Source organism: Pseudophryne corroboree, chromosome 5 (assembly GCF_028390025.1).
Source record: "Pseudophryne corroboree isolate aPseCor3 chromosome 5, aPseCor3.hap2, whole genome shotgun sequence".
Classification (NCBI taxonomy): domain Eukaryota; kingdom Metazoa; phylum Chordata; class Amphibia; order Anura; family Myobatrachidae; genus Pseudophryne; species Pseudophryne corroboree.
The window spans coordinates 453964637-454036725 of record NC_086448.1 but is presented as its reverse complement, the minus strand read 5'-3'; positions in this window follow the sequence as shown (position 1 = coordinate 454036725).

Here is a 72089-nt window from a genome sequence, read left to right as displayed (position 1 = left end):
CCAACACACAAACACAAACATACACAGCACGCTATGAAGAGGAAGATGGCTCAGGTGTACACGAAAATAACTCACAGGCTACAATTTAAATAAACACAAATATACCCTTTCACTTTGAGGGAGTTGTACATTCTGGCCACACAAGCCAAAAAAAAAACACATCGAGGCAACATGTAAAACATGGGGGCTGCCCATCTGGAGAGACATCACTTTCTCTTCTTTTTACCCGCCTGATGTAGTTCATCACGGCTCGGTCTGCGAAGCGACCTTCGAGGGCCCTGCCCAGTGGGATGTTCTTCCTGGGCAGAGGGAGGGGAGGGAGCAGATGTGGCTGGCTCTCTGTGGCTGGCTCTCTGCCACTGTGGGCAAGGGAGAGAGCCAGCCACATCTGCTCCCTCCCCTCCCTCTGCCCAGGAAGAACATCCCACTGGGCAGGGCCCTCGAAGGTCGCTTCGCAGACCGAGCCCTGCAGAATGGAATTGGCAATTTGTTGGAAGGAGGAGGCGAGTTGCTCTTGGCCCTGCCTGATCTCTGCCAGACCTTGGCAGAGTTGAGCTACACCTTGCTCCACACTGGTTCTGTGCTCAGTGAGCCAGACAGGTATCTGGCTTACCTCCCGGATCATCCTGTCTTGAAAAGCATTCAGGCTCTCACCATACCTTGCAATTTCAGACAGGATGTCCGGGATAGCAGAGGGTTGGGTGGGGAAGCCAGTTGGAATCTGGACGGATGGAATTTGTGGTCCCACAGTGCCAGAGACACTACGTCCCCCCACCTCAGCCTCAGCCACATAACCCTCCTCTGACTCTACCTGCTCACCCACCTGTGCTGTGTTATGTTCAAATCAAAAATAAGAATGAGTGGAAAAAGAGTAGAAAAAAACAACATGAGACTTTTTGAACCACTAAATTAGTTGTTTAGGAATATGTGTGTAAACTTACCTGGCAAGTCATGTGCCATCAGTATTTCAGGCAGGTCTGTGTCCATATGAGACACACCAACCCCCTCCTCGTAACTCACACACTCCATCGCCATCTCCTCAAGATCTGTGTACTCCACAGTGGCAGCTGGACCTCCCCCCGTTGCCCTTGAGGCATTCCACTCCACAGACCTCTTGCCCTTCAGGCGGGATTTGAAGTCGGCCCAACTACATATGTGATGAAAAATAGGGGCAAGGTACAGAAAAGTTATGAATACCAGCTTTAATTGATAGTACACATGTTAGGTATTTGGTTGCTATAGGTAACATCACATCTAGCTAAGTTTTTAATAATACTTGGGTCAGAAAATGGTGTGTCAATATACACTTACAGTCTTCTAACTTCCTGTGATGTGCGGACTATTGAGCCGACTTCATTAACAGAATCAGTGATGTCCCTCCAGATTCGCTCTTTGGATGCAGCACCCATGTTTTTGGGTCCTCGATTAATTTTTTCCATGGCCTGTGTAACCAAAACACGTAACTCCCTCTTAGTGAAGGCGGGCTGTCTTTTTTTTTCTGGATGTAGCCTGTGAGCTATCGTCCTGGCCCTCCTCACCATCTTCCTCTTCAGTAGCTGCTTGTGTACTTTGTGTTTGAGATGGTATTCCGGAATCTCCCTCAGTTTCCACAGTATCTATGTCTGGCAGGGGATTCACTCCTAACTCCTGGGTATCAGAAGATGGAGTTTGTACAGTACTGGGTCCTGATATTTCAACTTCCAAATTTGCAGCTTCCAACATCTGCCTCCGCAGCGCTAGCCGCCTATGTGTCAAAGCGGACATCTGCTGCTGCACCCGGGCCATCTCTGCTGCCATCTGCTCACGAGTAGCCATGTTGCTGGTGGCATGTGTGTTTGCACAGGTGTCTAGCGATTTATAGCTGCGTGTGGTTTCCAGTGCGGCAATTCGCACAGGTGTCAATTATGCTAATACTTCCATTAATTGTACAGCCTATTTAAAAGCCTGGAGTGCAGCCTGTGCGAGTGGGTGTATGATGCAAAATGCTGTTTGGTCATGTTTCATGCAAGGTGGTCGTGTTTGCTCACACATTTCTGAGTGAGTTTTTATTGCAGTATATTGCAGAAAAATGTGCGTTTGTTTGCTTGCAAATGTTTTACTGTTGTGTTGTGTTGCGGAGTGCTTATTTTCTGCTAATTTTTTAAAATAAATATAGTTAAATTAGGATATTAACAAACCAAGTATGTATGGGTGTGCAATGGTCCTTTGTAGTGTTTTAAACAGGGTCTTAGTAGTTTGTTGGTTAATGTTTTTGCCTATAAATTTAATATCATGTACTATCTAATAGTTTTGTCATCCTGTAATTTACAGTGTGTCCATTCTGTTGTTGAGAGTGTATATTTGATTTCTTATAGTCCATTTCTCTCTCTTGTAGGTGTCTCTTTTCTGCAGTTTGGTCAGAAATTTATTTTGTGCCCAAGCAGGCCTCATTTTCTGAGTTTTTTTTCTGCAAAAGTTGCGAGTTCATTTTTGGAGCAGGTAAGTTGCCTGTCCCTGGGTGTCATGGTGTGTGTTTGTAGCAAGTGTGTATGTGTTTTCTTATAGTCCCTTTCTCTCTCTTGTAGGTGTCTCTTTTCTGCAGTTTGGTCAGAAATTTATTTTGTGCCCAAGTAGGCCTCATTTTCTGAGGTTTTTTTCTGCCAAAGTTGCGAGTTCTTTTTTGGAGCAGGTAAGTTGCCTGTCCCTGGGTGTCATGGTGTGTGTTTGTAGCAAGTGTGTATGTGTTTTCTTATAGTCCATTTCTCTCTCTTGTAGGTGTCTCTTTTCTGCAGTTTGGTCAGAAATTTATTTTGTGCCAAGTAGTCCTCATTTTCTGAGTTTTTTTTTCTGCAAAAGTTGCGAGTTCATTTTTGGAGCAGGTAAGTTGCCTGTCCCTGGGTGTCATGGTTTGTGTTTGTAGCAAGTGTGTATGTGTTTTCTTATAGTCCATTTCTCTCTCTTGTAGGTGTCTCTTTTCTTTTTGTTTACAAAGCATTTACTTTTGACAAAAAAGGCCAGATTTTTGCTCAATTTGCTACTAATGAGCCCCGCTTATTTTCGGAACTGTGTATTTTTTTTTCTGGTTTTTGTTTTTTTTAAATAATACAGACTTAGTATTTTAGAAATATATTGTTGCAGTAATTCTATAGGTATGTTTTAAATCTCAAAAACTTTGTGATTTGTGATGTTAACCTATGTTGGAGGTAATTAGCTAATTTTTTATTTATTTATTTTTTTATTTCTTAAAAATTATGTGTTTTGGACCCGTATTTTCATCTTGAAGAAATGGAGTACGCTCCTGCAGTAAGTGAACATCCATACACTTTGACTTAGATTTTGGTTGACACTGTGTGTTGTTAATTGTTTGTGTTTTTTAATGATTCTTACCTTCATTTTAAGTTGGTGATGTCCATGGCAGCTGAAGCCCTCCCACCACAACCCACGGAACCACTCCCGCCCCAATCGCCGCAAGCCCTCCAACCACAACCGGCTCTTCATCCTCCAAGGCAACGGAGGCGTGCTAGGCCACCAATTTTCCGTACCCGTGTCCTCCTTTTTGGGATGCCTGATGATGTAGTGTTGCGCAGATACAGACTGCCACCTCATCTAATCCTAGACACTCTCTCCATAATAGAGAGTGATCTAGAACAATCCATTAGGTATCCTACAGCAATACCAGCATTGACACAATTCTTTGCTGTGTTACATTTTGTGGCCACTGGTTCGTATCAGCATGTGGTTGGAGATCTGGTTGGCATGTCACAGGGCCAGTTCAGTAAGGTACTGCGGTGTGTCAGCCATGCTTTCATAAAGAGAGTAAAGCAATTTATAGCAATGCCTTTGGATGTTGGTGCCCTGGATGTGGTGAAGCGGCAATTTCAGGAAGGTGGTAGTCGCTTCCCACACGTTATTGGGGTTGTGGATGGAACACATGTAGCTATTGTGGCACCAAGACATAATTAAGAAATTTATAGAAACAGGAAACTGTTTCATTCTCTGAATGTAATGGATGTTTGTGGGCCATCCCTCCAGATCCTGTCCCTGAATGCTAAGTTCCCTGGGAACTCCCATGATGCACATGTCATTAGACAATCAGGGATATGGCAGAGATTAAGAACGATGTAAGGCCAAGACATGTGGTTATTGGGTGAGTTTTTTGTTTTTTATGTTTTGAACAGTCATATTTTTGTAATTACATTATGTTTTGGCCAATTTTACTTTTGCTATTTTCATCTTATCAAACAGGAGACCGTGGATATCCTTGCACCCCCTGGCTCATGACTCCTTACAGTAAACCCAGGCCAGGACCACAGACGGCATTTAACTCCGCGCTTACTGCCACTAGACAGCTGGTGGAGCACACGATTGGTGTCCATAAAGGGCGTTTTCGTGTGCTCCACCACACTGGTGGTGACATCATGTATTCGCCGGAGATGGTAAGTAAAATTGTGGTCCTGTGCGCTATCCTACATAACATCGCTGTAAGGAGTCGCGTAGAGCTTCCTCAAACGGAGGAATTGCCTGATGAGGAGCCAGGGGTTTGCCGGACAATCGGTGGGGGGAGTGTGTCCCGGCAGGGGAATGAAGTAAGGGCAAGAATTGTCCGTGATTATTTCAGGTATTTTTTTTCCCTTCCTTTATTTTGTTTTTCCAAAGCTCTCTGTATTTTTATTGTAATTTTGGCCTGATGTCATTTAGGTAGCTTGGTAAAGTTGATAGTGTGTTGTTGTTGTTTTGTGAGTCTATTTTTTTTTTAAATAAATCTGTAATGTTCTCCTTATCATGTTTTTTTGAGTAATATTGTTGTTGACAATGTTTTTTTGTGTTTTTTATTTATATTTAATTTTATTTAGGTTTATTGTGTTAATGTCCATTTTTAATTTCCTTTTTTTTATTTTATGTTTCGATTGTGCATCTGTTTACATTACAAATGACACAACATATGTTCCTAAATGTCGTACCCTTTATGACTTTGTTTAGCTGATTGTTCCCTGCAAAATGTGGTAAGTAAACTTTTTTTGGGGGGGGGATTTTTGGTTTTTGGTTTTTAGTTGTGTTTTCTCGCTTTCTCTCTCTCTCTCACTCTCACTCTCTCTCTGTGTCTCTCTCTCTCTATATATTTTTTTATATTTTAAAAGTTAAATATATATATTATGTTGGTTTTTTGTAAAACATATAATGTAATAATAAATATATATATATATATATATATAGAGAGAGAGAGAGAGAGAGAGAGACGTATATGTTTATGATTACCAAACAAAAAAAAACGCTATATGTGTGTGTATGTATATATATCTAACTCTATAGAGGCATATTTATAAACCTACTTTGTTTATAAATTTATCTTTTATCATATAAATCTACAATGCTAGTAATTTTAAATCCTGCATGTGGACACCAATTTGCACCAAGAAGTGTGTGTGTGTGTGTGTGTGTGTGTGTGTGTGTGTGTGTGTGTGTGTATGTGAGTGTGTGACTGTGATTGAGTTTGTGTGCGAATGTTTTATTTGGTTTCATATTTTTTAAACACTAAATTTACACAGATGCGAATTTCCGCTGATGCAAAATGTACACACTGTCCTGAACATTATTGTTCACATATCAATAAAGTTTAATCCAGATGACACCATCCTATTTCAACCAATTAAAATGCACACCACACACTATAAATATATGTCCAGGTATGGAAAACGCCATTGGCACCATGCGCGCAGCTGCCTTTTCACGCCGGGAGCTGCGCGTGCTTGTGGATCGTGATGGACCGCCGCGTAGGCCGCACAAGGCCCGTTATCCCTAATAGGGTTAAGCGCGAGGCCTACGCGGAGGTCTGCCGCATCCTGCGGAGAAACACCCGCACTCGCCGCAGTATTATACACCTAGAAAGGCGGTGGAGCGACCTCCGCCGTCGCACACTGGAGCTGTTGGCGGAGCTACGCCAACAAATACGCATACGGCGTAGACGCAGTAAGTTGAACACTACATAAATTTTGATTACACTGAGATTAGTTGCTTCACTTTTAAATTGTCTAAAAATCACATTTACACTAAGAGGACCTATACATATACATTTTGCAGACTGTGTAATGACACTATTGTAGGCAAAAAATTACACAAGTTTCTACATTGTGTGTATTTATGGTTTGCAGTACTGAGTGTGTAGCAACGTGCTTGTGAAACTGTTAATGGCGTTGTACTGAGTTGGTACACATGCTATCGGCTCTACCAAATAACTTTATATGTGTATTTAACATGGTACATAACAATGTTTTGGAAACATGATGTTTTGTAAACAATAAAAGCCACAACCTAATTATTACATGTCATTCTAGGGCAAGCACAACGGCGAGCAGTGGCTCGCAGAAGACGTCCAACCCAAGCCCCTTCTCCACAAACCTCCACTTCTGTGGCCCACTCCACCTCTCCGCACCCCTTCCCCTCTCCGGCCCCCTCCCCCTCTCTTTCCCACTCCCCCTCTCTGGCCCTCTCCCCCTCTCCGGCCCACTCCCCCTCTCCGGCCCAAACCCACTCTCTTTCACAACCCCCCTCTCCGGCCCAATACCCCTCTCTTTCACAATTCCCCTCTCTGCCCCCCTCCCCCTCTGTGTCCCAAACCACCTCTCCACCACCCTAACCCTATCATTCTCAAACCCCCTCTGTAAGGTCCTCCCCCTTCCATCCTCTTACACAAATCGACCCTCCTTCCCCCATCCTGCCTCCTTCCCCATCCAGCCCCCATCCCCCATCCAGCCAACCTCACCCATCCAGGCTCCATCCCCCAGCCAGCCACCTTCGCCCCCATCAGAATGGGCAGCAGAGGCCCCGGAGTCACTTGAGGGAGGTGGGCAAGTGGCAGAGGAGAGTAAGTTCACACACATTGTTTTGATTTATAAAAAAGTATTTTACGACACATTCAAATAAATGCAGTGTTGTACTGTGGCTAATCTTTTGTCAAGGTTAAATGCTTGTCTTCTTCATCATGGTATGGATGATGCTTTTACGTTTGTGTGAGGCACATTATATGTACAGTGTCTACATCTGCAATATTGAGGATGGCCACTCTGGGTCGCCAATCACTATGTCGACAGGTTTGCCTGCCCAACAGGGTTTGTATGTGAAACATTATATGCCAAACATTTAGACCTGAGTGGTACTTTTTGTGTGGTTTTACTTTTACAATTGTGCCTGGTTATTGCAATATTTGCACATTAAATTCACAGGAGTTACTTTGTTAGGCAGGCTAAGGACACAGTGATTTGGGTTGTGAAAGTTACACTCCTACTATTTATGCATTTTACTTTTTGTAAGCTGGTAGACCTTATGTTGTAAGGCAGGCTTTCATGGAGGGTGGGCATGCTAGGATATGTGGTCCTTCTGAAGATGTGGATATGCAGTGTGATGATGCTGGACCAAAAACAACAAATAAAAGACTGCTTCACTCCAGATGTGAATGAATCCCTGCATGAGGCTACATTTACTAAGATGGTATTACTATTTAAGTTGGGATAATGCCCATAGCAACCAAGCAGATCATACTTTTCATTTATTTTGCACCTTCTACACGATAATATGTTGAATTTTATTGGTTGCTATGGGTAACGTCCCATCTAAAATATAACTCCCATATTACTGTATGTACCCCATGGTGTCGTACACTTTGTTTTTAAAATAAAACTAAAACCTTGCTGAGCAAGCTTGTGTGTTGTTCTGCTAATGTTTTGTCATTAAAACATCCATGATGTAGTTGCTTGGCCATTAAAGCAAGCCTGCCCAAACTGCGGACCTCCAGCTGGTGAGAAACTACACATCCCAGCATGGCCAGACACAGTTTCTGCATTCTCTAACAGCAAAACTGGGGCAAGGCATGCTGGTATATGTATTTTCCAGATAGCTGGCGGGCCGCAGTTTGGACATGCCTGCATTAAAGTGTGCTTTGTGCCTTGTTTGTATAATAGGTAATGTGAGGAAGTTAGTAATGTTTATTTTGCATCTTAATTTCAGATGTTGCGGTTGGAGATCCCCCAAGTTTGTCAGGAATTCTGGCAAATATGCGCCAGCAACTCCTAAATCTACTTGAAAATGTTGAGTTGATGCAGAAATTAGTTTAAAAGCAAAAATTATTTCTATTATTAAAATAATTGAAAAAAATCTAATTTTAAAAATACAAATAAATAATTTTGTTTCAAGTTAATCGGGTGTTGTGTTTATTTATGCAATAAAGGAACTGCAGATTGGCTAGCAGAAATTGTTTAACTTAAACATTTCAGACATGTAACTTAAGAATGTGAATTTAAATTTAAAACCGACAATTTAAAAACAAAATAGTTAGGAGCTTATTAATTAAAAAAACATTTTAACACAGTTATTCACACACTACACCTCTACAAAAAACAAAAACAAAAAAATTACCACATCTATATTTTAAATTACTTATTTTTAATGTGGATGGCCAATTATGCATACAAAGTGTTCGTCAGGTATTATTTGAAGACTTAATTGGTCATGACCATTAACAATCATTACACTAATTGGATTCGTAATTGAAGAAGTCTTGTGGAGCCTTATTTAACTTAAAAAAAAACCCCATTGCTGTGCGTTTTTTAGCTAAAGCGTGTGCAATTTTAAGAGGAATGTGTAAATGTATGAGAAGTTAGGATTGTTACGTTGAGGTTTGTGGTATTGCGATGGGTTCGCATTAGTGCGATGTCATTTGGCATACGCCTACTTTGTGTACTACTGCGTACAAAATTGCAAAATTACGTTGGGGCGGATAATCGCTATTGTGCAACATATTCGCTATTTTGCGAATATGTTGTGCGAACGAAAAAAATTGCGAACAACTCGGAATGACCACCCTGGTTTTGCCCAACTGCTAACAAATTTGATGCTGCGATCAACTCAGAATTAGGCCCACTGTGTCATATGCTGCAGAAGATATGTCCTCTCAGGATGATCCCATTCCATGTAATCAGGGTAGCACTGGTTTAGCACAGATTCCAGCAAGGGAACCTGAGTGGTTTTCCTCTATCAAACCTTGGATTTCTCAGATTTCAGATAGGGTTGCAAAATAAACTAAATAAAAAGTGTATTAAATATATGAGTAAGAAAATTCACATCTTACTCCTGGGGGAAAAAGGCATGTGGATATTAACATCTGACTCCTAATCAGAGTAAATTAAATGGATAAATATCTTGCATTAATTTCTGTTTGACTCGAGTCAGGAAGATGACAAACCAATTAAATAAAATATCGTAATTCAAATTTCTTGGTATTAAGTGGTCTGTAATAACCGGAGGCAAATTATACAAATAGACTCCAGCACTCTCATATCTCAGAAATGTAGATACCTCCCATGTACTGTAGCATTTTCAATAATAAACAATTTGAATTGTTACAATGTACAGTGTTAATTATGACTACAGTATTAAGCACTAGAAACAATGAGACTATAGGGGTCTATTTACTAAGCCTTGGATGAAGATAAAGTGGACGGAGATAAAGTACCAGCCCATCAGTGTCTAACTGCCATGTCACAGGCTGGGTTTGCAAAATGACAGTTAGGAGCTGATTGGCTGGTACTTTATCTCTGTCTGCTTTATCTCCATCCAGGGTTTAGTAAATAGACCCCTATTTTACATGTGAAGCAAGGTAGCATAAGCCAAATATTCTCAAAGTTGTTTGTATCAATAAACATCAATGGGTTATCCTTGCAGCAGTCAATACACTGGTCCCACACATCATGGAATAAAGGGATCAGAAAAACCACAACAGTAACATGTATACAAAACAGGACTAATCAACATACAGTACACTAGTATGAATTAAATATCCATGTAACCATCGGACTGCTGGTAAAGCATATCAAGTAGCAAAGACACAGTAGTCATTAGTATGAGTCAGATGTTCTTACTACTACCAGCAATATTTATTAGAACATGCATTAACCATCCCTGTAATTTGACAGTATACTGGTTATATGGCCTAATTCAGACCTGATCGCTAGGCTGCGTTTGCGTATGCGCCACAATGCGCAAGCGCGTTGCATGGGTACAAAGCATATCGCCGCTCAGTGACGGGATTGTACAAAGAATCCATTTGCACGGGCGATCGCAAGGAGATTAACAGGATGAAGATGTTTGTGGGTGGCAACTGACCGTTTTCTGGGAGTGGTTGGAAAAACACAGGCGTGTCCAAGCGTTTGCAGGGCGGGTGTCTGACGTCAAATCCAGTCCTGAACAGGCTGACAGTGATTGCAGCAGTTGATTAAGTCCTGGGCTACTCAGAGACTGCACAAGATCTGTTTGTACAGCTCTGCTGCACATGCGTTCGTACACTTGCAAAGTGAAAATACACTCCCCTATAGGCGGCGACTATGCGAACGCAGGACTGCAAAAAAAAAGCGAGCGATCAGGTCTGAATTAGGCCCATAGATTCCATCATATAGTTCAGTTTCAAATCTTGACAAAAAAAACTTGTAATATATGTAGTCTTGTCTTATATATGCAGGGTTCAAGAAAATGTGTCAGGCAGGATTTAATATATATTTTTTAACCCAAATTTTGTGGGTATCATAAATTGACATTTGATATAATTATATCAGTCACAATTAGCTGTTATCATCACTAGGTTTACTGATGTGATTGCAGAATTCAATTTCAAAATTTTCTGGCTATTTATTTTGTCTCCCCATGTGCAAGCAGTAAATGGGGAGATGAGGTCATAGCATGTATGCTGCAGAGTGAGATAAGGAACACTTCTGCTGCAGAGTCCGCTGAGATCTCAAAGCACTGATATTGCAATGCTGCTACTGTGATGCGGACCCCGTGAGAGAGTGTTTGAAAAGGACATAAAGGATAGTACCTGTGCGGGTGGAGGAAGGGTCAGCCCCAACCCGTTAACCTCCAGAGGTCATGTGGAAGTTCTGCTGTGCACCACTGGACCCCCATGCTGAACGTATTTTTCACAAGAACATTTTAACCGTTGAAAAAGCTCATGTGAAATGTACATTCAGTAGTGAAATGTTGTTCACGCTGTTACACACTACAAAGGAGCTTACATTGCACTGCTGCTTGTGCCAATCATAGCAGCTTCTGTGCAATGAGAAAATGAGAAGTCAGTATTGGCAGTTGGAGAAACAAACTGAATCAGCTGAGGGGTGTAGAGAGACAGTAATGGAGGACAGTGCAGGGAATTATCTGGGGCAGAAGACTGACAGAAGGAGGACTTAAGAGAAAAACAGAAACAACTAAGAGTGGTGAAAATAACAGTCATGGGGAAGAAGGAGGGTTCAGCAAATAAAAAGTTTGAAATGGTAGAGCAGAATATAGGAAAGCACATGTGATACTCACGTTTGAGTATCCCTGCTGCATGTCATTGCAGCTCTAATGGCAGCCAGTGCTGCCAGAGAGACTTTTAAGTAAAAGGCACTGGTAGGTTTAAAACCCTTTGTCTGATGCCTGTAACAGCTGGGGCACTGGGACCCAGGACCGCCGGCCCGATGCCAGAAAGCGGGAAGCCCTGGAATCCCGTGTGATTGGTGGGAGAGACGCGGCAAAGGAAAGAGGAGGGGCTGTGTTAAAAGGAGAGAGGAGCAGAGTGCGCATGGTGAGCTGACCCCGCGTGTGGAGAGGACGGAGAGGCAGCCGCAGTTTGAACCAGGGCCCTGGCGTGTGACAGAACGCAGAGACGGTGTGCACTGCCACTGCCCACTGGAAGAGAGTCACCGCGTAAGAGGGAGGACCGGGACCCTCCAGCAGTCACCCGCCCCTCAGCCTGCAGAGGGAGAGAGCCAGGACCCACTAGCCACAGTCCGCCTGCCAGCCACAAAGAGAGAGCCGTGATCCGACCGCTGCCTAGGAGCGCCGCGGCCGAGCCGGAGCCGCGTGAGGATAGAAGAAGGGGAGCAGAGTGCGGCAAGAGAGAGAGCCGCGCTGTGAGGGGGAGAGCCGCAGCCATGACCCAGAGAGCAGGGCAGCGTGCATCACTGAGAGGGGGGTGCCATGACTGGAGCGGACAACAGCACAGAGGAGTAAAAAGACACGGAAGGTTGCAGGTACTTACTCCACAAACAGTTCCCCCAAGCTATGCGTTCCACTTGAATTGACCGAAGGCAGGCTGCAGGTGCGTGAGAGACCTATATTAGCTTCCCTGAGGAACATACCTTTGGTGCCCTGGCTGCCACTTCCTGCCACATAAGAGACATTGAGTATCCCCAAACGCCATACCTCCTGCAGTACTAGAGACTTTGGGAAAGATAGTATCCTGCATCATTCCTATTACCTCAGCCTTTGCCAACTCACTACTGACGCTGTGTGCACCCCTACCAGAATATATGCACATACTGGGCTCCACAGAACATTGCCACAGCCTTGCTACTTTGTTTGCTACCAGAACTTCCCCCGTGGCAGTGTTATAAAGCCATACCCAAGTCCCCAATCTTAACAGATTGCCCCTATTCCAGCCACATTACGCAGCTATACAAGGGAACTGAGATACCCACTGCATGAACTATTCCTTTGTACCCTGAGTGAGTTCATTGGACAGCCCTTTGGAGCTACCACTGTTGATTGTCCACTCGATTTCTCACTCAGTGATATTCGTACTGCCAGCTGTGAGCAGGATTTTCCCAAACCAGACAGTGGAAAAATAACCCAAAAATTTAGTTATGGGTAATGTGTGTTTTGCATATACTTACATGTGGACTTCTCCGGATTGTGTGTAACGTTAAAGGTTTTCTTTTATTTGAGTTCATACTGCCACCTAGTGGTTCATTAGTATACTGTTTGTACATTCTTGAACCTGCCCTGCAAAATGGTATTTGGGTTTTCTTCTATGTTCTGAAAAGCACTTATGCATACCTCCCAACATGACCCTCTCCAGGAGGGACAAAATGCTCTGCTTCTGGACTTCCCTCTAATGTATGATTTTCGGCACCTGTGTTGAACAGGTAATGGATAAGAAAGGTGTTTCACTACAGGTGATGGCAATCATACAGTAAGAATGAAGTCCAGAAGCAGAGCATCCTTTCCCTCCTGGAGAGGGTCATGTTGGGAGGTAAGCTTATGTCGATGTTGTGATAACACTTATGCCTATTATGCAAATGATATGTGATGTTCCATAATGTGCCCTCTGAGGTAGAGTTGACTTACTAGCCGGCACTTGAATACATTAAACGGTGACTTTTCTTTCCCTTGATTTAATAAATGTGCTGTCACCATCCATTTGCATTTCCTTTATCCGTGGGGTCCTCCTTGGGGTGACTATTCTTCTGCTATAGGCTCCTGAGGAAGAAGTCGTGAGAGGTCTGAAAGCAGCAAGCGTCGCCTGGAGAAAGCAGGTATGACTACACATCACAGGGGCTGATATAACACACATACAAGAAAATACAGAGCCAAGTAGGAAAAGTAGAGCTGAGTGGAAAATGCTGTGTGGCTGGGTAAGGAAAATGATTTCATGTTAAACTGCTTCCATTTGTGACCAATCACAGCATGAGTGGACCTGCAGTGGAAGAAGGGTGTGGTTCCATGACTGCGCTGGAACATATCTTACAGCCTGGTGGTGAGTGTATGTGAGAATTATTCATAAGCTAACTGGCGCACCGGGATACTGGGATGGTCTCCACTAGACCAGTCCCGTTGTCACCTCCATTGGCCACCCGTCAACCTCTCCAATGGCCAGCCAACTGCTGCGATTGGAGCTCAGATCGGGCAGCATTAACAGTTACTTCAGGGTGACTTAAAGCTTCAAGGATATATCTTTTCTTAAATATGGAAACACAGGAAATGGATACATGCTTTACACTGATTTGGTGTCCACTATTAAATCTCTAGCTATTATAAGATGTATTTTTAGTGGACAAATTTAGAACTTTGGGGGCTAAAATGAAATCTAGAAATTCAACATTATCTATTCTATACTCATTATTATGTTTATGTAAAGATGAATGCAAACACAATTTGATTATTTGATTACCTGCTAACTGCTCTCTTCTTTGCTGGAGATTAAAAAAATCCTTACACATCTATAGCCATGCCCACTGAGTCACATTTTGTGCTTTACACTCATTGAGGAAAATTTACTTAAGGTCGGTTTTGAGTTTTTGATCAATTATCTCATTTACTTAAGTCAAAACCGTTGGAAAAAAAAGACCAAAAACCTGACTTTAGAACACTTTGAGGTCTATTTACTAAGCCTTGGCTGGAGATAAAGTCGCTGGAGATAAAGTACCAGCCAAATAGCTCCTAACTGTCATTTTTCAAACACAGCCTGTGGAATAGCAGTTAGGAGCCGATTGGCTGGTACTTTATCTACAGCGACTTTGGGGGACATTTACTAAGCAGTGATAAAAGCGGAGATGTGAACCAGTAGAGAACTTACCCATGGCAACCAATCAGCACTGAAGTAACATCTATAATTTGTATACTATAAAATTATACAGAGCTGCTGATTGGTTGATGGAGCAACTTCTCCACTGGCTCACTTCTCCGCTCTCTTATCACTGCTTAGTAAATGTCCCCCTTTATCTCTATCCAATGCTTAGTAAATAGACTCAGAGCTGGGCTTAGGCATAGGCAAACTAGGCAAATGCCTAGGGGCACAAGGAGCTTCTGCTGATTAAAATGATATGCAGCATGCCTATATTCTGTGAGTGACTCCGGCTGTATCTGCATACAAAATGCTACGTTACAGTGTATTCCTGGAAATCACTGTAATGTAGCATTTCATATGCAGACACAGTCACAGTTGCACACAGAATATAGGCATGCCGCATATCATTTAATCAGCAGAAGCTGCTTGTGTATCCTATCCACATAGCAATGCAAATAAAATGCATTTTCATAAAAAAAGGCGCCCAACATTAGCAGATCTGCCGGCTGACTCATGCCAGGCATCTCCTGCTGCATGGCGTATTGAGGCAAGATGTATGCAAACACATCTGTATCCAAGCAGAGGCAGAGATCACAGTGTTAGCGGCCATGTGAGTGCTGTGTGTGGGTGGGTTGGTTGTGCAGTAGTGTTCGGTATATGTGTACGGGGCATTATGTGTGATTATGTGTATGAGTGCACTACTAATGTGGCATATGTGAAAGGGACATTATGTGTGTCATTATGTGTATAAGGGCATTAATAATGTGCTTCATTATGTGTAAGGGACATTTTGTGTACAAGGGCATTAATAAAGGTTGCCATAATGTGTAAAGCACATTATGTTTATAAGGACATTAATAAAGTGTGTCATATATGTAAGGGGCATTACTGTGTGGTATTATGTGTATAAATGCATTACTAATGTGTGGCATTATGTGTATAAGATGCTCTACTGTGTGGCGTAACGTATAGAAAGGGGACTACTGTGTGGTCTAATGCGAATAAAGAGCAATATGGTGTGGTGTAATGTGAATAAGGGGCAATGCAGTGTGATGTAATGTGAATAGGGGGCTCTACTGGGAGGAGTAACGATTATAAGGTAAAGTGGTACTACTGTGTGATGTAATGTGAATCAAGGACACTATCGCATGATAAAATGTGAAGAAAGTTGCACTACTGTGTGGCGTAATTTGAATTGGGGGTACTATTGTGTGGACATGCCCCTTCCGAGCAAGAACACACCACTTTTTGGACTGTGTGCCGAATGTGTGCACTGTTCCTATTTAAAATATAGGGGGTAGGAACACCAAAATGAGCACTGTTGTGGTGAGGGGTGATGATGCTGGGAAATGGGTGCATGGTCGGAGGTGGAACTAGCGTCGGTGCATCACATAGGTTAGGGCCGGCTCTGAATAGACTCCTATATTACATAAGACCAACAATAATTTTTTTTATCAATTTGGAGTGGTAAGGCAGGCTTGCAGCTACCTGTAGTCCACCATTTTTTTGGAGGGTACCAACTTCCCCAGGAATTCCAGATCTGGGCTGACAAGATTGGGGCTGGCTGCTGTTATGGCAGAATGACTACATGCTGCCTTCCCCTGTATAGCTTTCTCTTCCATGGCTGGTTCAGCCCAGCGCTTGTTATAGTAAAATAGGGGGAACACCACGTTTCCCTTATTGTCCAGTTCCAACCCTGGCTGAGAAGTCCAGTGCTAGTTACTGATTTGATTGGGACCCCATGCATTTAAAAAAAACAACAACCCTTTATTTACATTTTAACCTAACAAAGTCTACAAACAGTGGCATAACTACCATGGGTGCAGGGGGTGTAGCTGCTATGAGGCCCTGGCTACATCAAGGGCCCGTCGCTCCCCCTGCACCCAATCATGCTGCGCTACAACAGTTATAATAGGCTGAGGATCAGGAGGCGCCTCAATGCTGCCAGTGCCTGCTCTGCTTGGAAGTCCATTACTTCTCCCACTGGGAGGAGTCTGGAGGCTTTAATGTCTAGCATGGAAGGCAGCAGAGAAAGATAAACGGTGACGGCTGGGTGTGTGCAGGATCAGACTGGTGAGTTGGGCCCTTTGGACTTGTAGGTTCAACCTCGGCTAGGTGGGTGGGGCTAAGCCTGATGTCAACAGCACAAAACCAAGCTGGTTCATTTCTCAGCCAGAGCCTGCTCTGCAGCACATGCATGGTAGCTAAGTAAGACGTGTGTGTGGTGCAGCTAACTAGATTGAACAGGAGTATATGAAATGCACAAATGTGTTATAACCAATATGTATGTTTAATTCATATACAGTATAGATGGCCAGCCAGTAGTGGGTACTAGTAGGGGGTGGGTGGTATGTAATTATGGGTGGTTTTAGGGCAGCAGTGGGTAGAGGGGTGTCAGGTGGTGGGTTGGTATGTAATCATGAGGGTAGAAAGTAGTTAGGGCAGCAGTGTGCTGTACACACGGTGCCAGTATAGCTCATGCTTTCCCCTTTCCAGCCTTCATGCTAAGGCCCTTATAGGGTCATCAGCTACCTTTTCTGGAGACTTTTGCTGGCAGCCCTGGTCTCTGCAGTGAGTAGTGTCGTCTCATGAACCTGGCTAGGCTGCCAGAGTCTACAGGAGGTAAACATATAGACTTCTTATGGGTGTCTCTCTAGAAGCTGGGGGAGGGGGGAGCTTTTAAAATTTTGCTATGGAGCCCACAAATTTTGAGTTACTTCCCTTCCTACAAACATTCTTCAGTTGTGAAATTAAAGATCAAAACTGACAGTGTTTTGAGCTGCAAAAACTGACTGACATTGATGTCGGGTTTCCATTGAGACTAAAACCCGATGGATGAAAAATAGTCAGTTTTTGAACATCTATACCTGATAATGTCCATCGGTTTCTGTCAGTTTTGGCTTAGAGCCAAAACCGACAGTAAATTGATCTCCTTGTGTTTAGAGGATGAAACGGAAATAAAAGTGGTCATATTAGAGCAGCCAATGTATAGTGTTAATTAGAGAACAACTATACAGATCTCAAACAAGCTGGACGTACTACTGTCCCAGTTAGGCGGCCATACGGGATGCTGGCTGAACTTGGGCGTTTTTTCAAAGGGTCAGTCACTTACAAGGGAAAAACATACCTTGTTAGTGATTGCTCCATAAAAAAAAGTCTGAGTTCGACCGGCATCCCGCATGGCCGTAGAACTTTGACGTCTTTACTTCCGGCCCTTAATGTTTTGATATTTGTAAATTGCTGTCATAGGTAACATTATTAATTTGTCATCAGCATATTGATGGAGGATTCACCTGATCATATCACCTTCTTCCACTACCTGTCAGGTAATTGCCTATGCTGTTTCCACCACTCAATTTTTGCAAAAGTACTGTAGTTAGTTGCAGCAGATTTGCACTGATCCCAGCTCCCATAATGGTCTCCTAAGGATACAGTCTCTGCTCTGAAAAATATTTTCTCCCTGTCTCTGCTGTACATACTTGTCTGAAGTCACTTTTTAGACACCTTTGACACTGATTTTCCAATTTGCTAAGGGAATTCAACTGCTTTTATTTGCTACTGCTGTAAATCACATTCTAAATGTGACATGGCATTAGTGTATATAAAGTTCTAATTTATTTTAAAATGTTCCTCTCTGCCCATTTATTTTCTAGTATGCATCAGTTACTTTGTGAAAAGCTCAATGTAATTGCATATGCAGACTAATGGATTTATAGAACATTTATTTTTAAGTTATTTGACTTACTGTATGCATTTATTGACTGATACAAAGTACATTTATTTAAAATCTATGTATTTTATAATATATGGATCTATATTACATAGATCTTGATTAAAAGCAGAGTTAGTTAATTATAAAATATGGGCTACAAATAGTAAACTCTTTTTACTATAATGACACATTTACGAACAACAATTCTCTCGACAGTGACTAATTACCAAGATGTGATAGTTAATAGTTACTAATATTATGTATAATCATGCAGCTAATTGCAGAGATAAATTATGTACCAATTATAACAGTAGCATCTGCATTTTCCAGTTTATGGATATGGTTACATTCAACAAAGTTCTAAGAGCTGTTTTAAAAACAATTTTCTATGATAAATTCAGATAAATAATTATTTTAGGCTTATTACTATGAAATGTAAATTAAGACAAATGTTGTAAGGGAAGAATTACCTATGGTTCAGGTTGCTGCATCATACCACTAACACATAAGAAACTTTTGTGTAAAGATTAATGTCATAAACTGTGCCTGCAGAACCAATTTATGTACTAAGCAATGGTGCTTCATTGCAATTCAGCACTGACCTAATATGCAGAACAGGTTTTCCAGTAGTGTTTTGAATTGGTAAGCAGAGGTGTGGGTGCCGCCATCTTGTGTCAAGTGACTGCAAGCCAGCCAGTACAGAATTAGTCTTACTGCACATGACTGCTGCTGTCAATCAGCAGGCTAGGCTTTCTATTTAATTTTAAAGTCCTTCAGGTGCTTCCTCCAAGGCCAGTACATCTATAATGTTCCATGCATGTATGCTTATACAAGCATATTCCAGAATATTGGCACCAGTGTCCTGTGTGTTATTGTTCTATTTCTTCAGCAAGTAAGATAATTTTTGTTTGTCTGTCAGTTACTAATCAATCTCAGCCATCAGCTGTGTTTAGACTTCTATTAAAGTAACCTTCTGCTGCTGCCTGCCTATCTGCTTTGGAGTTCCAGAGTTCAAGCTCCTATTCAGCAAATCACATCAGCTATCTTCTAATTCAAGTCGGTTGGGTTAACCCTGTGTTGCAATAAGTGCTGTTTCTTTGATCTCTGAGTCTGCATCCAGATGCAGACGTCTGCTGGTGTAAACCCTTCTTTGCTACCAGTCCTGTTGCTTTGTCTTGTATCCAAGTATCTCTTTAAAGTCAGACACATCTGCCTTCTCAAGTTCTGCCAAGACTGCCATCCTCAGCCAATCAAGCTGCTTCAATCCTTAGCTGTCAGTAAAGTGACTGTGCAGTGTGTCCTGCTGTTTCTTTGAGAGTAACAAGCTACTGTACAGGGTGATTCAAAAGTCGCAGTTCACCCTTTTGTTTAAAAAACTGTGCAGGAAATGGGAAAACTGAATACTCCAGTAAGGTATGGGTGAGGTGGGCTACCTTTTAGGGTATGTACCGAACATGGGCGCCATCTTGAAATCAGCTATCTTGAATCTAAGTCAGTTTTTTCAAACAGAAAGGGGGTCGTGTAACATGTCAAAACAACATCAGAATTTGCTGTAAAGTTTATTGCTGCAAACAGATTTGAAATAGCAGTAATGGTTCAAAAGTTACAACACTTTTATTGTTGCAGGTAGCTGAAGATGGCTTTGACTAAAGACGGGAGAGTTAGTTTCCGTGTCATAGCTGCAGATTTTAACAACCAGCACCCAGAAAGACCTCCAATTTCACATAACACGGTCAGGTGCCTAATTTCCAAATTCCAAGAAACTGGGACTGTGGCTGACAAGTCACGGAGTGGTCATCAAAAAAGTGCTACTGACGAGACAACTTCAACAATGGTTTTGGCATCCTTCATGAAGAGCCCACAATGCAGCACATTATGTTTGTCAGCAGAATGTGGAATCAGCCAGTCATCGAAATAAGAAACAGACATCATCTCCAGCATTGAAGAAGCGTGTGCCAGCATTTCTTCGGAAATCCTTCTGCGAGTGCATGACGATTGAATCCAGCGCCTTTGAATTTGTGTTGACCAAGAGGGACAACATGTTGAACACATTAAATAACTGTCCTTTATGGAGAACAGTTCAGCCTGTAATTCCAACAAAAAAAGTGTTGTAACTCTTGAACCATAACTGCTATTCCGACAGTTGCATTCCCACAGTCATCTGTTAGATGGGGTTGGGTATGTGTGACCGGCGGCCAGGAGACCGCCGGTCACAATACCAATGGCGGGATCCTGGTAGCACTCGCCACAGGTTCTATTCCCACTCTATGGGTGTTGTGGACACCCATGAGTGGGAATAGTCCCTGTTGGTCAGCATGCCTACCGGCAGGATTTTCAGATGCCGGGATCCCGGCATCAGTATTGTGACTGGCGGTCTCCTTACCTCTGGTCACATAAACGCCTCCCGTTAGATGGGCAAAGAGTTACAAGCTACTCTGCATTACCAGTCTGTGAAGAGTTACAAGCTACTCTTCATGACACCACAGTCATCTGTCATTCCTGTACACAGTCTCAAGCTACCCTGCATTCAATTCAATTATCTGTGTAAACTTACAGACATTTTGCATATTCAGTATTCAATTGTCCTATGTGCTGCTATTTCCACCTCTTGCGTTCCTATGACTCCAACCAGCATCAAATTGTGGACTTCAACCTCTATCACCAACAGCCTGCTATATGGCCGTCAGGTTCTGCCTTTACATCACTGACCATCTTCCTACCAGGGAGTCTACTCCTTTGAACGCAGGACATTACAATATCACCTATGGATAGATTTGCCAGCTTGCTGGTAAAAGTGTGACAGTTGCTGTGTTATTACAGTATTCCATATAATTCCAGTATTCTATCGTCATTCTTCTATTCTGTATCTCAGTATGAGGGTGTGCAATAAGTTTCCGGAAGCACAATAAAAATATATTTACATACAAAGTGAACATTACATTTTTTCAAAGTATTCACCGGAGGAGTCTATGGAAAGCTGCATGCACTCAAACCACTTGGTGAAGCAGCTGGACCAGTCTGAAACAAGTATGTCTTCTACATGCTGGATGAAGGTCTCCACTGCAGCTTCCAGTGACTCAACCTAAATACCACACATATTGCGCTTGATTTGTGAGAACATAAAGAAGCCACAGGGGGCCAGGACTGTACTGTACAGCGGATTATCAAGCTCCTGGATACATTCTTAGGCCAGAAAATCCGCTACTATTCTGGACTTGTACATTGTCATAATGGAGAAGGGCACCACAAGTGCAGGTTAGTTGATGCCATCTGGAAATGGCTTCCAGAACTTGCTGTAAGTGTGTGTTTTGGCTCCGCAGAAACACAACATGCATTTCGATAAATTTTCATCTATTTAATAACTATGAAAATTGATTACAAAGTGACCATTAGTAAGTATACCCCCTGTGGTGGTGAGATGGGAATTGCCCAATGGAGAGTAGGTTACAATTCTTTTTATACTGTAGTGGCCAGAAGCATCACTCACCTCTGTAACACCTGGTGCGGCAGCGAGAAAAACCGGGGTGGGGCTTCGTGGGAATGGGTGGGGCTTAAATAGAGGGACGGGGCTCCACGGACGGCACCCGTTTTTAGCCCATTGAAGGCACAAAAAGGGGCGGGGCTTCGCGTCCCAACAGCTGTTTATTTGTCACTGGGGGGTGTGGGAGGTGAGGGCTGACTCCCAGGGGTGCTGTCTCTGCAGTGCTGGCTCCTACACATTGACAGGAGCCGAATGCTGCACATAATATAACAGTGCAGCACTCGGCTTCTGTCACTGTGCAGGAGCCGGCATTTTGGTGTCACCCCTCGGCGGGTGACACCCGAGAGCGAGCCGCACCCCCCTTGTGACGCCACTGGTAGTGGCCTCTTAACTGTACCCATTGATGACTGAATTGACTGAAAACATCCCAGTGTATGTAGCTGACAGCATGGAGCCAGTTGCTTATGTGAGCTTAAATCAGTGTAATGCCAAGGCTGTCTTACTGGTGGAAGGGCCTGATTCAGAGATGTATGCAAGGTCGATGTTTATGCAGCTGAGAGCTTATTGGCCAACTGTGCATGTGCAGTGATAACACTGCATGTGCCAAGGTATCTTTACAATGTCGCCTGCAGTGAGGATTTATCCACTTAGTGATTGACAGGGACTATTTTGAGATGTTATGGCAAATGGCAGGAAAAACCCAGGTGCATAGCAATCAATTTTGTGGTGTGTCTCAGCCAACAACTGTGATCCTGTATGTATAAAACATGTCACCAGCAATCTAGTTCCCACAGCCATTCTGTGCTACCATAGGGTGACTCAGATGGTCAATTATTGAGGATGGGTGATCGCTATTGCAGGTTGCTGGGATCTGTAAAGCCACTGGTGGGTGTCTAAATACTTTTCCAGGTGTCTACAGCATTAGCTTCTTTTTGCACATCTGTTTTGTACGAGATTGCAGCTACGAGTGCAGTAGCTTACATATCTGAATCTGTCCCAAAGTACGATGATGTTCTGTGTATCAGTGTGGTGTGCATAGCTGACAGAGCTAGTTACTTCTGTGAGCTGTGCTCAGTGTGATGCTGAGGCTGTGTTACCATTGAAAGTTCAGAAGTGAGCTGTATATCAGTGTGGTTGAGGGAAATTTACATAATTGATAGACTAAGTGATTAATTTCAATGACATGAGATTGGTAAGTCAAAACGGAGTAAGGCAACAGTGAAAGAGATGACAAAGCCTTGTGGAGACCAGGGAGGAATCTTAACACTCTTCTTCATACCTGCCACTTTCATCAGAGGTGTGTTCAAGTGGGTAATACATTGAAGAAGTGGGAAAAGTCTTTTTATTTCCGATTGCAGAAAATTAATTAAAATAAGCTGTGTTTGAAAGCACTAAAGCTAGGTACACGCTATACAATTATTGGGCCGATTTGGCAATAATTGGAAGAACGACCAAAAGTTATTGTATAGTGTGTATGAACGATCGTGTCAGCGTTTCGCCGATAATTCGGGAAAATCATGCACGCACACATGACCAATCGATTTTCCGGTCTATCGTCCCAAACCAAAAATATCTTCCACAATCTCCTGATATTAAGCAGTTTGTGTGCATTCTTAATAATCTGCCCGTATTTCCTATGTTTTCCTCTCACTACATCATCCTACTTGTGTGCGTACATATGCAAATGCAGTGTGATGTGGCAGAAAATTGGAAACTTTCAAAAATAAATATTTTAGTGTGTAGCTCAGATATTGGTGCCTACAATTTCCCGAAAAATTGTCCAATTGCCGGCCCGACCCAAAAAAATCTGACAATGTGTACCTAGCTCTATGACTGCAAGCAAAGGTCTACAAATATCTGTATATGGTATATGGTTAGAATGAATCATGTGAAACAATATTATTAAAGAGATAAGCTCTAATATATATATATATATATATATATATAAAATCACAATTACCCACAATGCAGTAAAATCTAAAAACAATTAATGAAATTGATCAGTGATACTTAGTCAATACAGGCTGCAATCCTAAAGTCTGTGATTTTGCAAGTCCAATGACAAATGTATTTTTAGTAGAATTCTTTAAAATGTGCCACCACAATATCTTTACACACATTGAAATATGACTTCAATACCCTGGATGGATATGTTCCCTGGATACATTTTCTGTAGATGGAGGATTTGAGAGAATTTCTTCTTCATAATTCTATAATGAGAGCCTCACAGCAGAGTTCACCCAAAAGACAGATTCAATTCCTGAATACAGTATATCTTTTAAACTGCTTTTATTCATAAAAGTTTAAAAGGATCTTACAGTACATAGCAAATGTAGAGTGATTTAGGTTGGCCGGAGGTTGTTAACCTTGGTGTGTGAGCTCATAGCACCCAATATACCTATTTTTCACTATTGCATTAATCATCCAATGCGTTTCGCTGAATTATTGACTTCCTCAGGGATGTCTTAAAACAAACGTAAACATGGGTATCACACCAGTAATATTATATTAATTACAATATATCTTTCATATAAACTTCCTCAGTATAATCAAATTTAAATAAAGTAAAAATAATTAAATTACTTAATGTTTAGACTAGCATCTCAAACAATTGTATAAATCCTTCTACTTTGAGATGTCAAATACGCCTATAAACAACAATAACACCTTTTTAATATTGAACAAATATAGGATTCTAGTTCAGCTATAGTTGACTTACTATTTACTGAATTATTAGTAGAAAATTCTCCCCCTACTATCTTATTTTGCAATGAATATTATAATAACTGTGTAACTTACATTATTCAAATACTACACAGTACTGTGTGTGTTCTGATTCTCTATCAAATAGTGAATAACCAACAGTGTCCAGGGTTCCGCTTTTATCCCCCTTTCCAATTGTGTCACTTCATGTTTGTGTTAATTAAGTACAGTATAAAGTTAACTATTTTATTTTCCTTTCTACCAATACTAGCTTAACTTGCTATTCTTAATAGTGCTTTCAGTGCTCTAATCATAAAGTTAAAAATCTCTTTTTGGTTGTTTTATTGCTCTAATTTTTGGCTGTTTTATTCCTTAATTACAGTTATTTGTATATACTGTAACAGTTACATCCAGATTCCAGTGGAAAACTTTATAATGGATGAACACAAGCCACGGCACTCCAAAGTTGATGCTTTCACAAGAAATATGTTTCTTTGCATAAGGCAATGTTTCAGGTCCATGTTAGACCTTTTGTCAAGCACATGTACTATAATAATAATAATAATAATAATAATAATACATGTAATATTATAATAATAACAACAAAATACAAGCCTATAGTATACTGATATATTGGGATTTATTTACAAAGCTTGTAAACCGCTGGTTCCCATGTTGGAGACGAACATTTAAAATATGCTTTATCATACCTCCCAACTTTTGATGCTGCTTACCCGGGACCTGCCACGCCAGAGGAACGGCCATGGCTGAAAAGGGGGCATGAGCTTGGGAGGAGTAGACAGGCCTTGGGTGGAGGGGCATGGCCTAGCACAGCAATCTCTGTTTTTGTCATTTTGGGGGTGTGCCCAGCTCTCCCTGTGCAGCTGGGCAGCACCCGGCTAGCCCTCCCTGCACTGATAGATATTGTGCGCTTGTGCTTTTGCAGAGTAGAGCAGTGGTGATCACTGGCTCTCCCAACCTGACCCCTACCTGCAGGAAACTACAACCCGTGGGAGGGACAGTGTCCAATTAGTGTGACTGTCCCACTGTATTCGGGACAGTCGGGAGGTATGATTTATACTGACTACGAGTGTCATTTTACATTTTTACCTACAGTATGACTTGCAATGAAGCGGCAACTGCTTTGCAAATAAAGCACGTGAAATCTGAAATGTTGACTCATTTATGTGGATACCAACAAAGATATAAGAATACAATTAATAAGGTTATATATAAACAAAGAGGGAGAGAAAATAATTATACTGTAGACAAAGCATGTGTCCATTTTAGGGAGGCCAATCCTGGGCCATTTTTTCAATCCAGGGTATCGGGATTAAAAAATGGTCAATCCCGGGATTCCCGGGATACCCGGGATTGGATTATTCCCTGTGTGGCGGTCCCCCTCCCGCTCCGCTCTCATAATTTACCATCCAACACCAGCGGGAGGGAGGGTGGGAAACTTCCTGTGGGTGACGGCTGGCTGCACAGCGTGACCTGTGACTTCACGTCATACTGCGCAGTGGGAGCTGGGCAGCATCTGAGCGTCTTGAGGATGCTTAATGCTGCCTGGAATTACAAAATCAAAGGGTTGCCTGATCCTGAAATACCCGGGATTGGATCTTCCAATCCCGCGATTGAATCCCGGCCATTTTTAGTCCTAAATTCCGGGATCCCACAGATCCTGATTCCAGGATTGGCCTCCCTAGTCCATTTGTAACTATACAGAAAAGACGCTAGTCTAAAGATATCACAAGTACAAATGCGCTGTTGTTCTGAATGCTCCCGCATTGTGTTAACCATTTATTTTTGCTAAATAAAGGTTAAAAAAAAATCAAATATACAAAAACACATGCACGAATTCCATAGCTTCCCGGTACATTGAATACTGAGCCACCAAGGCTAGAGATGGCATAGTATATTGATTAACCTTAAGACATTCAATCAACTTTTTGTATAAAGCAAAAGAGGGAGAGAGAGAGAAAAAAAAAAGAGAAGGGTTGGAGAAGGTGGACCACCATGAGAGACCAGATTAACTGGCCAACCTGTAATAATCTCATAAACACTTATTTTTTTAAGCATGATTTGAATAATCATTCACATATACCAGCCGCGATCACCAGTAAACCAATGAGCCCTCCAAAATATAAACCCTATAAGGGGTTCTCCTTAGAAATAACCTGGGCCATGCTATGCACTGTAGTGTATCAGATTTTAGGGAAAGAGGTATTATTACACATAAACCAAGGTTTCCAGATTGTATCAAACCTGGCCGATCTATTGTGCAATGATGCAGTGATCTATTCCATAGTAGAAATAAACCATATTTTAGCCATTACCATGCTTAACGGTGGAGGTTCAAGGTTTTTCCAACATTTAGCCACTGTGCATCTAAGCTGTGTTAAGAACATGGTGAATAAGCTCATTAGCATTTTTATTAAGACCAACAATAGGAAACCACAATAACGCAGACCAGGGGCTGAGTGAAATTGGGATATTAAAAATATTTCCTAAAGGTATCTCAACTTGATTCCAGAATATACTCATTTTGGGGCATTTCCACCAGATAAGTAGAAAGTCATCAATTTGGCCGCATATCCTCCAACACATAGGGGAGGATGCGTGGGAGATGTTGCTTAGCCTTAAAGGAACTAAATGCCATCCAGTGTAAAATGTTCTCCTTAATTGAGGAGGAGATAGATGATTGTGCTACATTCTGCCTGATGAGCTTCCATGCATCTTCCTGGGAAAGAATACCTTCATAGTCCACAGAACATAATAAACCATAAAGTACAGAGATAATACCCCGTCTCATTGGTGTATAGAGACACAGTTTTTCAAAAGAGTTTAATTGCCGGAGGACCTTTTCCTTAGGAAGAGAATATAGATAAGAGCGAAGTTGTAGATACTGTATTCAATAAACACAGGGCAAAGTATTCTATATTTGTTAACTAAGTAATCTAGGATGCACCGTGCATTACCCTCAATAAGATCGAAAACGAATCTGGGGCATGATAGTAAGTGTAGCCGTGAGTGTGACCTCAAAAGGGATCTTGGAGGGAAATCCAGGTTGTCCCAAATTATACTAATGGGAGAGGGGCTTGAGGATAGGCCATAATGTCGGGTTCAAAGAAACCACACAGAACAGGTAAGTTTTGTTGCAGGAGTGCATACTCTCAGCGCCAGGTGTGAATTGGCTGCAGATAAGAGGGAAGCTAATGTAGAGACTTTGGCTTCTGACAATTCAATTTGTATCCAATGTAAAGTAACAGATTGTGGGAAACAAGTAAGTGCTTGACTTAAATGGGTCACTTGATAGTATTTTCTAATATCAGGCAGCCCTCTACCCCCACTTAGTGGGTTTTTAATTAAGATAGAAGTTTTAAGCCTAGGCAGATTGTCTAGCCATATAAATTTAAGTATGTCTCTTTGCATTCGACTCAAAGCCTCCCTTGGAACTAGCATCGGTATCGTTTGAATCAAATATAACAGTCAAGGCAGTACGTTCATCTTTATTGTGACTATGCTGCCAAACCAAGTTATTGTCTGTGACCTACAGGCTTGTAAATCAGGTGTATTAGTATTAAAAAGAGCTGGAAATTTTTCTTTATATAGAGAACCATAGGAGTGTGTAATATATATTAGTAGATATTTAATTTATTAGTACGCCATGTAAAGTTAAAGTTTCCGGCTAATTAGGCCCTAGTATCCTCCTCAACATATAGGGGAAGAGCTTCAGATTTAAGAAAAGAAAAAAAAGAAAATTCAACTGCACTTGGGATTAACGGGTGAGAGAAAATGAAACCATAAAAAAAGGCCACTGTGTATCAAAAAGAAATGACCATAAGTTTAAAGTGACTGCCAGCACACGGAACGAGGCGGCAACCATATACTGTATGTGGCTAGCCAGTACCTATGATCACTAGCACTTATTGAAAGTGAGCAATTAGCCGTCCCCTCAGGTGAGTGCAGCCCTGCACCGGCTCTCCCTCTGCACACGGCCAGGTCACCAGCAGATACATGCGGCTAGCTCGCACCTACAATCGCCAGCACCTATATTGGAAGTGATCAGCAGCTGTCACCTCAGGTGAGCGCAGCCCTGCACCGGCTCTCCCTCTGTACATGGCCAGGTCACCAGCAGATACATGCAGCTAGCTCGCACCTACAATCGCCAGCACCTATATTGGAAGTGATCAACAGCCGTCACCTCAGGTGAGCGCAGCCCTGCACCGGCTCTCCCTCTGTACATGGCCAGGTCACCAGCAGATACATGCGGCTAGCTCGCACCTACAATTGCCAGCACCTATATTGGAAGTGATCAGCAGCTGTCACCTCAGGTGAGCGCAGCCCTGCACCGGCTCTCCCTCTGTACATGGCCAGGTCACCAGCAGATACATGCGGCTAGCTCGCACCTACAATCGCCAGCACCTATATTGGAAGTGATCAGCAGCTGTCACCTCAGGTGAGCGCAGCCCTGCACCGGCTCTCCCTCTGTACATGGCCAGGTCACCAGCAGATACATGCAGCTAGCTCACACCTACAATCGCCAGCACCTATATTGGAAGTGATCAGCAGCCGTCACCTCAGGTGAGCGCAGCCCTGCACCGGCTCTCCCTCTGTACATGGCCAGGTCACCAGCAGATACATGCGGCTAGCTCACACCTACAATCGCCAGCACCTATATTGGAAGTGATCAACAGACGTCACCTCAGGTGAGCGCAACCCTGCACCGGCTCTCCCTCTGTACATGGCCAGGTCACCAGCAGATACATGCGGCTAGCTCACACCTACAATCGCCAGCACCTATATTGGAAGTGATCAACAGACGTCACCTCAGGTGAGCGAAACCCTGCACCGGCTCTCCCTCTGTACATGGCCAGGTCACCAGCAGATACATGCGGCTAGCTCGCACCTACAATCGCCAGCACCTATATTGGAAGTGATCAGCAGCCGTCACCTCAGGTGAGCGCAGCCCTGCACCGGCTCTCCCTCTGTACATGGCCAGGTCACCAGCAGATACATGCGGCTAGCTCGCACCTACAATCGCCAGCACCTATATTGGAAGTGATCAGCAGCTGTCACCTCAGGTGAGCGCAGCCTTGCACCGGCTCTCCCTCTGTACATGGCCAGGTCACCAGCAGATACATGCGGCTAGCTCGCACCTACAATCGCCAGCACCTATATTGGAAGTGATCAGCAGCCGTCACCTCAGGTGAGCGCAGCCCTGCACCGGCTCTCCCACTGTACATGGCCAGGTCACCAGCAGATACATGCGGCTAGCTCACACCTACAATCGCCAGCACTTATATTGGAAGTGATCAGCAGCTGTCACCTCAGGTGAGTGCAGCCCTGCACCGGCTCTCCCTCTGCACACGGCAAGTTCACCAGCAGATACATGCGGCTAGCTCGCACCTACAATTGCCAGCACCTATATTGGAAGTGATCAGCAGCTGTCACCTCAGGTGAGTGCAGCCCTGCACCGGCTCTCCCTCTGCACACGGCCAGGTCACCAGCAGATACATGCGACTAGCTCGCACCTACAATCGCCAGCACCTATATTGGAAGTGATCAGCAGCTGTCACCTCAGGTGAGCGAAGCCCTGCACCGGCTCTCCCTCTGTACATGGCCAGGTCACCAGCAGATACATGCGGCTAGCTCGCACCTACAATCGCCAGCACCTATATTGGAAGTGATCAGCAGCTGTCACCTCAGGTGAGCGAAGCCCTGCACTGGCTCTCCCTCTGTACATGGCTAGGTCACCAGCAGATACATGCGGCTAGCTCGCACCTACAATCGCCAGCACCTATATTGGAAGTGATCAGCAGCTGTCACCTCAGGTGAGCGCAGCCCTGCACCGGCTCTCCCTCTGTACATGGCCAGGTCACCAGCAGATACATGCGGCTAGCTCGCACCTACAATCGCCAGCACCTATATTGGAAGTGATCAGCAGCCGTCACCTCAGGTGAGCGCTGCCCTGCACCGGCTCTCCCTCTGTACATGGCCAGGTCACCAGCAGATACATGCGGCTAGCACACACCTACAATCGCCAGCACCTATATTGGAAGTGATCAGCAGCCGTCACCTCAGGTGAGTGCAGCCCTGCACCGGCTCTCCCTCTGCACACGGCAAGTTCACCAGCAGATACATGCGGCTAGCTCGCACCTACAATCGCCAGCACCTATATTGGAAGTGATCAGCAGCAGTCACCTCAGGTGAGCGAAGCCCTGCACCGGCTCTCCCTCTGTACATGGCCAGGTCACCAGCAGATACATGCGGCTAGCTCGCACCTACAATCGCCAGCACCTATATTGGAAGTGATCAGCAGCTGTCACCTCAGGTGAGCGAAGCCCTGCACCGGCTCTCCCTCTGTACATGGCCAGATCACCAGCAGATACATGCGGCTAGCTCGCACCTACAATCGCCAGCACCTATATTGGAAGTGATCAGCAGCTGTCACCTCAGGTGAGCGAAGCCCTGCACCGGCTCTCCCTCTGTACATGGCCAGGTCACCAGCAGATACATGCGGCTAGCTCGCACCTACAATCGCCAGCACCTATATTGGAAGTGATCAGCAGCCGTCACCTCAGGTGAGCGCAGCCCTGCACCGGCTCTCCCTCTGTACATGGCCAGGTCACCAGCAGATACATGCGGCTAGCTCACACCTACAATCGCCAGCACCTATATTGGAAGTGATCAGCAGCCGTCACCTCAGGTGAGTGCAGCCCTGCACCGGCTCTCCCTCTGCACACGGCAAGTTCACCAGCAGATACATGCGGCTAGCTCGCACCTACAATTGCCAGCACCTATATTGGAAGTGATCAGCAGCCGTCACCTCAGGTGAGTGCAGCCCTGCACCGGCTCTCCCTCTGCACACGGCCAGGTCACCAGCAGATACATGCGGCTAGCTCGCACCTACAATCGCCAGCACCTATATTGGAAGTGATCAGCAGCTGTCACCTCAGGTGAGCGAAGCCCTGCACCGGCTCTCCCTCTGTACATGGCCAGGTCACCAGCAGATACATGCGGCTAGCTCGCACCTACAATCGCCAGCACCTATATTGGAAGTGATCAGCAGCTGTCACCTCAGGTGAGCGAAGCCCTGCACCGGCTCTCCCTCTGTACATGGCCAGGTCACCAGCAGATACATGCGGCTAGCTCGCACCTACAATCGCCAGCACCTATATTGGAAGTGATCAGCAGCTGTCACCTCAGGTGAGCGAAGCCCTGCACCGGCTCTCCCTCTGTACATGGCCAGGTCACCAGCAGATACATGTGGCTAGCTCGCACCTACAATCGCCAGCACCTATATTGGAAGTGATCAGCAGCTGTCACCTCAGGTGAGCGCAGCCCTGCACCGGCTCTCCCTCTGTACATGGCCAGGTCACCAGCAGATACATGCGGCTAGCTCACACCTACAATCGCCAGCACCTATATTGAAAGTGATCAGCAGCTGTCACCTCAGGTGAACGAAGCCCTGCACCGGCTCTCCCTCTGTACATGGCCAGGTCACCAGCAGATACATGCGGCTAGCTCGCACCTACAATCGCCAGCACCTATATTGGAAGTGATCAGCAGCTGTCACCTCAGGTGAGCGAAGCCCTGCACCGGCTCTCCCTCTGTACATGGCCAGGTCACCAGCAGATACATGCGGCTAGCTCACACCTACAATCGCCAGCACCTATATTGGAAGTGATCAGCAGCTATCACCTCAGGTGAGCGAAGCCCTGCACCGGCTCTCCCTCTGTACATGGCCAGGTCACCAGCAGATACATGCGGCTAGCTCGCACCTACAATCGCCAGCACCTATATTGGAAGTGATCAGCAGCTGTCACCTCAGGTGAGCGCAGCCCTGCACCGGCTCTCCCTCTGTACATGGCCAGGTCACCAGCAGATACATGCGCCTAGCTCGCACCTACAATCGCCAGCACCTATATTGGAAGTGATCAGCAGCTGTCACCTCAGGTGAGCGAAGCCCTGCACCGGCTCTCCCTCTGTACATGGCCAGGTCACCAGCAGATACATGCGGCTAGCTCGCACCTACAATCGCCAGCACCTATATTGGAAGTGATCAGCAGCTGTCACCTCAGGTGAGCGCAGCCCTGCACCGGCTCTCCCTCTGTACATGGCCAGGTCACCAGCAGATACATGCAGCTAGCTCACACCTACAATCGCCAGCACCTATATTGGAAGTGATCAGCAGCTGTCACCTCAGGTGAACGAAGCCCTGCACCGGCTCTCCCTCTGTACATGGCCAGGTCACCAGCAGATACATGCGGCTAGCTCGCACCTACAATCGCCAGCACCTATATTGGAAGTGATCAGCAGCTGTCACCTCAGGTGAGCGAAGCCCTGCACCGGCTCTCCCTCTGTAAATGGCCAGGTCACCAGCAGATACATGCGGCTAGCTCACACCTACAATCGCCAGCACCTATATTGGAAGTGATCAGCAGCTGTCACCTCAGGTGAGCGAAGCCCTGCACCGGCTCTCCCTCTGTACATGGCCAGGTCACCAGCAGATACATGCGGCTAGCTCGCACCTACAATCGCCAGCACCTATATTGGAAGTGATCAGCAGCTGTCACCTCAGGTGAGCGCAGCCCTGCACCGGCTCTCCCTCTTTACATGGCCAGGTCACCAGCAGATACATGCGGCTAGCTCGCACCTACAATCGCCAGCACCTATATTGGAAGTGATCAGCAGCTGTCACCTCAGGTGAGCGCAGCCCTGCACCGGCTCTCCCTCTGTACATGGCCAGGCCACCAGCAGATACATGCGGCTAGCTCACACCTACAATCGCCAGCACCTATATTGGAAGTGATCAACAGCGGTCACCTCAGGTGAGCGCAACCCTGCACCGGCTCTCCCTCTGTACATGGCCAGGTCACCAGCAGATACATGCAGCTAGCTCGCACCTACCCAATTGCCAGCACCTATATTGGAAGTTATCAGTAGCCGTCACCTCAAGTGAGCGCAGCCATGCACCGGCTCTCCCTCTGTACATGGCCGGGTCACCAGCAGATACATGCGGCTAGCTCGCACCTACAATCGCCAGCACCTATATTGGAAGTGATCAGCAGCTGTCACCTCAGGTGAGCGCAGCTTTGCACCGGCTCTCCCTCTGTACATGGCCAGGTCACCAGCAGATACATGCGGCTAGCTCACACCTACAATCACCAGCACCTATATTGGAAGTGATCAGCAGCCGTCACCTCAGGTGAGCGCAACCCTGCACCGGCTCTCCCTCTGCACACGGCCAGGTCACCAGCAGATACATGCAGCTAGCTCACACCTACATTCGCCAGCACCTATATTGGAAGTGATCAGCAGCTGTCACCTCAGGTGAGCGAAGCCCTGCACCGGCTCTCCCTCTGTACATGGCCAGGTCACCAGCAGATACATGCGGCTAGCTCGCACCTACAATCGCCAGCACCTATATTGGAAGTGATCAGCAGCTGTCACCTCAGGTGAGCGAAGCCCTGCACCGGCTCTCCCTCTGTACATGGCCAGGTCACCAGCAGATACATGCGGCTAGCTCACACCTACAATCGCCAGCACCTATATTGGAAGTGATCAGCAGCTGTCACCTCAGGTGAACGAAGCCCTGCACCGGCTCTCCCTCTGTACATGGCCAGGTCACCAGCAGATACATGCGGCTAGCTCGCACCTACAATCGCCAGCACCTATATTGGAAGTGATCAGCAGCTGTCACCTCAGGTGAGCGAAGCCCTGCACCGGCTCTCCCTCTGTACATGGCCAGGTCACCAGCAGATACATGCGGCTAGCTCACACCTATAATCGCCAGCACCTATATTGGAAGTGATCAGCAGCTGTCACCTCAGGTGAGCGAAGCCCTGCACCGACTCTCCCTCTGTACATGGCCAGGTCACCAGCAGATACATGCGGCTAGCTCGCACCTACAATCGCCAGCACCTATATTGGAAGTGATCAGCAGCTGTCACCTCAGGTGAGCGCAGCCCTGCACCGGCTCTCCCTCTGTACATGGCCAGGTCACCAGCAGATACATGCGGCTAGCTCGCACCTACAATCGCCAGCACCTATATTGGAAGTGATCAGCAGCTGTCACCTCAGGTGAGCGAAGCCCTGCACCGGCTCTCCCTCTGTACATGGCCAGGTCACCAGCAGATACATGCGGCTAGCTCGCACCTACAATCGCCAGCACCTATATTGGAAGTGATCAGCAGCTGTCACCTCAGGTGAGCGCAGCCCTGCACCGGCTCTCCCTCTGTACATGGCCAGGTCACCAGCAGATACATGCGGCTAGCTCACACCTACAATCGCCAGCACCTATATTGGAAGTGATCAGCAGCTGTCACCTCAGGTGAACGAAGCCCTGCACCGGCTCTCCCTCTGTACATGGCCAGGTCACCAGCAGATACATGCGGCTAGCTCGCACCTACAATCGCCAGCACCTATATTGGAAGTGATCAGCAGCTGTCACCTCAGGTGAGCGAAGCCCTGCACCGGCTCTCCCTCTGTACATGGCCAGGTCACCAGCAGATACATGCGGCTAGCTCACACCTACAATCGCCAGCACCTATATTGGAAGTGATCAGCAGCTGTCACCTCAGGTGAGCGAAGCCCTGCACCGGCTCTCCCTCTGTACATGGCCAGGTCACCAGCAGATACATGCGGCTAGCTCGCACCTACAATCGCCAGCACCTATATTGGAAGTGATCAGCAGCTGTCACCTCAGGTGAGCGCAGCCCTGCACCGGCTCTCCCTCTGTACATGGCCAGGTCACCAGCAGATACATGCGGCTAGCTCGCACCTACAATCGCCAGCACCTATATTGGAAGTGATCAGCAGCTGTCACCTCAGGTGAGCGCAGCCCTGCACCGGCTCTCCCTCTGTACATGGCCAGGCCACCAGCAGATACATGCGGCTAGCTCACACCTACAATCGCCAGCACCTATATTGGAAGTGATCAACAGCCGTCACCTCAGGTGAGCGCAACCCTGCACCGGCTCTCCCTCTGTACATGGCCAGGTCACCAGCAGATACATGCAGCTAGCTCGCACCTACAATTGCCAGCACCTATATTGGAAGTGATCAGTAGCCGTCACCTCAGGTGAGCGCAGCCCTGCACCGGCTCTCCCTCTGTACATGGCCAGGTCACCAGCAGATACATGCGGCTAGCTCGCACCTACAATCGCCAGCACCTATATTGGAAGTGATCAGCAGCTGTCACCTCAGGTGAGCGCAGCTTTGCACCGGCTCTCCCTCTGTACATGGCCAGGTCACCAGCAGATTCATGCGGCTAGCTCACACCTACAATCACCAGCACCTATATTGGAAGTGATCAGCAGCCGTCACCTCAGGTGAGCGCAACCCTGCACCGGCTCTTCCTCTGCACACGGCCAGGTCACCAGCAGATACATGCAGCTAGCTCACACCTACATTCGCCAGCACCTATATTGGAAGTGATCCGCAGCCGTCACCTCAGGTGAGCGCAGCCTTGCACTGGCTCTCCCTCGACACACAGCCAGGTTATCAGTATTGTGGGACCCCAAGTATACCTGGTCAGTTTACTGGCCTCATACTTTCCTTCTACAGTGAATGCTATTTAGATGCTATTTATTCACATCCTTGACCCAGCAGTTTAGTTACTATCTACAAACCCGGACTGTACGGTGTAGTAAGTACCGCACCTATTATAGTTTATATGCTTCTACATAATGCCATTCACAAGTTTGTGAGGGACTGTTTAAACCATACAGAACCAGAACATTCGATAAAGACTGTGAACCCAATGATCTCCCAAAGTCCATTTTTTTATATCTCTTTAACTGAGACACACATCTCTTTGTTATATTGTTACTTTCTTTTAAACCTAGAAACATTGTATTCATTGTATTCTCTTGTTACATATTTATATAATACTGTGCACAGTATCTTTTTATGTTCTTATTTGGTCTTAATATATAAATGAACATAGACAAATAAACGTATGGTCATTTTGTTTTGCTACACAGTGGCATTTTTTATGGTTTCATTTTCTCTCACCCGTTAATCCCAAGCGTAGTTGAATTTTCTTTTCTCCTTCGTCCTAGAGGATGCTGGGGACTCCAAAAGAACCATGGGGTATTAGACGGGATCCGCAGGAGACATGGGCACTTTAATACTTTAAATGGGTGTGAACTGGCTCCTCCCTCTATGCCCCTCCTCCAGACCTCAGTTAGATTCTGTGCCCAGAGAGACTGGACACACACTAGGGGAGCTCTACAGAGTTTCTCTAGAAAATACTTTCTGTTAGGTTTATTGTTTTCAGGGAGCACTGCTGGCAACAGGCTCCCTGCTTCGTGGGACTGAGGGCAGAGAAGCAGACCTACTTCTGTGAGTTAAAGGCCCTGCTTCTTAGGCTACTGGACACCATTAGCTCCAGAGGATCTGATCACTTGGTATAGCCTAGCTGCTTGTTCCCGGAGCCGCGCCACCGTCCCCTTCACAGAGCCAGAAGAGAGAAGCCGGGTGAGTAACTGAAGCAAAGAAGACTTCAGTGAAGGCGGCAGAAGACATCAGTCTCAGAGGTACCGCGCAGCGATCGTGCTGCGTGCCATTGCACCCGCTCTCAAACGGCACTACACGGGTGCAGGGCGCAGTGGAGGCGCCCTGGGCAGCAATAAAACCTCTTTTAAGATCTGGCACAGAGGTATACAGTGCACAGGCACTGTATATAGACCCCCGCCAGTATAAAAATAAGCGGGACACAAGCGTGGGCATGGCCAGTGGCGGATCCAGGGGGGGGGGGGCACTCGGGCTCGTGCCCCCCCTGTCATTTGCGGCAGTGTTTTCCTTTTTTTTTAATTGGCCACAGCTCTGCTGCAATCTCCCCGTAATAGAGCCAGCGGGCACTAGGGCACGAGTTCCAGCGCAAGCGGCCCGGCGGTCAGAGCCAGATTACGGAAGGGGGGGCTCTGAGGGTAAGTACACCGAACCCCCATCTGAAAGGGAGCCCTGCCACCCGCCACCCACCACGGATCGGATTTCTATTACCGACCCGTGGCGTAGTGCTGTGCTCCCCACTGACTGCCGTCGTATTCACACGGTCAGCTGCCAGCGCTGCACTGCACCTCCTCCTGCCTCGTAACCAATGCAACCCGGCACCCACACACGGTGTGAACACGTCACGTCACGCTGTGCGCTGCCGCTCTCTCCTCCTGTACCGCGCCGCGCGCTGCCGCTCTCTCCTCCTGTGCCTGCTGTTTATGAGCACCGTTAGGACTGGAGTCACAAACGCTCACTCCTGTCCTAGGATGCCAGCCAGTGGGGCAAAGCCACGAGGTATTTGCTAAGTAAATGTGGGAGGGGAGAGGGGGGGGGGCTGCAAGGTTGTCAGGGAATCCTTCATTGTTTCTTTCCTGACACAAAGTTATGTCCCTGTATCTCCCCCTCAGCATCCTCACCCTCCCTGTCTCTCCCCCTCAGCATCCTCACCCTCCCTGTCTCTCCCCCTCAGCACCCTCACCCTCCCTGTCTCTCCCCCTCAGCATCCTCACCCTCCCTGTCTCTCCCCCTCAGCACCCTCACCCTCCCTGTCTCTCCCCCTCAGCATCCTCACCCTCCCTGTCTCTCCCCCTCAGCACCCTCACCCTCCCTGTCTCTCCCCCTCAGCACCCTCACCCTCCCTGTCTCTCCCCCTCAGCACCCTCACCCTCGCTGTCTCTCCCCCTCAGCACCCTTACCCTCCCTGTCTCTCCCCCTCAGCATCCTCACCCTCCCTGTCTCTCCCCCTCAGCATCCTCACCCTCCCTGTCTCTCCCCTCAGCACACTCACCCTCCCTGTCTCTCCCCCCTAGCATCCTCACCTTCCCTGTCTCTCCCCCTCAGCACCCTCACCCACCCTGTCTCTCCCCCTCAGCACCCTCACCCTCCCTGTCTTTCCCCCTCAGCATCCTCACCCTCCCTGTCTCTCCCCCTCAGCATCCACACCCTCCCTGTCTCTCCCCCTCAGCATCCTCACCCTCTCTGTCTCTCCCCCTCAGCATCCTCACCCTCCCTGTCTCTCCCCCTCAGCATCCTCACCCTCCCTGTCTCTCCCCCTCAGCATCCTCACCCTCCATGTCTCTCCCCCTCAGCACCCTTCCCCTCCCTTTTTCTCCCCCTCAGCACCCTCCCCCTCCCTGTCTCTCCCCCTTTTTATGTGTATGTGGTATATTATGCAAGATGACAATACACATTTTTTGTATAAAAAAATGAAAACTTTTTTTTAACCTGTGCCCCTTTCCCTCCCCACTTATATGTGTGTCATAGGGGCCCACATCACACTGACTCATATGTCACCCTCTCTCTGTCACCTACTGCCAGTCATCCTCTCCCTGTCACCCACTGCCAGTCTCCCTGGCATCCTCTCCCTGTCACCCACTGCCAGTCATCCTCTCCCTGTCACCCACTGCCAGTCTCCCTGTCACCCACTGCCAGTCTCACAGGCATCCACTGCTAGTCACTCTATACCCAGTCACATTCTCCCACTCACCCTCTCTCCCACTGCCTGTCACTCACTGCCAGTCACTCTCCATCAACCACTAGCTGTCACCAACTGACAGTCACTCTCCCTGTCACCTACTGCAAGTCACTCTCTCTCTCACACTCTCCCTGTCCTGTGAGGCCACACCCCTTGTAGTGGGGGGACACCCCTTTTCTGGGAGCGCATGCGCTGCAAGCGCACGCAAATGTACTTGCCCCTTCCATGGTGCTCCCCCTGTCATTTTCTTCTGGATCCGCCCCTGGGTGGGGCTTCATCCTTCCAGCTCTTATCAGCGCCATCTTTTCTCTTCACAGCAAGCTGCAGAGACGCTGGTCCTGGCCCTTCACTTCTGTCACAAGTAACAGGGTACAAAAACAGGGGGGGCACAGCATATTTGGTGTTGAATATATATATATATATATAAAAGCGCTGCAAGGTCTGGGGAATTGTATATTCCTTCAGACCGGGTGAGGCGCTGGGTGTGAGCTGGCAAACTCCCTCTCTGTCTCTCTGAAGGGCCTTACTGTGGGTCTGTTCCCTATAGCCCAGTGTGATAGTGGGTGTCGGTACGCGTGTGTCGACATGTCTGAGGCTGAATGCTCTTCCCAGGAGGAGGCTGGTGTGGGGGCAGAACAGAATGTGGGAGTGACTCTGTCGGCGGCGCCGACTGCTGATTGGGTAGATAATGATATGTGGAGTGTCTTAAATGCAAGTGTGGCTTCGTTGCATAAGAGATTAGACAAATCTGAGTCTCAGAACCAAGCATGGAGACAATCCATAGAAGATGTTTTGTCACAAACTCAGACCCCCTCAGGGTCACAGAAATGTTAATTTACCCAGATAGCAGACACAGATACCGACACGGATTCGGACTCCAGTGTCGACAATAGTGATGCCAAATTGAATCCTAAACTGGCTAAGAGCATTCAGTACATGATTGTGGCAATTAAGAACGTGTTACATATCACGGAAGACCCTGCTGTGCCTGAGACAAGGGTCTGTATGTATAAGGGAAAGAAACCTATGGTAACGTTTCCTCCCTCTCATGAACTGAACACTCTTTTTGAAAAGGCTTGGGATACTCCTGACAAGAGGTTGCTGATTCCCAAGAGAATTTCTATGGCATATCCATTTCCCTCTGAGGATAGGGTAAAGTGGGAGTCGACGCCCACTGTGGACAAAGGTCTAGCGCTGTTGTCCAAGAAGGTGGCACTTCTGTCCCCTGACATGGCAGCCCTAAAGGATTCTGCGGATCGTAAGCAGGAAACTACCTTGAAATCTATTTATGTCACTACAGGTACGCTGCTCAGACCTGCCGTGGCAGCGGCATGGGTGAGTAGAGCTATTGAAAAGTGGGCAGATAACTTGTCATCTGAAATTGACACCCTGGATAGAGATAGCGTGCTTTTGATGCTGGGTCATATCAGGGACGCTGCAGTCTATCTAAAGGAGGCTGCGAGAGATATTGGCCTCTTGGGATCAAGGGCCAATGCCATGGCAATCTCGGCTAGGAGAGCGTTGTGGACTCATCAATGGAATGGTGATGCTGACTCTAAGAAGGCTGTGGAGGCTCTGCCCTACAAAGGTGGTGTTTTGTTTGGTGAAGGCCTCGTGGACCTGGTATCTACAGCTACCGCGGGTAAGTCATCTTTTCTACCTTTTGTCCCTCCACAGCAAAAGAAAACGCCTCAGTATCAGATGCAGTCCTTTTGGTCTAATACATTCAAAAAAGGACGAGGGTCCTCCTTCCTTGCTGCTAGAGGTAAGGGAAGGGGTAAAAGATCGCCGGCTGTGGCAAGCTCCCAGGAGCAGAAGTCCTCCCCGGCTTCTGCCAAGTCCACTGCATGACGCTGGGGCTCCACTGTGGGAGTCCGCACTGGTGGGGGAACGTCTTCAGCTCTTCAGTCGGGTCTGGGCTCACTCAGGCCTGGATCCTTGGGTGCTGGAAATTGTGGCCCAAGGATACAAACTGGAGTTTCAAGACGTGTCCCCCCCCACCGATTTTTCAAATCAGCCTTGCCAGCTTCTCTTCCGGAAAGAGAAGTAGTGTGCGCTGCAATACAAAAGCTGTGTCAACAGCAAGTCATTGTCACGGTACCCCCGTCACAACGGGGAGAAGGGTTTTATTCAAGCCTGTTCGTGGTCCCGAAGTCAGATGGCTCGGTCAAACCGATTCTGAACTTAAAATCCCTCAATCTATATTTGAAAAGATTCAAATTCAAGATGAAATCTCTCCGAGCAGTGATCTCCAGTCTGGAAGGGGGGGATTTTATGGTGTCAGTCGACATAAAGGATGCTTACCTACATGTCCCCATATATCCTCCACATCAGGCTTACCTGAGGTTTGCTGTTCAGGATTGTCATTACCAATTTCAGACGTTGCCGTTTGGTCTTTCCACGGCCCCGAGGATTCTCACCAAAGTAATGGCGGAAATAATGGTGCTCCTGCGCAAGCAGGGTGTCACAATTATCCCGTACTTGGACGATTTCCTGATAAAGGCGAGATCAAAGGAGCAGTTACTAAAAAACGTTGCGCTCTCCCTGACAGTTCTGCAACAACATGGTTGGCTCCTAAATTTGCCAAAGTCACAGTTGACATGGCTGTCGTTCTTGGGCATGATTCTGGACACGGAACTACAGAGAATTTTTCTCCCGATGGAAAAAGCTCTGGAAATACAGAACATGGTCAAGGGGATTCTGAAACCGGCAAGAGTGTTGATTCATCAATGCACTCGGGTGCTGGGGAAGATGGTGGCAGCCTACGAGGCCATCCCATTTGGCAGGTTCCATGTCAGGGTTTTTCAGTGGGACCTGTTGGACAAGTGGTCCGGGTCTCACCTACACATGCACCGGAAGATAAGCCTATCTCCCAGGGCCAGGATTTCTCTCCTGTGGTGGCTCCAAAGTTCTCACCTTCTAGAGGGACGCAGGTTCGGGATCCAAGATTGGATCCTAGTAACCACGGATGCAAGTCTCTGAGGTTGGGGAGCAGTCACACAGGGACAAAATTTCCAGGGAAAATGGTCAAGCCAGGAAGCTTGTCTGCACATAAACATTCTGGAATGAAGGGCCATCTACAACGGCCTTCTACAAGCGGAACATCTTCTTCGCGGCCTGCCCATCCTGATTCATTCAGACAACATAACAGCAGTGGCACACATAAACCGCCAGGGCGGAACAAGGAGCAGAGAAGCGATGGCGGAGGCCACAAAAGTTCTTCGCTGGGCGGAAAAAAAGGCAAGCGCTCTGTCGGCGGTCTTCATTCCAGGCGTGGACAACTGGGAAGCAGACTTTCTCAGCAGACACGATCTCCATCCAGGAGAGTGGGTTCTTTATCAAGAGGTCTTTGCAGAAGTGACAAGTCATTGGGGAATTCCTCAAATAGACATGATGGCGTCTCGCCTCAACAAGAAACTTCAGACATATTGTTCCAGGTTGAGGGACCCTCAAGCAGTAGCAGTAGATGCCCTAGTGACACCGTGGGTGTATCAGTCGGTCTATGTGTTCCCTCCACTTCCACTCATCCCAAAGGTGATACGGATCATAAGAAGAACAAGGGTTCAGGTGATACTCGTTGTTCCAGATTGGCCACGGAGGGCCTGGTATCCGGATCTTCAGGAATTACTTATAGGAGATCCCTGGCCTCTTCCTCTAAGAGAGGATCTATTACAGCAAGGGCCGTGCATGTTCCAAGACTTACCGTGGTTGCATTTGACAGCGTGGCGGTTGAACCCAAAATCCTAGCGCGAAAGGGTATTCCCGGTGAGGTCATCCCCACTCTACTGAAAGCTAGAAAGGAGGTAACGGCGAAGCATTACCACCGTATTTGGAGAAAATATGTGTCTTGGTGTGAATCCAAGAAGGCTCCTACGGAAGAATTTCAGCTGAGTCGGTTTCTCCATTTTTTACAAGCAGGTGTGGATGCGGGCCTGAAGTTAGACTCCATTAAAGTGCAGATTTCAGCCTTATCAATTTTCTTTCAAAGGGAATTGTCCTCGCTTCCAGAAGTACAGACTTTTGTGAAAGGCGTGCTGCACATCCAACCTCCATTTGTGCCCCCAGTGGCACCATGGGACCTTAACGTGGTGTTACAGTTCCTTATGTCACTTTGAATTGAACCTTTACAAACGGTTGAGTTGAAATTTCTCACTTGGAAAGGGGTCATGCTATTGGCCTTAGCATCCGCAAGGCGGGTGTCGGAATTGGTGGCTTTGTCTCACAAAAGCCCCTATTTGATTTTCCACGAGGATAGAGCGGATTTGAGAACTCGACAACAATTTCTACCAAAGGTGGTTTCTTCGTTTCACATGAACCAACCTATTGTGGTACCTGTGGCTACTGAAGCCTTGGCTGATTCAAAGTCTCTCGATGTGGTCAGAGCTTTGAAAATTGATGTAGCCAGAATGGCTCATATTAGGAAAATGGAGGCTCTGTTTGTCCTGTATGCTTCCAACAAGATTGGGGCTCCTGCTTCTAAGCAGATTATTGCACGCTGGATCTGTAATGCGATTAAGCATGCTTATTCTACGGCTGGATTGCCGTTACCGAAATCAGTGAAGGCCCATTCTACCAGGAAGGTGGGCTCATCTTGGGCGGCTGCCCAGGGAGTCTCGGAGCTACAACTTTGCCGAGCAGCTACTTGGTCAGGTTTAAACACTTTTGCAAAATTCTACAAGTTTGATACCCTGGCTGATGAGGACCTCATGTTTGCTCAATCGGTGCTGCAGAGTCATCCGCACTCTCCCGCCCGGTCTGGAGCTTAGGTATAAACCCCATGGTCCTTTTGGAGTCTCCAGCATCCTCTAGGATGAAGGAGAAAATAGGATTTTAATACCTACCGGTAAATCCTTTTCTCTTAGTCCGTAGAGGATGCTGGGCGCCCGTTCCAGTGCGGACTCTATCTGCAGTACTTGTTCATAGTTATTGCTTTTGTTACACAAAGGTTGTGTTTTTGGTTTCGATCAGCCTGTTGCTAATTTTTTGGTTCATGCTGTTGACTGGTTTTAGTTAAATGCCATGTTGTACAGTGTGTTGTGGTGTGAGCTGGTATGTATCTCACCCTTGGTTAACAAAAATCCTTTTCCTCGAAATGTCCGTCTTCCTGGGCACAGTTCCTATAACTGAGGTCTGGAGGAGGGGCATAGAGGGAGGAGCCAGTTCACACCCATTTAAAGTCTTAAAGTGCCCATGTCTCCTGCGGATCCTGTCTATACCCCATGGTCCTTTTGGAGTCCCAAGCATCCTCTACGGACTAAGAGAAAAGGATTTACCGGTAGGTATTAAAATCCAATTTTTTCTTCTTCATTTCTATAAATAAAGCAGAGGTTTATTTACAGCAGTGAATGGGAATCTCGGTTGCTTGAAATTTACACTTACCTATACTTAATTGCTAACTTATGTTACATGGTTAATTGAACTTTAGCGCCTAGGCATTTTTTCCATTAAGATTTACTGTATATACTCGAGTATAAGCTGACTTTTTCAGCACTTTTTTTTATGCTTAAAATGCCCCCTTGGCTTATACTCAAGTCAGTGCCTTGGAAGGTTGGACACGGAGGGCACAGCGCGCGCCTCTCCTGTGTCCCTCCTGCATCTCCGGCGGCAGAGGCGGGTCTATTAAATGAAGTACCCGTCCGTGAGCTCTGACACAGGAGAGGCGCTCGCTGTGCCCTCCATGTCCCTCCTTCACAAAACAGCAGGGGAGCGGGCAGGGTAAGTTGTACCTGGCACTGGGGGAGCATATTTGGCACTTGGGGGGGCATATGTGGCACTGAGTGGGCATATCTGGCAGTATGAGGGCATATCTGGCACTGTGGGGGCATATCTGGCACTATGAGGGCATATCTGGCACCGTGGGGGAATATCTTGCACTGTGGGGGCATATCTGGCACTATGAGGGCATATCTAGCACTGTGGGGGAATATCTAGCAGTATGAGGGCATATATGGCACTGTGGGGGCATATATGGCAGTGTGAGGGCATATCTAGCAGTATAAGGGCATATCTGGCACTGTGGGGGCATATCTGGCAGTATGAGGGCTGTGTACGGCTAGAGCTGCATTTCCCACCCTAGGCTTATACTCCAGTCAATAAGTTTTCCCAGGTTTTTGTGGTAAAATTAGGTGCCTCGGCTTATATTCGGGTCGACTTATACTCGAGTATATACGGTAAGAAAATGAATGAGATAACCCGACATATTGGAATATATGGATAAGATCTGAAACAGATTAGGGATAGATGTATGTGGAGAGGCTAATGTGAGTAAAACATTGTCTGCGAATAATGATAATTTATATTTAAGGTCCCCTACCCTAATAACCCTAATATCGGCATTAGCACATATCAGGCAGGCCAAAGGCACAATCATCATTGCAAATATTAAGGGGGAAAAGGGGCAACCTTGTCTGGTCCCATTGCTAATCATAAACAGGTTAGAATCTTTGCAATTCACCCTTACTCTCACAGTTGGATTAGAATATAAATCATGGATACCTGATAGTAGGCTTCCTCTCAGGCTGAATCTATACAGAGTCGCAAACATGAAGAGCCATAGGATCTTATCAAAGGCTTTTTCTGCATCTAATGACAAAAGAAAAGAGGGCATCTTATATTTATTAATCACATGTACAAGGTCAATTGTTCTCCGAGTGTTGTCTCTTGCCTGTCACCTGGGATGAAGCCTTGGTCTGCGTGGATTAGTTGTGGTAAAATCATGTTTAATCTTAGAGCAAGGATCTTAGAAAAAAGTTTAATGTCATTATTAATCAGCGAGATAGGACAATAGCTAGAACATACATTTGAATCTTTCCCAGATTCATGAATCAAAATAATACAAGCTTCTACCATTCATGAGGATAGAAATTCACCCTGGAGGAGTCCATTGAAAAATCTGCATAAATGTGGTAGCAATAAAGTTTAATTTTTTTTATAGAAGGGCGTGGCTTGGCAGCTGGATCGAAAGGCTGTGGTGTCCTGGAGCTCCTGCCTGACACTCGTTTATCCAGCCAGTTTGGGGTCATTATTGGCGGCAACTTCCTTTTCGCCGGCCCATATTGCGTCCCTGTGCAGGGTGGTGTGGTCTGCGGAGCCGGCGGGGGCCTCCTGCTCCCGTGCGGGTTGCGGCCCACCCATCCACCTGAAGCCGGGGCCTCGATTTCCTGCCTGGCCCGGACCGGACGTGAGGCGCTCGGCACCGACGGGCGCTACGGTGATCGTGGGCCTCCGCTGTTGCTTCCCCCGCTCATCTCTTCGCCTGGTGGACTACTCAGCGAGCTCCTTCGCGGCGGCACTGCTCAGAGCGGAGACCCGCTGCGGGTTACGGCCGCGTCCGCGACGAGCTGCCGCCGGGGGCGCCGCACACTGCACTCACCTCCTCCCCTCATTAGGGAGCCGCGGCTGTGGAGGGATCACTGCTCTACCGCTCCCACCAACGATTAGACCCGTGTGGCTGGCCCCAAGACTCCCAGTAACAAAGGCCCTGCAAGTGAGGGCAGGGGCGCCATTTTGGATAAAGGCTGCATGCCCACACTGCTGGAAAACAGCCTGAGAGAAACAGAGCTGCACTCCCCTTGTGAATAGGGGTTTACCTTGGGATTTCTAGACATCTCACTTTGGGAGGGGCTCCTTCTATAGATCTACAGATTCCAAGTAATCTCCAGTGATTCCCTGCATACTGCACCTATACTCTGAAGTTTACTGCAGACACAGACCGCAGTTCCATATATTATAATGTGCTGACCCCCGGTGGTCGTTTGGGTAATGCTGCTCCTAGCCTGATGAATCCTTAAAGCCACGTGGGGGGCTACTGCACAGCGACGGTCCGCACATTTTTAAAATACCTGGGATATGTAAGAGTGACACCACATCGCCTTTCTTTGTAAACCGATCTCATGGTGAGAGGCACGAAGAAAACGAAGGCCAAGACCAAGCCAGACGAGATCCCAAAATCGGCGTCCCGTCATTCGTCGGATCTACGTCAGTTCCTGACCACACCTGTAACGTGTCCAGCCACTGCTCTGCTTGTTTCGGACTCCCCGATTTTACGTAATCCGGAGGACGACATGACAGCTTCCCAGACCCTGCACCCTCCGTTAACCTCCTCTCTGACAGCAGAGATTAGCGAGATTCTCTCCCATGTCAAGTCACTTCCTACGAAGCAAGATTTCTCGGCTCTGGAGACTCGCCTACTGTCTACCATCAAACGTGAGGTGACGGCGCTTCAACAGGACATGTCTCAAATTGCGACCCGAGTCGATGTATTGGAACGACACGAGACATCTAGCTTTGCTACTCTATCCAATTTTCAAGAGGTGATTTGTCATCAGAGGAGTGATATTGCCTTTCTCAAATCCCGCATTGAAGATATGGATAATCGCGGGAGGCGGAATAACATCAGGGTAAGAGGGCTCCCGGAAAGTGTACAGCAAGCTGACTTGACAAATGCACTAACCACGATCTTCGGAGAGCTTATTGATTTGGATCCAAATGGGGACATTATGTTTGATAGAGCTCACGTGCCCTTCGGCCTCGAGGCTTATCGTCAGACAGGCCAAGAGATGTTATCTGTAGACTCCACTATTATGCTCAGAAGGAGAAAGGCCCGTCAAGTGGATAATATAGATTTCCAGGGTGACAAGATTCAGTTATTTCCTGACCTGGCATGGTCAACCTTGCAACAACGTAGAGCCCTGAAGCCGCTTACTGACACCCTTCGGAAACTTGAACTGAAATATAGATGGGGCTTCCCTTTCTCTCTTCAGGTTTCTCACAATGGTAAAGTGGCGGTGCTCTCGAAACCATCCGATTTACCGGCTTTTCTCACAACTCTTGGCATACCACCTATATTGTTACCTGACTGGGACTCTTATCATCATCAGCCTACTATAACAACCGTGACCCCTCCAGATGACTTGTGGCAACAAGTGCGATCCCCGCTTATGCGGGGGACTCCTCCTTCTAGCTCGCAATCCTCGGAACCTCCGTGATGACAATCTTTTGTTTGATTTGATGTATCAGTTCCTGTTTCTACAGATGCATATAAGGCTCCTCCTTTTTGTGTTACTACTTGCCTCTACATTATGTGCTCTGCTTTGTTAAGGTTTACTTAGATAGGTGATATGTTATTGTAATTATTACGTTGTGTTGAAATATATTTAGGATGATTCAAGTTAACCTATGACATTATTTCTTCACAGTATTTATGCCTCTTTTTATTTTCTTCATATTGTATAAATTCTTATTCCTAGGTGTATTTTTTCGCACTGAGTAAATTTTATGCTGTGGACGGTCTCCGTCCTTAGCCCCCCGTAAGACCCCACTATGCTGCATCCCCTGTTTCTCTGGGTTGGGAGGTGGCAGGTTTCCACTCCCATCCCTTTTGCAGCAGTCTTTTTTCCCGTATTGCTGTCCACGAGGTTTGTTATTGATTCTTTTTGCGATTTGACTTTCTGCATTGCATTCTCTTTCTATACTTTTTCTGATCTCTTTTCCAAGCTTCTGTTTGACTCATGGAGACTGACACACCCTTCGGAGGTGGACTTTTCTTTTTATTCACATCCCCATCAGACGTAGGCCAGAATTGATTATTTATTTTTGAGTCACCGACGTTTACATTTAATTTCAGACTCTTCAATAGGGCAAATTGTGTTGTCTGACCATGCCCCGGTTAATCCCACGATACGTCTACCATCTAGCGTACGTCGTCAATGGTCGTGGCGTTTTAATGACACTTTATTGCAAGACGTGGCATGCTGCTCTCAACTTGACTCTGCTATAGACTCCTATATTAGCGCTAATGACACGGATGATGTCTCCAAAATCTCTGTGTGGGAGGCGCATAAGTGCGTTCTGAGAGGGGTGTGTATTCAGTTGGGATCAGTCCGCAAAAAACAGAGGGAAAAAATTAGAGATGACTTATTATCCAAGATAAAATCCCTAGAACTTCTCCATAAAAAATCCCAAACCCCCCAACACTATTCTGATCTCGAGGCCGCTTGGGCCGATCTGAATAAACTACTCTCTGACAGGGTTAAGTTTTCTTATCGAAAGTGCCGAAGCAGATATTACCAATGGGGCAACAACCCCGGGAAATTGCTGGCCAAGGCTCTTCGCGAACAACGCGCACTTACCTTCATTCATTCAATAAAAGATAGTTTAGGCCAGCCCCAACATGAGGCTCTTAAAATTGCTAAAGCCTTTCAGGATTATTATTCCACCCTATGCAATCTTTCTGGGCCAAATGGGAGGGCAGATAAATTGTCCCATCGAGCAGCTGTATCGGCCTGTCTGAGATATCTAGACTTCCCGGCACTATCCAAAGAGGATGCAGATGGCTTAGATGCTCCTTTCTCTACCGAGGAAGTCATGAAAGCCATTGTCTCTTCGCCCAACGGCAAAATCCTGGGCCCTGACGGGTTTACTATTGCTTACTATAAAGCTTTCAAAGAGAAATTAACCCCTTTTCTTACAAGAGCCTTCAACACCATTTCTGAATCATCGCAATTCTCTCCTCAATCCCTTGAAGCACATGTCACAGTTTTGCCCAAAGAAGGAAAAGACCCCAGTCTCTGTTCTAGCTACTGGCCGATTTCACTGTTAAACATAGATATAAAACTTTTCGCTAAACTAGTGGCAAATCGTCTTAAGCTTTTGCTGCCAGATCTGATTCATGGGGATCAGGCTGGTTTTGTCTTAGATCACGAGGCCAGAAACAACACGTCTAAGGTACTTAGTATGATTCATTATGCCAACCAATCCACGTCCCCCTCAATCTTGTTATCGACTGATGCTGAAAAAGCATTCGATAGAGTAGACTGGGACTTTCTGTTTGGTATTTTGAAACATCTAGGGCTAGGCAACGCCTGTCTCCACAGAATTCTGTCCCTCTACGCTACTCCTTTTGCCAGAATTAAAATCAATGGCTCCTTATCTGACCCCTTCACTATCTCAAACGGCACACGACAGGGATGCCCACTATCCCCGCTACTTTTTGTTTTATGTATGGAGGCGTTAGCTAGAAGTATAAGGGCTAATCAAAATATTTCTGGTCTGCTAGTGAAGGGGAATGAATACAAATTGGCCCTATATGCCGACGATTTACTCGCTCTAATCTCAAACCCAGTCACCCAATCTGATGTCGGAATTTGACAGGTTCGGAGCCCTTTCTAATTTTACGATAAATTATTCCAAATCCATTGCAATGAACCTGACTACTTCTCCTAATGTGCTTGTGGGTTTGAAAAGCTCCTTCCCTTTCACTTGGCATGACCATAAGCTGAAATACTTAGGGGTTATGCTTTCTAATGACCTATCTAAAATATTCCCTCTAAACTTTAACCCCTTATTGAAAACGCTTTGCATAGACATCCAAAAGTGGAGGAGATTACGACTATCCTGGTTTGGTAGAATTAATGTAGTCAAAATTAATGCCTTACCTAGGATATTGTTTTTTCTCCAAACCCTCCCCATACATATCCCCCCTCGATGGTTTCATGATATTCAGTGACTTATCCGAGCATTTATTTGGGGCAGCAACACACCTAGATTTAAACATGACATATTATTTCGGAGGAAACATCAGGGAGGACAACAGCTACCACACATCCCCAGCTACTTCCATGCTGTACATTTAAATAGAATTCTAGAATGGACATGAGCAAAAGACTGTAAACAATGGGTACTTCTGGAAGAGGGATGTCTATCACACTATATAGAAATCACACCGTGGCTCGCTGACCTCCCGAAGGTCTCCCACCCCACAGTCTCTCCCACGCTCAAATTATGGAAAAAGCTTAGGCTGAGAGGCCACATATCCTCCAAATGGTCACCCTTAACTTCCTTTCTTTTTAATTCTGAATTTATCCCGGGTCTTCAAGGAGCGGCCTTCACCTTATGGGCGGGGGTTGGGCTTTTCAGGGTCGGTCAGCTGGTGAGTTCGGGCAGGGTGCGCTCATTTTCAGATATTCAATCTCTTTGGAACATACCGAATCCCAATTTTTGTAAATTTCTTCAGGTTCACCATTTCTTATCATCTTCCAAGAATCTCTCTGACATAACTAGAGATCTTACCGCTTCTGAAAAACTGTGCGTTTCCCCACAACCTTCCACACACACCATATCCCAAATCTATGTGCTTATCATGGAAGATCTCTTCCCGCAACCCCCTACTTTTATGAGTTCTTGGGAGAGGGAAATGCCGAAGTTGGCGTTACAATCTAACTGGGAATCTATTTTCCATAATACCCAGGCTCTTTATGCTTATCTACGATGGAAACTCTTTATAAACTTGTGTATAGATGGTATAGGACCCCTTTAGTGCTTAACAAGATGTTTCCTACTCTCTCGACCCTTTGCTGGCGATCTAAGGGAGGCCCGGGGAGCTTTTTGCATATATGGTGGGAATGCCCTCTTATAGTTTCCTTTTCGAGGGACGTTTTTGCATGTTCGGAATTGATAATGGGAGATGTAGTTCCTAAAAACCCGGAGTTTTGGCTCCTCAACCTCACTTTGGTGGGTGCCCACACATATAAGAGCTCACTACTGAGACATCTTAGCAATGCAGCTAAGGCCATTATACCGATCCTTTGGAGGTCGACCTCCCCCCCTTCAATCAAGCAATGGTTTAACAGGATTGATTACTTTTTGGATATGGAGGACCTTATCTCCTTCTCATTGGGTAGATCCGTTAACTTTACAACCACTTGGTTTCCCTGGTATGATTTCAAGGGGACACCTGTATATCGGACTTACATTTCTATTTAGAGTTCTCCCCTCTAATAATTCGGATAAGTTCCCACCACATTTTAGACCACTTAGCGGCTTTACCCCTCCTCTACTTTACTGTGAGGCCCATTCGCTCACCTGGAATACGCTTATCTACTCCTAGTTTTTGCATCTCTACCCTCTCTCTTCCCCCTCTATTCTTTTCTTTCCTTTTTCTTTCTTCTTAGTCTTTTCTCTCCCACTGTCTTATTCTAATGTTGGCCCTCATTCCGAGTTGTTCGCTCGGTATTTTTCATCGCATCGCAGTGAAAATCCGCTTAGTACGCATGCGCAATGTTCGCACTGCGACTGCGCCAAGTAACTTTACTATGAAAATAGTATTTTTACTCACGGCTTTTTCTTCGCTCCGGCGATCGTAATGTGATTGACAGGAAATGGTTGTTACTGGGCGGATACACGGCGTTTCAGGGGCGTGTGGCTGAAAACGCTACCGTTTCCGGAAAAAACGCAGGAGTGGCCGGGGAAACGGTGGGAGTGCCTGGGCGAACGCTGGGTGTGTTTGTGACGTCAACCAGGAACGACAAGCACTGAAATGATCGCACAGGCAGAGTAAGTCTGGAGCTACTCTGAAACTGCTAACTCGTTTGTAATCGCAATATTGCGCGTACGTCGGTCGCAATTTTAAGAAGCTAAGATTCACTCCCAGTAGGCGGCGGCTTAGCGTGTGTAACTCTGCTACATTCGCCTTGCGAGCGAACAACTCGGAATGAGGGCCGTTATCTCTATATATTTGCTTAGATTGAAAATGGACGATGCTTCTCTATATTTTAGGAGACTAAGTCGTGATATATTGCTATATCTGACCTGTAAAGATTTTGTCTCCTACTGTCAGAATTTTGTTGTACAACTTGTTTGTCTATTGTCGCAATAAAACACAGTTTACATAAAAAAAATTATTTTTATAATAAGATATGTTTACCATCTGGCCCAGTGGCCTTACCTGGTTTCTGAAGTTTTAGTACTTTTTCTAACTCCTCAAGAGTAATCTCAGACCCTAATTGAGAAACTATAGAGTTACTCAAACTAGGTAACTTACATTTATCAAGGAAATATTCAATCCTATAGTTTAACACTAAAGACGGAGAGGCGTTAACATCAGCATTATACAATGCTTTATAATAATCTTCAAATTCTTTAAGAATTTGTTCTGGGTCATAAGTTATCTCCCCAGTTTTAGTTTTAATAGTTAAAAATGTTTCGAAGATATTTGTGCCCTTAGTTTCCTGGACAGAAATTTATCAGCTTTATCGCCTTTCTTGTAATATAGTTGATTAAGGGCCTAATTCAGAGTTGATCGCAGCAGCAAATTTGTTAGCAGTTGGGCAAAACCATGTGCACTGCAGGGGATGCAAATATACCATGTGCAGAGAGAGTTGGTTGCCAGGAGTGTATAATGCCTGTTGTTAGGAGTGTGTAATGCTTGATGCCAGGGGTATGTAATGCTCACTGGCACCAAAGGTCAGCGGCAGTGGCTCCCTGCTATTACCAACTCCCCCATTTCTCAGCCATAGTACTCTTACTCCGCTCACTGGGTGGAGTATTTTGAGAAATGATGTGGTTACGTTGTGATGTAATGACGCAACCGCTTTATTTTACAAAACTCTGCCCAACGAGTAAAGAGTAATGAGTAATAGCAGCATTCAAATGCTGCAGCAGGTGCCTCGTTTGATCAAATGGCTCATCTGCTGTTAGAAACTGCACTACCTTCTCCTACTACTCCACGCCCTGGAAAATACAGAAAGATCCACAAAGCAGCAGAGGCTGCATACTGTATATCAAACAACCCCCCCCCCCCACACACACACTTAAAATAAAATAAAAAAAGTGACACTGCAGGCTCCCATGCACCTCCCATTTAAAAAACACATGGAAACAGTGAAATTGCAGGCTCACGTGCAACCACCCCACCCCACAAACACACTTTGGAAAAAATCCCACATGTTAAGTAATATATATTATATATTTATATATTATATATTAATAATATATCTTGATCCCTCACCTGGTTGGTGGAATCTAGCAGCAGTAAGCACTTTATTCTATGGCATCCCTCCACCCAACAAGGGGGACTGACACTGTTGCACACAGACACAGTCACTCTGCTAGTCTGGTGGCACTGTCTGAAAAAACAAAAGGGGGAGAGGGCTATTTAATTTGGAGCCATGCCAGCCAGGGAGCAGAACCAGTCTGTGAGTGAGACTGAAATCATCATACTCACTGCAAGCTGCAGCGGAGATCTCCCTGTAACTGAACCTGGGACAGTGGGACTGGTGTCAACTGCCTGTCGGTCCTCCTCCAGCTGCCGCTGAATACACCACACTCTTCCAAGCATGCCTCATCCTCCCCAATACTGTGTAAATGGCCACTCCTCCTCTGCGTCTCTATTTAAACTGGTGCACCCCGGTGTATGACATCACAATGCAACTGTGTCATAACGCTTAACTCCCGGTGAGCAGAGTACAATGGAAGGGTGGGAGGAAGAGTTGTGAGAGAGGGCTGCAGTGAATATCAGCTGCTAGCAGGGGTCACTACATGCATCCTTTGCGAATGCACCGCTCACCCACCTGTAGAAATGGCCCTGGGAATAGGGAACAATTCTAAAAGCTGGAGAGCCATCACCCCACTTTAGTTTTAAGGAAAGAAGAAAGAAAAAAGGTGAAGGGTTAACAAAGGATGAACAAAAAACATTAAGGAGAAGATGGTGAAGAGGGCAATCTCACCAAAGAAATAGGGCACTATTCTCAAAGGTGGATGTGATATATCTCTCTCACTCACTCACAAATAAAGAGGGAGGTAATACTTGGGGGGAGCGGAAAGGAAGATATGGAGGCAATACAGAAAAATTAAATGACATTGTTGAGATCTAGAGATTCATTCAGTCTATTAAGTTCCAAACTGTTGAGCTGGTAGATCCATGAGACCTCCTGTCATCAAAGAGTTAGATCTTTTTAAACACCTTTGATGTCAGACTCAGTTGAGCGATTTTTTGTTACTGTACAGTACATGCATCTGAATTACAGTTACAATTGAGATTAATGGTCTCAAAAATGTCTTAAAAATGTGTTGGGCGTTCCTGGGCAGTGACTGTGAGGTGACAGGTACAGATGTGTCCTCATACATCTTGAATCAATACGTCACACAGTGGGAGATGCCTGGCGTGAGTGAGCTGACACGTCCTGTGCAACTCCATTAGTGTCAGGTTTCTTTTTTTTGCATTGATAAGGCCCTATTTAGAGATAAGTCCTGAATAAATTTATAGAATGTGAGAGTATTAGGAATGTTAGGGACCCATGTGATGAAGTCACCTGGCCGCGGTACATGGGCCCGCATATTTGCGCAAATGTGTGCTAAGAACTTCAATTATACTCCATGTTAATTGTGAGGGTTTATTTAAATTATTTTTATTATCAGTGTTCTTAGTGCTAAGAGTGTGCATCTGCATCTCTCTTCCCCCAGCATAGTATTAGAAGCCTCAGCATGATAGCACCTCTTGATATCTTTAGTAATAGGATGTGCAGTCCAGGTTCCCCCCTTTTTCCTCTATATATGTGTATAAATTGTACACTGAAAGGCAAGGCTTCCTTCCTCTGGATTGGCACTCCTCCCATTCACCCTCAGGTGTTTTAATTAGCTGGGTTCCTGCATTTCAGATCACACATTGATAAGGCCCTATTTAGAGGTAAGTCCTGTATAAATTTATAGAATGTGATAGTATTAGGGATGTTAGGGACCCATGTGATGAAGTCACCTGGCCGCGGTACATGGGCCCGCATATTTGCGCAAATGTGTGCTAAGAACTTCAATTATACTCCATGTTAATTGTGAGGGTTTATTTAAATTATTTTTATTATCAGTGTTCTTAGTGCTAAGAGTGTGCACCTGCATCTCTCTTCCTCCAGCATAGTATTAGAAGCCTCAGCATGATAGCACCTCTTGATATCTTTAGTAATAGGATGTGCAATCCAGGTTCCCCCCTTTTTCCACTATATTTGTGTATATATATTGTACACTGGAAGGCAAGGCTTCCTTCCTCTGGATTGGCACTCCTCCCATTCACCCTCAGGTGTTTTAATTAGCTGGGTTCCTGCATTTCAGATCACACATTGATAAGGCCCTATTTAGAGGTAAGTCCTGAATAAATTTATAGAATGTGATAGTATTAGGAATGTTAGGGACCCATGTGATGAAGTCACCTGGCCGCGGTACATGGGCCCGCATATTTGCGCAAATGTGTGCTAAGAACTTCAATTATACTCCATGTTAATTGTGAGGGTTTATTTAAATTATTTTTATTATCAGTGTTCTTAGTGCTAAGAGTGTGCATCTGCATCTCTCTTCCCCCAGCATAGTATTAGAAGCCTCAGCATGATAGCACCTCTTGATATCTTTAGTAATAGGATGTGCAATCCAGGTTCCCCCCTTTTTTCCACTATATTTGTGTATATATTGTACACTGGAAGGCAAGGCTTCCTTCCTCTGGATTGGCACTCCTCCCATTCACCCTCAGGTGTTTTAATTAGCTGGGTTCCTGCATTTCAGATCACACATTGATAAGGCCCTATTTAGAGGTAAGTCCTGAATAAATGTATAGAATGTGATAGTATTAGAAATGTTAGGGACCCATGTGATGAAGTCACCTGACCACGGTACATGGGCCCACATATTTGCGCAGATGTGTGCTAAGAACTTCAATTATACTCCATGTTAATTGTGAGGGTTTATTTAAATTATTTTTACTATCAGTGTTCTTAGTGCTAGTAGTGTGCATCTGCATCTCTCTTCCTCCAGCATAGTACTAGAAGCCTCATCATGAAAGCACCACTTAATAGCTTTAGTAATAGGATGTGCAATCCAGGTCCCTCCCTTTTTGCAACTCCATTAGTGTCAGTTGTCTTTTTTTGCAAAAAATGCATCTTATTGACATTGTTATGTGAATAGGATGCACAAGCAGCTTATGCGGCATGCCTAAATTCTATTTGCATTTGCGACTTTATCTGAATACAAAATTATACATTTTGTATGCAGTTACAGCCGCAGTCACACACAGAATATAGGCATGCCGCATATTATTTTAATCAGCACTAGCTGTTCTACCCGTACTTCGCACAGACTTTTCTGATTTTCACGTTTGAAAATATAAATGAGTGTTAAAAATTTGGTAAATCTATAAAGCTGTAAATTTGAGATGTATTAATGTAAGTAAATATTACTCCATGGTTCTTGGCGTTACCTAAAGAGCACCCATAACAAATACGGTAAAAAGTGACAGGACCATTATTGTAGGTTATTAAATTCTACACACTGGAGGTGCAATCCAAATTTTGATCCGATTGTCCGTTTGGGCGTTATCGTTCACATAACGCAAGCCACGCGTTGGTAATGAAGTCATTATTTCAACCTCCTTTTGATCCCCTTAGGGGAGGTTTATTAAAATTCTAATTACGTAGTTTTCCTACTGTATTTTCCACCTGCAGAATACCTATATTAATTTTCCTCTTCCTAACATATTCGGAAGTAAGAGAATTAGTGATGTGTGAGTGAGTGAGTGAGTGAGTGAGTGAGTGAGTGAGTGAGTGAGTGAGTAAGGGAGGGCTTTTGCACTTTTTATAGTATATAAAATTTTACCCACCGGAGGTGCAATCCAAATTTTGATCCGATTGTCCGATTGGGAGTTATTGTTCCCACAACGGAAGCCATGTTTCTGTAATGACATCATTATGTCAACACCCTTTTCATCCCCTTAGGGAAGGTTTTTTTTAAATTCTAATTATGTAATTTTCCTATTTCCCACCTGCAGAATACCTATGTTAAATTTAAACTTCCTAACATTCTGGGAACTAAGAGAATTTGTGGTGGGTGAGTCAGTCAGTCAGTCGGTCAGTCAGTGAGGCCTATCGCATTTATATATATAGATAAGCTGCTTGTGCGTCCTATTCACATAATTATGCAAAAAAAGCGCATTTTAATAGAAAATGTTGTACAAAAAGATGCACAGCGCTACCAAGTGATATTGTACCATGGCATTTTGTGACTAAAAGGACTGTTTAACATACCAGGAGGCTAGATGTACAGTATGTGGACACATCTGTAAGTGTCTAAGCGGATGCAAGGAGAGGTTCTATCTTATAGGTGTGTTATGGGAGTGTTGCATTCGTGTTGTTGAAGTGATTGCATACACCAACACTTAATTGCTAATTTTGGAACCTATACTCAGACAGAAAATCTGCACCTACCATAAGGCTGGTGCAAGTTCCGATGATGCGACCAATGGTTGCAGCTAAAGATGCATCCGGCGACATTACAGCACCTAAAGACACTCAGGGTGGGAAACAGTCCTTGCACATTCACACGCACGCTTTTACACCATAGAAAGTGGTCGCAGCAGCACATGACACAGAATCAGCACCAGAATCTGGAGAGCGGGCAGTTTTTGGTTACAGTTAAACTATTCTGAATGCTGGAAGCTTTACAAAGGTTTATGTAGATTTACTGTACAATTTATGTAAATATAGATGCAAGCATTTTTTAATTATTACAACCTTCAGTATTCAATACTTGATAATAGTACATATAACCTATACAGTAGATCAAAATAAAAACATCCTCTAAGTTAGCTGTCAAATTTTTATTTCCTTTGTTACATAGTATAAAACAACTTATAGATAGAAATAAATGAATACAAATAAGTTTGTTAGACAAATGATTTATGAAAATGTCATTTCTGTTTCTAATACGACAAGTCTTCAGATAATGATTCCATTATTTTCCACTAATACTTTTCTTTAAATACTACAGTGTCTGTTATTTATTATTACTTTTCTTCTGTTTGTTTATTCTTGACATTGTCTATTCATACTCATGAATTCTCTATACATCAGCAGTGTCAAGGCTGGGTAACTCTGAGCAAAATCCTTGCTGGAAACATTTATCAATGTCAGTAGCAACTGTCAGCTTTAAAACATAGGATACAACAACATTAAATTAACACTTTCCTTTTTTTATCTTTCATGCTAAGAATTTCCATCTGAAAGCACAGCAGTTGGAAACAATTATTTTATAGAGATGTGCGGCGGGCACATTTCGTGTTTTGTGTTTTGGTTTTGGTTCTAATTTCATGCTCGTGTTATGGTTTTGGATTGGTTTTGCCAAAACTACCCTTTAGTGTTGTGGTTTTGGATTGGGATGATTTTTGAAAAAAACATAAAAATGGCTAAAATCACAGAATTTGGGTGTAATTTTGATCCTACGGTATTATTAACCTCAATAAAATTCATTTCCACTCATTTCCAGTCTATTCTGAACAAATCACACCTCACAATATTTTTTTTAGGCCATAAGTTTGCACCAAGGTGGCTGTATGACTAAGCTAAACGACACAAGTGTGCGGCACAAACACCTGGCCCATCTAGGAGGGGCACTGTAGTTGCAGACAGGATGGCACTTAAAAAAAACTAGTCCCCAAACAGCACATGATTCAAAGAAGAAAAAGAGGTGCACCGAGGTTGCTGTATGACTAAGCTAAGTGACACAAGTGTGCGGCACAAACACCTGGCCCATCTAGGAGTGGCACTTCAGTGTCAGATAGGATGGCAGACATAAAAAAATGCCCCAAACAGCACATCATGCAAAGATGTAAAAGAGGTGCAATGAGGTAGCTGTATGACTAAGCTAAGCGACACAAACAATTGGCCCCTCTAGGAGTGGCACTGCAGTGTCAGACAGGAGGACAGATATAAAAAAAGACCCCAAACAGCACATCATGCAAAGATGTAAAAGAGATGCAATGAGGTAGCTGTATTAGTAAGCTAAGCGACACTAACAATTGGCCCATCTAGGAGTGGCACTGCAGTGTCAGACAGGACAGATATAAAAAAATGCCCCAAACAGCACATCATGCAAAGATGTAAAAGAGGTGCAATGAGGTAGCTGTATGACTAGGCTAAGTGACACAAACAATTGGCCCATCTAGGAGTGGCACTGCAGTGTCAGATAGGAGGGCAGATATAAAAAAAAGACCCCAAACAGCACATCATGCAAAGATGTAAAAGAGGTGCAATGAGGTAGCTGTAAGACTAAGCGAAGCGACACAAACAATTGGCCCATCTAGTAGTGGCATTGCAGTATCAGACAGGATGGCACTAAAAAAAAATAGTACCCAAACAGCATTTCATGCCAAGAAGTAAAAGAGGGCAATGAGGTAGCTGTATGACTAAGCTAAGCGACACAAGGGTGCGGCACAAACACCTGGCCCATCTAGGGTTAACACTGCAGTCCCACTGCACCAATGGCGGACACCAGACATACGTCTAACACCAATATAGTTGTTATGGCCTTAGTAATCCGCTTTGGGTATATATATATACACTGCTCAAAAAATAAAGGGAACACTAAAAGAACACTTCCTAGATCTGAATGAATGAAATATTCTTATTAAATACTTTGTTCTTTACATAGTTGAATGTGCTAACAACAAAATCATACAAATATTATCAATGGAAATCAAATTTATTAACCCATGGAGGTCTGGATTTGGAGTCACACTCAAAATTAAAGTGGAAAAACACACTGCAGGCTGATCCAACTTTGATGTAATGTCCTTAAAACAAGTAAAATTGAGGCTCAGTAGTGTGTGTGGCCTCCACGTGCCTGTATGACATTCCTACAATGCCTGGGCATGCTCCTGATGAGGTGGCGGATGGTCTCCTGAGGGATCTCCTCCCAGATCTGGACTAAAGCATCCGTCGACTCCTGGACAGTCTGTGGTGCAACGTGGCGTTGGTGGATGGAGCGAGACATGATGTTCCAGATGTGCTCAATTGGATTCAGGTCAGGGGAACAGGCGGGCCAGTCCATAGCATCAATGCCTTCGTCTTGCAGGAACTGCTGACACACTCCAGCCACATGAGGTCTAGCATTGTCTTGCATTAGGAGGAACCCAGGGCCAACCGCACCAGCATATGGTCTCACAAGGGGTCTGAGGATCTCATCTCGGTACCTAATGGCAGTCAGGCTACCTCTGGTGAGCACATGGAGGGCTGTGCGGCCCCCCAAAGAAATGCCACCCCACACCATTGCTGACCCACTGCTAAACCGGTCATGCTGGAGGATGTTGCAGGCAGCAGAACATTCTCCTTGGCGTCTCCAGACTGTCACGTCTGTCACATATGCTCAGTGAGAACCTGCTTTCATCTGTGAAGAGCACAGGGCGCCAGTGGTGAATTTGCCAATCTTGGTGTTCTCTGGCATATGCCAAACGTCCTGCACGGTGTTGGGCTGTAAGCACAACCCCCACCTGTGGACGTCGGGCCCTCATACCACCCTCATGGAGTCTGTTTCTGATCGTTTGAGTAGACACATGCACATTTGTGGCTTGCTGGAGGTCATTTTGCAGGGCTCTGGCAGTGCTCCTCCTGTTCCTCCTTGCACAAAGGCGGAGGTAGCGGTCCTGCTGCTTGGTTGTTGCCCTCCTATGCCCTCCTCCACGTCTCCTGATGTACTGGCCTGTATCCTGGTAGCGCCTCCATGATCTGGACACTACGCTGACAGACACAGCAAACCTTCTTGCCACAGCTCGCATTGATGTGCCATCCTGGATGAGCTGCACTACCTGAGCCATTTGTGTAGGTTGTAGACTCCGTCTCATGCTACCGCTAGAGTGAAAGCACTGCCAGCTTTCAAAAGTGACCAAAACATCAGCCAGAAAGCATAGGAGCTGAGAAGTGGTCTGTGGTCACCACCTGCAGAACAACTCCTTTATTGGGGGTGTCTTGCTAATTGCCTATAATTTCCACCTGTTGTCTATTCCATTTGCACAACAGCATGTGAAATTGTTTGTTAATCAGTGTTGCTTCCTAAGTGGACAGTTTGATTTCACAGAAGTGTGATTGACTTCGAGTTACATTGTGTTGTTTAAGTATTCCCTTTATTTCTCTGACGTCCTAGTGGATGCTGGGAACTCCGTAAGGACCATGGGGAATAGCGGCTCCGCAGGAGACTGGGCACAAAAGTAAAAGCTTTATGACTAGCTGGTGTGCACTGGCTCCTCCCCCTATGACCCTCCTCCAAGCCTCAGTTAGATTTTTGTGCCCGGCCGAGAAGGGTGCATGCTAGGTAGCTCTCCTGAGCTGCTTAGAGTAAAAGTTTAAATAGGTTTTTTATTTTCAGTGAGACCTGCTGGCAACAGGCTCACTGCATCGTGGGACTAAGGGGAGAAGAAGCGAACTCACCTGCATGCAGAGTGGATTGGGCTTCTTGGCTACTGGACATTAGCTCCAGAGGGACGATCACAGGCTCAGCTTGGATGGGTCCCGGAGCCGCGCCGCCGGCCCCCTTACAGAGCCAGAAGAGCGAAGAGGTCCGGAAAAATCGGCGGCAGAAGACGTTCCTGTCTTCAATAAGGTAGCGCACAGCACTGCAGCTGTGCGCCATTGCTCTCAGCACACTTCACACTCCGGTCACTGAGGGTGCAGGGCGCTGGGGGGGAGCGCCCTGAGACGCAATAAAACACGTTTTAAACCTTATATGGCTAAAGAAATGCATCACATATAGCTCCTGGGCTATATGGATGCATTTAACCCCTGCCAGTTTTCCTAAAAAAAGCGGGAGAAAAGGCCGCCGAAAAGGGGGCGGAGCCTATCTCCTCAGCACACAAGCGCCATTTTCCCTCACAGCTCCGCTGGAAGGATGGCTCCCTGACTCTCCCCTGCAGTCCTGCTACAGAATCAGGGTAAAACAAGAGAGGGGGGGCACTAATTGGCAGATAATACAAATACAGCAGCTATAGAAGGGAGAAACACTTATATAAGGTTATCCCTGTATATATATAGCGCTCTGGTGTGTGCTGGCAAACTCTCCCTCTGTCTCCCCAAAGGGCTCGTGGGGTCCTGTCCTCTATCAGAGCATTCCCTGTGTGTGTGCTGTGTGTCGGTACGATTGTGTTGACATGTATGAGGAGGAAAATGATGTGGAGGCGGAGCAATTGCCTGTAATAGTGATGTCACCCCCTAGGGAGTCGACACCTGACTGGATGGTCGTATGGAAGGAATTACGTAACAGTGTCAGCACTTTGCAAAAAACTGTTGACGACATGAGACAGCCGGCAAATCAGTTAGTGCCTGTCCAGGCGTCTCAAACACCGTCAGGGGCTCTAAAGCGCCCGTTACCTCAGATGGTCGACACAGACCCAGACACGGATACTGACTCCAGCGTCGACGGTGACGAGACAAACGTAATGTCCAGTAGGGCCACACGTTACATGATCACGGCAATGAAGGAGGCTTTGAACATTTCTGATACTACAAGTACCACAAAAAGGGGTATTATGTGGGGTGTGAAAAAACTACCCATACTTTTTTCTGAATCAGATGAATTAAATGAGGTGTGTGACAAAGCGTGGGTTTCCCCCGATAAAAAACTGCTGATTTCTAATAAATTATTGGCATTATACCCTTTCCCGCCAGAGGTTAGGGCGCGTTGGGAAACACCCCCTAGGGTAGATAAGGCGCTCACACGCTTATCAAAACAAGTGGCGTTGCCGTCTCCTGATACGGCCGCCCTCAAGGAACCAGCTGATAGAAAGCTGGAAAATATCCTAAAGGGTATATACACACATACTGGTGTTATACTACGACCAGCAATCGCCTCAGCCTGGATGTGCAGTGCTGGAGTGGCTTGGTCGGATTCCCTGTCTGAAAATATTGATACCCTGGATAGGGACAGTATATTATTGACTATAGAGCATTTAAAGGATGCATTACTATATATGCGAGATGCACAGAGGGATATTTGCACCCTGGCATCAAGAGTAAGTGCGCTGTCCATTTCTGCCAGAAGAAGTTTATGGACACGACAGTGGTCAGGTGATGCGGATTCCAAACGGCATATGGAACTTTTGCCGTATAAAGGGGAGGAGTTATTTGGGGTCGGTCTATCGGACCTGGTGGCCACGGCGACGGCTGGGAAATCCACCTTTTTACCCCAGGTCACCTCTCAGCAGAAAAAGACACCGTCTTTTCAAACTCAGTCCTTTCGTCCCCATAAGGGCAAGCGGGCAAAAGGCCACTCATTTCTGCCCCGGGGCAGAGGAAGGGGAAAAAGACTGCAGCAGGCAGCCTCTTCCCAGGATCAGAAGCCCTCCCCCGCTTCTGCCAAGTCTTCAGCATGACGCTGGGGCTTTACAAGCGGACTCAGGCACGGTGGGGGCCCGTCTCAAAAATTTCAACGCGCAGTGGGCTCACTCGCAAGTGGACCCCTGGATCCTGCAGGTAGTATCACAGGGGTACAAATTGGAATTCGAGACGTCTCCCCCTCGCCGATTCCTGAAGTCTGCTCTACCAACGTCTCCCTCCGACAGGGAGGCAGTATTGGAAGCTATTCACAAGCTGTATTCCCAGCAGGTGATAATCAAGGTACCCCTCCTACAACAGGGAAAGGGGTATTACTCCACGCTGTTTGTGGTACCGAAGCCAGGCGGCTCGGTGAGACCGATTTTAAATCTGAAATCATTGAACACTTACATAAAAAGGTTCAAATTCAAGATGGAGTCACTCAGAGCAGTGATAGCGAACCTGGAAGAAGGGGACTATATGGTGTCTCTGGACATCAAAGATGCTTATCTCCATGTCCCAATCTACCCTTCTCACCAAGGGTACCTCAGGTTTGTGGTACAAAACTGTCATTATCAGTTTCAGACGCTGCCGTTTGGATTGTCCACGGCACCACGGGTCTTTACCAAGGTAATGGCCGAAATGATGATTCTTCTTCGAAGAAAAGGCGTCTTAATTATCCCTTACTTGGACAATCTCCTGATAAGGGCAAGGTCCAGGGAACAGTTAGAGGTCGGAGTAGCACTATCTCAGGTAGTGCTACGTCAGCACGGGTGGATTCTAAATATTCCAAAATCGCAGCTGATTCCAACAACACGTCTACTGTTCCTAGGGATGATTCTGGACACAGTCCAGAAAAAGGTGTTTCTCCGAGAGGAGAAGGCCAGGGAGTTATCCGAGCTAGTCAGGAACCTCCTGAAACCAGGACAAGTGTCAGTGCATCAATGCACAAGGGTCCTGGGAAAGATGGTGGCTTCTTACGAAGCGATTCCATTCGGAAGATTCCAAGCAAGAACTTTTCAGTGGGATCTGCTGGACAAATGGTCCGGATCGCATCTTCAGATGCATCAGCGGATAACCCTATCTCCAAGGACAAGGGTGTCTCTCCTGTGGTGGTTGCAGAGTGCTCATCTTCTAGAGGGCCGCAGATTCGGCATTCAGGACTGGATTCTGGTGACCACGGATGCCAGCCTGAGAGGCTGGGGAGCAGTCACACAGGGAAGAAATTTCCAGGGCTTGTGGTCAAGCATGGAAACGTCTCTTCACATAAATATCCTGGAACTAAGGGCAATTTACAATGCCCTAAGTCAAGCAAGGCCTCTGCTTCAGGGTCAGTCGGTATTGATCCAATCGGACAACATCACGGCAGTCGCCCACGTAAACAGACAGGGCGGCACAAGAAGCAGGAGGGCAATGGCAGAAGCTGCAAGAATTCTTCGCTGGGCGGAAAATTATGTGACAGCACTGTCAGCGGTGTTCATTCCGGGAGTGGACAACTGGGAAGCAGACTTCCTCAGCAGACACGACCTCCACCCGGGGGAGTGGGGACTTCACCCAGAAGTCTTCCACGTGATTGTAAACCGTTGGGAAAAACCAAAGGTGGACATGATGGCGTCTCGCCTCAACAAGAAACTAGACAGATATTGCGCCAGGTCAAGGGACCCTCAGGCGATAGCGGTGGACGCTCTGGTAACACCGTGGGTGTACCAGTCAGTGTATGTGTTCCCTCCTCTGCCTCTCATACCCAAAGTATTGAGAATCATAAGAAGGAGAGGAGTAAGAACTATACTCGTGGCTCCGGATTGGCCAAGGAGGACTTGGTACCCGGAACTTCAAGAGATGCTCACGGAGGACCCGTGGCCTCTACCTCTAAGAAAGGACCTGCTCCAGCAGGGACCTTGTCTGTTCCAAGACTTACCGCGGCTGCGTTTGACGGCATGGAGGTTGAACGCCGGATCCTGAAGGAAAAAGGCATTCCAGATGAAGTCATCCCTACCCTGATCAAGGCCAGGAAGGATGTAACCGCAAAACATTATCACCGCATTTGGCGAAAATATGTTGCGTGGTGTGAGGCCAAGAAGGCCCCTACAGAGGAATTTCAACTGGGTCGTTTCCTGCATTTCCTGCAAACAGGACTATCTATGGGCCTAAAATTAGGGTCCATTAAGGTTCAAATTTCGGCCCTGTCAATATTCTTCCAAAAAGAACTGGCTTCAGTGCCTGAAGTTCAGACGTTTGTCAAAGGGGTACTGCATATATAGCCTCCTTTTGTGCCTCCAGTGGCACCTTGGGATCTCAATGTAGTGTTGAGTCTCCTAAAGTCACATTGGTTTGAACCACTCACCACTGTGGAATTAAAATATCTCACATGGAAAGTGGTCATGCTGTTAGCCCTGGCTTCAGCCAGGCGTGTCTCAGAATTGGCGGCTTTATCATATAAAAGCCCTTACCTAATTTTTCATTCAGACAGGGCAGAACTGAGGACTCGCCCTCAATTTCTCCCTAATGTGGTTTCAGCGTTTCACATGAACCAGCCTATTGTGGTGCCTGCGGCTACTAGGGACTTGGAGGACTCCAAGTTGCTGGACGTAGTCAGGGCCCTGAAAATATATGTTTCCAGGACGGCTGGAGTCAGAAAATCTGACTCGCTGTTTATCCTGTATGCACCCAACAAGCTGGGTGCTCCTGCTTCTAAGCAGACGATTGCTCGTTGGATTTGTAGTACGATTCAGCTTGCACATTCTGTGGCAGGCCTGCCACAGCCAAAATCTGTAAAAGCCCATTCCACAAGGAAGGTGGGCTCATCTTGGGCGGCTGCCCGAGGGGTCTCGGCTTTACAACTTTGCCAAGCAGCTACTTGGTCAGGGGCAAACACGTTTGCTAAATTTTACAAATTCGATACCCTGGCTGAGGAGGACCTGGAGTTCTCTCATTCGGTGCTGCAGAGTCATCCGCACTCTCCCGCCCGTTTGGGAGCTTTGGTATAATCCCCATGGTCCTTACGGAGTTCCCAGCATCCACTAGGACGTCAGAGAAAATAAGAATTTACTTACCGATAATTCTATTTCTCATAGTCCGTAGTGGATGCTGGGCGCCCATCCCAAGTGCGGATTGTCTGCAATACTTGTATATAGTTATTGTTACAAAAATCGGGTTGTTTATTGTTGTGAGCCATCTTTTCAGAGGCTCCTACGTTTATCATACTGTTAACTGGGTTCAGTTCACAAGTTGTACGGTGTGATTGGTGTGGCTGGTATGAGTCTTACCCGGGATTCAAGATCCTTCCTTATTATGTACGCTCGTCCGGGCACAGTATCCTAACTGAGGCTTGGAGGAGGGTCATAGGGGGAGGAGCCAGTGCACACCAGCTAGTCATAAAGCTTTTACTTTTGTGCCCAGTCTCCTGCGGAGCCGCTATTCCCCATGGTCCTTACGGAGTTCCCAGCATCCACTACGGACTATGAGAAATAGAATTATCGGTAAGTAAATTCTTATTTTTTTTGAGCAGTGTATATATATATATTTTATATATATATATATATATATATATATATATATATATACTCCACAAAGTCGGGTGGCACTCAAGGGACTCCACACTAGTCAAGAAGACAGTAGATCAGGTAGATCAACATTTTGATTTAATGTTTAAATCGTCATCAGGATCAGATATTTACACATGCACATAAAAATCAAATTTATACCTCACCCAGTGCAGTTGTTCCGCCTCCTCTCCATGCCGCCGCGTTCCGGGTGCCTGGCGCCATCCGGTGATGTCACTGACGGCGATGTGCGCCTATCCACATCACCTTCTCGGCCTGGCTTCCCGTTGCCTAGCAACACAGGTGGGCGGGTTAGTGTACGAACCACCTTCACCAATGCAGTGCCTCCATTCCTCCTCCTCAACCCGCTGGCGAATCAAGGGCGCTGATTACCGTCGGGTCCCATCCGCCCCTCCAATACGGACTAATCGGCTCAGCATCCCGTTGCCCGGCAACGCGGGGGGAGAAGGTCATGCGGCCACCTGTACAAAAATGAAACACAGCAGGGAGGATGAAAAAAGTCCATATATCATAACTTTTACAATATATACATTGCATTGACATATTAGAGCAACATACATCTGACAGTAATCAAAACGAGCTTGTCTATTTACAACACCCTCACTCTGAATTCCTACAATAGCATTGGTACAAGACCCATACACCATAATACTCTAACAGCCCATCACTGTGCAAGGCTATAAACTACAGGAAGCAATTAAGACCAAAACATTCATTAAGGCCCCGGGGGCCACTGTGTCTAAACGATGTATCCATTTTGCTTCCCTCTGCAAAAAAGCCCAATCTCTATCACCACCTTAAATTCTCTTAGGGACCTGGTCAATGATTTTGTATTGCAAAGTGGCAAGCCCGTGTTTGAACACCCGAAAGTTGCGTGCCACTGGTTGTTCTTGTGGTACTATTTGACCTTCCACAGCTTTGCGTATAGAGGACCTGTGCATGTTCATGCATTCCTTAAACTGTCTCGTGGTCTTCCCTATGTAGAGAAGACCACACGGACAGTGAATAAAATATATAACATGTGTACTAAAACATGTAAAAACTTGCCGGATAGAGATACGTTTCCCCATATGTGGATGGGAAAACGAATCCCCACTTTCCAGGAAGCTACATGTGGTGCAACCTGTACACCGGTAGCACCCAGGTTTATGGCTCAAAAAATGCACAGAAGGAGGTACCTTCACAAAGCCAGAAATATCATTTTTCACTAACCAATCCTTCAGATTTTTGTTACGAGAGAAGCTAGGCATGACCTCAGTCTCATGAAAGACCTTCAGGTCTGGATCACTCTTAACCAAAGACCACAATTTCTTAATGTGCTCAACCGTACTTGAACTTTGGTTGTGAAATTTCTGTACAAATGGGATCTTTTTCACAACATTGGCAATCTTTTTGGTAGGTTCCATGGCTTGTTCCCTAGGCCTACCTGATCTACTGTCTTCTTGACTAGTGTGGAGTCCCTTGAGTGCCACCCGACTTTGTGGAGTACATGTGAGGTATTGGTTACCTGGGAGAGCACCTGGGCTGGACTTGTTTTTAGCAGGAGTGCCGGTATTTGGACTGTGTGTGTGTATACATACATATATATATATATATATATATATATATATACAGCAGTATCACTGGAATTATATGGCAGTACCACTGGACATATATGGCAGTATCACTAGAATTATACGGCAGTATCACTGGAATTATACGGCAGTATCACTAGAATTATATGGCAGTGCCACTGGAGTTATATGGCTGTACCACTGGACATATATGGCAGTACCACTGGACTTGACTTATACGCCAGTACCGCTGGAATTATACATCAGGATCATTGGAATTATACGCCAGTACCACTGGAATTATATGGTAGGATCACTGGACTTATACGCCAGTACCACTGGACTTATGCGGCGGTACCACTGGACTGGATTTATACGCCAGTACCACTGGAATTATACGGCAATATCACTGGAATTATATGGCAGTATCATGGGAATTATACAGCAATATCACTGGAATTATACGCCAGTATCACAGGAATTATAAGGCAATATCACTGGAATTATACGCCAGTATCACAGGAATTATACGCCAGTAACACTGGATATATGGCAGCAGAGGACACCACCACTGTGACTGGTCACTGGACAGATGCTGCACAAGACACTACCCCTGGTCTGATGCAGGACAACACAGCACAACTGAAAGGGACTTATACAGTTACATCGGATATATGGTAGCAGTGGACACCACCACTGTGACTGGTCACTGGACTGATGCTGCACAAGACACTACCCCTGGTCTGAAGCAGGACAACACAGCACCACTGAAAGGAACTTATACAGCTACACTGGATATATGTTAGCAGAAGACACCACCACTGTGACTGGTCACTGGACTGATGCTGCACAAGACACTACCCCTGGTCTGATACAAGACAACACAGCAAAACTGCAAAGGACTTATACAGCAGCACTGGGGACATATAGCAGCAGAGGACACCACCACTGTGACTGGCTGGACTGATGCAGCATAAGACACTACACTGGACTGAACAGCACAATGTCACGTCTAGCAGAGTTTGAGGATCCGGCAGCTGAGATTTGCCCAAGGAGGTAGCAGGCTATGGAAGAAAAAGATGAGGGGGTTGGATATAGCTCCTTCGCATGGGACACGGAGCAATGAAGGACGTAGGCTGGGTTTGAGAGTCAATGGAAAGTATTTATTATGTACAGAGCTGAGGTAGAGCACTGAGGTTGGTAAACGGTGACTTGAGAACGTAGTTGTAGACAAAGAACTGCGGAACTGTGAGTGAGTTGTGAGTGAGGGTAAAAACGTGGCTGAAGACAAGAACCGTGGACTGTGACTTATAATATGAGACTGCAAATGAAGAGCTGAGAACTGTGGACGGTAGTTTGGGTCGTGGCTGGAGACTGAGAACTGTAGACTGTGGCTAGAAAGATGAAGCTGAAGATAACGAGCTGAGGACTGTGAACGGTGGTTCGAGGACTTGGCTGGGAGTAAGAATCTGCAGACTGTGGCTTGGAGGACGAAACAAGAGACCCGGGTCATCCGTGCCCAAAGGGTCTTACTGGACCGGGTTTTTCAAGAGCGTCTCCACGGACAGCAGCAGGCTAGGGACGGCAGGACTGCAGCAGCAACTGAGAACTGGCAAAGCAGGGTTAGAAGTACCAGAATGCAGCAGGAATCCTGGGAGCACAGGCTAAAGCACCTACAACAGGGTTGTAACTTGAAGCACTGGCATCCCTGTCCTAAACCTGCCCCCTTTTATAGGAAGACGTCTCCCTGGATTGGCTGGAAAACTAGGATCAAGAATTATGTCAGAAACTTGGTCCCCAATATGGCGGCGCCCAGTAATGCAGACCTTTTCAGACAACATGCTGCTCACTGCCCCTGGTCTCCTAGGCAACGGTTTAGCGAGAGGGAGCCGCTGCAGCGGCATCCCGCCGCCACGAGAGGACCCCCTCAGCGCCATTACCGCTGCCTGTTCCCTTGAACCCAGCGCCGCAGCCCTCCACCGCTGCTGCCCAACCGCCCGTGAAGCCCGCCCCGTGGCCCCAGCGATCCAGTAAGACCCCGGACGCTGACAGTACCCCCCCTTTGCGGGTGGACTCCGGACACCTATATGGTTTAGCTGGAAATTTGGCATGAAATGTCCGAAGAAGTCTTGTGGCATGGACGTCTTCTGCCTCTACCCAGGACCTTTCCTCAGGTCCATATCCCCTCCAATCAACAAGGTACTGGAGGCGACCGTATCGTCTGCGGGAGTCGAGGATCTTATGAACCTCAAATTCGTCTCCTTGTGTTGACTGGATCTTGGGTGATTTAGGCAGAGCAGCTCTAAATTGATTGAGTACCAAAGGTTTTAAGAGAGAAATATGAAAAGCGTTAGGGATTCTTAAATGCGAAGGTAACTTCACCTTGTAAGCCACAGGATTCAAAACTTTTTCGATTGGGTAGGGGCCCAAAATATCTGGGAGCAAATTTCTTAGTAGGAACCTTCAATCTTAGGTTACGTGTGGAAACCCAAACCCGATCTCCCACTTTAAGACTTGGTACAGCTTTTCGCTTCAGATCTGCGTAGGTCTTATACTTCTTGGATGTCTTGAGCAAGGCTTTGTGAATTTGTCTCCAGGTTTCAGTTAATTGTCGAAGTGTTGACTCTGCGGCAGGAACCTCGAGTGTAGGCAGAAGTTGGAAGTCGGGAACTTTCGTTTGATAACCATAATTAATGAAGAATGGAGAAGATTTTGTGGCAGAGTGATAAAGATTGTTATGGGAAAATTCTGCGAATGGGAGGAAATCCAACCAGTCGTCCTGAGAGGAGGACATGAATAAACGCAGAAATGTCTCCAGGTCCTGGTTCACTCTTTCTGTTTGACCATCCTGACGAAAAGGCTTCTAAAGCCTCTGGAGACCATTTGGCTGGATCGGCTCCTTTCCTAGTTAATGCTGTTATGGGGGCTATGACAGAGGAATAATTCTGAATGAATCTTTGGTAGAAGTTAGCGAACCCTAGGAAACGTTGAACGCACTTAAGGGAAGCTGGTAGCGACCAATCCTGAATCGCCTGGACTTTAGCGGGGTCCATCTGCAACTTCTGCCCTGAGAGGATGTAACCGAGGAATGGAATCGTGGGTACTTCGAAGGTGCACTTCTCAAGCTTACAGAATAGTTGATTCCTCCGTAAACAAGTTAGAACTTCTTTGACTTGTTCTCGATGGGTTTTCAGATCCCTAGAAAAAATTAGGATGTCATCAAAGTAAACCACCAAGCAGTCATTAACGAATTCTTGAAAGACGGCTGGGGCGTTACATAGGCCGAAAGGCATTACCAGATATTCGTAGTGGCCGTCGCGGGTATTAAATGCCGTCTTCCATTCATCACCTGGGCGAATACGTA